The sequence below is a fragment of the Schistocerca gregaria genome, chromosome 6 (genome assembly GCF_023897955.1).
Source record: "Schistocerca gregaria isolate iqSchGreg1 chromosome 6, iqSchGreg1.2, whole genome shotgun sequence".
Classification (NCBI taxonomy): domain Eukaryota; kingdom Metazoa; phylum Arthropoda; class Insecta; order Orthoptera; family Acrididae; genus Schistocerca; species Schistocerca gregaria.
This window is the reverse complement of record NC_064925.1, coordinates 205,621,191-205,693,279: the sequence shown is the minus strand read 5'-3', so window position 1 is coordinate 205,693,279 and position 72,089 is coordinate 205,621,191. Positions and strand designations below refer to the sequence as shown.

The window sequence follows — 72,089 nt, the reverse complement described above, 5'->3', positions numbered from 1 at the left end:
ATACAGAGAACAATTCCTTTCAGATCTTAAAAAACTTTGGGTTCCATTCCAAAAAAGTAGCCTATTACTAGTCTTTCAATAATGATTGACAGATCAATGCTTCGATGTCTGCCAGGATTTATTTTAGTGAGCAATTTTCAAATCTGACCACAAAAACTTAGTCAAGGTGGAATGTCCAGTGAAAAAACAATGTTTAGTTATGTTAATGAATCACGTTCATGTCTTAGTTGAATAATTTCCAATTTTAAGTGTTAGTGACTAAATAGTGTACTCATGCTGATGGTGAATAAACAATAAATAATAATAATAATAAATTGTGCCACGCTATTACAACAAAGATACGACATTATTGCATTAAGTGAGACACTCTGTGAAACATGGTTTTTGGCGTTTTTGCTTCGACTGTAAAGGACTGAACTCCCACATCACATGAGACCAGTACCCAATACCCAACATATTAGATTTCACAGGCTGTTTGTGTGGCATAACTTATCGATTCACCCCACTGGCGTCATAGCAACGGAACCGCAAATTTCCATCTGACGCTGACAGGGGTCATGCAGCATCTGGCGGACCCAACAGTATGCACCTCCTGAGATACACCTCGAGTGACTCTGTACTATGAACACACTCTGCCAGCGCAATATAGGACGGCCGGTGCCACCTACACACCCAACTCGCCCTCAGAACCGCTTGATAATGTCATACTACGCAGACGCCACCTGTGTGCAAAGGGAGGACTATTCCTTGTGAACATTGTCATAGCTGGACTCTGTTTCTTGCTGTCATATTTGTATTGAGTCTTCGTTTGTTTAGAGAAATACAAGTTAAGTAAATCTTCTGTTTGCTGTGTTATTTGTTCTCTACTTATCTCTTCCCCTGTCAAGCTTTCCTGCAACGATAGTTGCCTCTCCACTCTGTTGCCCACCTCTCCTTACTGTAGAGTGCTAGGTCACACACAACATCTGGGTACGCGCAGTAGTACCTACAGGTTGCAATCATCTAACTAACTTTTTCCTGCTCTGCGGTCTTCTTGATTATTTTTCATTGTTTTCCATTTTTCTGGGTGCACAGTATTTTTTTCCCCCGTTTGGCTCTTTATGTTGTATTTTCCACGTTTGCTGCTTTTGCACACCCCTTTTTCGTTTTCTCTGTGTTACTTTTGCTTTTTGCTTTTTGTATTTGTCATTGCTGTATTGTCTTGTTCTTTTGCGCCTTGCTTAATTCAGAATGGCTATTGCATTGCCTGTGCCTCCTGCAGTTGATCTAACTCAGTTCATTCAGTTTCAGTCACCAAATGGCGCAATAGCTTGAAGTCATAAATCTTTCATGATGGCGCAGATGACTTCACACACAACAACGGATCCCTAACAGCAGCACCACTGACCTGCGTACATGCCGCCGTTTCATGAGATGATGAGCTAAAGAAGGACTGGGAAGAATACCCCGCACAGTTCAACGTGCACATCGCAATATATCACATAAAAGGTGCTCACAGGCATTCTTGTTTCTTGGCCATGGCAGGAATGACTGTTTATTGCTTGGCCGCCAAACTATGTCCGATGTCCCAATGTGAACTAGTGCCGTTTAAGCAACTACTGCAAGACCTATCGAAGTATTATGAGGACCTTGAGTAGGCTTCATATCCCTGATGCAACACCACCTAGCAACAAAGAACAAACAACAAACTTCATATTATAACCTCCATTGTCCCATGCAACATTTGTCCCACAAACTTCTCAGTTCCTATCATACTTTATAAATATACACTCTTAAACTTGCCTGTCATGTAGGACAGCCTACAAGCCAGGGGCCACAAACTCCATTTCTTTCCCCTGATATGTAGGCTGCCCTGCAAAGCAGTTTGATAATGCACACCAGTACAATTCCTGCATAACACATGTGAGGTAGGGCAATCTATTGGCCGAGGCCACATGTCAGGAGTAGGAAAGGAACTTTTTGCCCACATCTCTGCTCCCATTGGAGCTAGAAAGTTGTAAACCCCATAATATCAATACTCATAAAATCTGCTATTTCTGCGACAAATTTGGTTGAAATAGATCCAAGGGCTTTGGAGTAAATCATGGTTGTACTGTCACATGTCTTTTCCCTGCAGCCTTGCTCATGTTCATGTTCGACACATATATTCCCTCCTTCCTTCTCTCTATGACCACCTTTTCCTTGTCCCATTCCTCTGACTACCTCATCCTCCCACCACCTGTCACATTCCTCCCCATCTCTCCTTGCTCATCTCCTCTGCCCCTTCTGTCCGCCATATCTTTCCCACCTTACACTATCTGTATCTTCCTCCTCCTCCTCTTCCTCCCCTGTCTTGTTTCTCCATCTACCTACTACCCCATTGCACCTTCCTCTCACCTCTTGCATGTCCTCCACCTCTCCCTCCCACTATGCATATCCTTACAACCTGTTATCCTCTTCATCTCCTCCTGCTCACTGTCCATCTCCTGCTCCCCTCATTTTATACCATCTCCTTTCGCACAATCTCCCCTTCTGTCTACTCCTGCTGTCATATCTCTATCCATCCCCTGCTTTCCCCTCTCCCTATCCACTTCCACTTCCCCAACACAGCCCTAACCATATCCTTCTGTCCTCTCTCCATATCCACATTTACCAGCCCCCTCCCTACCCATATCCTCCTCCCTCTCTCTTTATCCATCTCCTTTTGTAGTTCCTTTTCTTACCCATTCACTGTTCATCCCCTCCTGCCCCACTCACTCTGTCCAACACCTGCTGCCTCCTCTCTCCGTTTCCAACCTCTCATGCCACTACTCTTTGTCCACCTGCTCCTCTATCCATCTCAACATTCCCCCATCCATATTCATGCACATGTGTAGCCCCTACAACACAGACAGTGAAAGCAGAAAGATACTACTCCCACAGCAAGCCCATTGTACAATGCACACTGCATATAAGGGACTTGAAAATAGTTTTTTTTAACCTGACATATAGGTTGCCATGCAGTATCTAGATAAAGTAGGCTGATACTACTCTGACACAACATGCCTGAAATTTGGGGCAGCCTACATGTTGGGCCTGGAAACAAGTTTCTAGCCCCTGATGTTTGGGCTGCCCTGCAGAGCACGTTGATTTGGAAAGTCGATACTGTTTCCACAAAACACGCCTGTCATGCAGGACAGCCTATATGCCAGGATCTAAAAACACGTTTTTGCCCATATTTTCACTGCTATTGTAACTAAGAGTTTATGTACCCTACAGTGCTGATAATTGTGATGCCTTCTGTTTCTGTGCCATATTTCGCTGTAATCGATCTCTGGCTTTGGGAGCAGATTCTGAACACACGCATGTACCCACATACATTCTTCTTTATATATACAGGGTGGTTCATAAAGATATGCAAATATTTTAATATGCTGTTCTACAAGTAAACTAAAGAAAGAAGTTCGTATAAACATAGGTCCACAAACGTTTAGTTACAGAGTTACGGCTAATAAAAGATTTTGCCTGAAATTTAGCAATATTGCTAATATGAAGCCATCACAAAACAGTACAAGGTTAAAGTAAAGCACGATTTCCACTTGTTTGCTGATTATTGGTCTGGTGAATCTAATAAAACGTGTCCCAGACGCTTTTCCACATCATCCAAAGAAGCAAAGATTATTATGTAAGTAAATTTGGTTACTTTTTAGCAAGAATGTAGAAACGTTTATGTCATTGTTGACAACCGTTAGTGAGCTGGTACAGTCGTTTCCTAACCTTGAAACGAGTTAGTTTTCTGTATTGTACAGTGATATAACGCAATAACAACATTGTATTTAAGTGAAACCACGTAGTAACTGTTGTAGTTTTAGAATATTTATGAAAAAGGGATGCCTTTCAAATTTACGACATACGAATACGCCGATATGGTGTTTATTTATGGCAAATGTGGTGGTAATGCTATGGCTGTAGTTAACAAACATCGCATACGTTATTCAACTCAGAGGATTCCGAATACACAAACCATTAGTGGAGTATTTCGAATGTTACAGGATACAGTTTCTCTATCTAGAATTCATAATCAGTATGAGCGCATGATACGAGAAGACGATGACGAGGATATTATGGATGCTGTTCAACATAGCCCAGGTACCAGTACATGAAAAACGATTAGGCGTTTCAAAAAATATTCAAATGTGTGTGAAATCTTATGGGACTTCACTGCTAAGATCATCAGTCCCTAAGCTTACATACTACTTATCCTAAATTATCCTAAGGACAAACACACACCCATGCCCAAGGGAGGACTCGAACCCCCACCGGGATCAGCCACACAGTCCATGCCTTCGACCGTTCGGCTAATCCCACGTGGCTAGGCGTTTCACAGTCTAAGGTATGGTGTACACAGAAGTACAATAATCTGTATCCTTACCATAAACAACAAGTGCATCATTTACATCCGGGAGATCCTACCTTTCGCTTGGAGTTGTGCAAATGGTTAAATACTAATCGGCAGTTACACAAATAAATTTTACTTACTGATGAGGCACAGTTTACTTGAGATGGTATAAACAGTTTACACAACGAGCATGTATGGTCTGAAGCAAACCCACATGCAACAGTGCAACGCAATTTCCAGCAGCGATTTAGTACAAATGTGTGATGTGGTATAATCAATATGCACTTTATTGGACCATTCATTTTCCCAGGATGTCTAACTGGCGAAACGTACTTACACAAACCTTCAAGAAGAAATGCCCCACTTGCTCGACGATGTTCCACTTGCTACTCAATTGCAAATGTATTTTCAACATGATGGTGCGCCTCCGCATTTCACCAACTCCTTTACTACACATTTAAATGAACATTTTCCCCAAAAAGGGATTGGTCGTGGTGCTACACGTCTGTGGCCACTAAGATCGCCCGATTTAACAACTATGGATATTTATGTATGGGGATGGATGAAAGACATAATTTATGAGGAGAACATCAATAATGTGTGGCATTATTTGCTCACATTATGAGTGCAATAGACGAACTTAAGAACAACCCTGTGAAATTGCAATGAGCAACAAAAATTTGTTCATACACGTGCAGCTAAGTGCACTGAACTCGGTGGAGACATTTTCGAACATTTATTCTGAAACTCTATGTGCGATTTAGAACTTCTTTAACACTCAGCTTTTCTTTCCAGTTTAACATGAATTCATGTGTCCTATGGAATTAATAGAAGCAGATTATCTGACACATTCATACGCTTTCAGTTAATGTTATTACCAAATTTTTCCAAAATTAAGTTCTCTACTACTTCTGTTCAAAACTTTGTACAATTGTCTGGAATTTAAAAAAAAAAAACAAATTTGGCCTAGTAGTTAATAAATTAAACATTTTACGAAATTACTTCTTTGCTCCTCTGGATGTTCTGGAAAACTGCTGCAGATACATGTCTGGGAAATATTTTATTAGATTCACCAGATCAGTATCAACAAAATAAATGGAAATCGTGCTTTACTTTAACCTCATACAGTTTTGCGATGGCTTCATATTAGCGAAGTTGCTAAATTTCATGCAAAATCTTTTTTTAGCTGTAGCTCCATATCTAAACATTTGCGATCCTATGTTTACATGATTTTCTTTCTTTGGTTTTACTTGTAGAATAACATTAAAAATATTTGAACATCTTCATGAATCGTTCTCCTGATATGCAGGGTGAGTCATTTATTTTGTGAACTGTTGCATATATGGAAATCCGGATTTCGGTAAATGTTAGAGCATCAAGGAGCACGTATTTCTTTGTTTGGTTAACGTTTTTAGCGCTGGTGTCAATGGAGATATTGAATAAAGCATGTTTTTTTTTTAAATGGAACAGTATATTTTGTATGATCGATAGCTATATAAGACAATTACGGTGATATGGCGTTTTGAAACCTGTTGAAAAAAATCGAGAAATGCCCTAGTATTTTGGAGCATGGTGGCCAGAATCAGCGTTAATGGTGCCAACATCGCCAGTCAGATCTCTCACGTCACGCTGTGTCAGAATGTCAACACATCTGCCTGTTTACGTGTCTGCCCCCCAGGCCACTCATTTCTGCTTCAAATTTGTTGTGGACAGACATGTACACCAATGAGGAGAAGTTGGTTATACTACGTTTATATGGTGAGTGTAAAAGACCATAAAAACAGTACAGCGGTATAGCAATATATATCCAGATTGCCAATATCCAACGTACCAGGCGATCGTACGAATTCTTAAGACGCTAGGGGGAGGCTACTTGAATGTCAAAAAGGGAACAAGAAAGAAGACGGTAACTGAGAGAGAACACGAAGAAACTGTTCTGGCTACAACGGGAAGAATGAATCTTCACAGTGGGTGTACTGCCAAGGAATCAGCCAGACGTGTGTCATTCGCATCCTGCATCGACAGAATTTCCATCCCTGTCATTTGTCACTACATAAGGCACTCGACGTCAGTGATTTCGAACATGGTACAGAATTTTTTGTTTTGCCACTTAGCAACTGAGAGAGACACTATGTTTCTCCAACGTGTGCTCTTTACCGATGAAAAAACGTTTTACTAACAACGCCAACGTAAATTTGCGTAACATGCACTAGTGGGCAGCCGAAAATCCCCAATGGCTTCGTCAGGTGCAACATCAACGCCCGTGGAGCATAAACGTTTGGTGTGGCATCTTAGGAAATTACACTGTGGGACCATACTTCATCTCAGGCGTTCTAAATCGACGTTCATACGCACGCTTTCTGCCGGTTCTTCTAGAAGAGGTGCAACTGGATATTCGACAATGCATGTGGCTGCAACATGACGGTTGTCCAGCTCACTCATCCCCTGTTCCAATGCAAATACTGAATGAGAACTTTTCTTGATGTTGGTAAGAAGAAACTCTGTTGTCAAATAGCTGTGAGGTCCCCCTATTTGGCTCCTTTTAATTTGTTTCTTCGGGGAGCACTCAAAGATGCAGGTCATGATGAAGCCCCGACTACACCAGACAGTATGTGTCATCAAATCACTAATGCATGCTCTAACGTATCATGCACTGTAATTACATCTGTTCATTCCCCTTTCGAACAGCGACTGTAGATGTGTCTTTCAGTCCATGCTCAACAGTTTGAACACATGCTTAAATAAAGAGTAAAGTTATGTTTTGGAAGACAAAATTTATGTTACGTGATTTGAGTGGTTACCAAATCATTGTTAGTAAACTGTTTATTTCATTTACGTGCGTACGAAATAACGCTGCAATGTCAAATAAGTCGACAGCGTCTATTGCACGTAGCTTATAACAATGTCATTACACGGTTACATTCAGCATAAAATGACATTTCGTTAAGAAGAATATTTATTTTGCGGTGTTAGGTGTAAGGTGGTCACCAAAGAATGTCTCCCATACAATATAATTTAAAGCAGTGTAGGTAGAGACAGTTGTCCAGTAGCATGTATTTTACCTGTAAACACGCAGCCACACACAGGAAAAGATAGGTCAAATCTTCCTTATAAAATTTAAATATCTAATACAGTATTTGCTTTTTACAATGTATAAGACCTCTTTAGTGTTGAAGAATGAACAGCTGATTTCAATGTTACAGCTTAAGTAAATCTGGGAGTATACACACATGTGAAAGTTTTCCTTTTCCTTTTGTGATACTCTAGATTCTAGCCTATGTCATTTTACCATGCACAACATTCGTAGGTGAACCTGCATCCAGGGTATAAGGTAGTTCAAGGGGAAATAAAGCTTTATTGTCCTAAATCTGGCCTTCCTTACGGTATACAACTATGCAACCTGGTTCAAGACACCTGCTTGCCCACGTGTGGTAGCCACGCGGTCTGAAGCGTCTTGTCACAGTCTGTGTGAGCACCCCTGTCGGAGGTTTGAGTCCTCCCTCGAGCTTGGGTGTGTGTGTTGTCCATAGCATAAGTTAGTTTAAGTTAGATTAAATAGTGTGTAGGCTTAGGGAGCCATAAGCTCAGCAGTTTGCTCCCATAAAACCTTACCATAAATTTCCAAAATTTACACCTGTGTGGCAGTGTTTGCACCGAATTTGCTGTTTCTGCCCACCAGACTCACACATTCTAGGACATTTCTTGAATTTTATTTTGACAAGTTTCAACATCAACATCAACATTAACAAACCCAATATCACTGTAATTTTCTCCTCAAGGGCTACCAAATGCAATAATAAAAAGCATACTATTCCATTTAAAAAATGTACTTGCTACAATATCTCCATTTATAATAGTGCTAAAAATATTAACCAGACAACAAAATACATGACCCAAAATACTCTAACATTTGCCAAAAGCCGGGTTTCAGTATGTGTAACCACTCACGAAATAAAATAGGTGTTACATCTTAGGGGTGCAAACACACACACACACACACATACACACACACACACACACACACACACACATATATATATATACTCCTGGAAATTGAAATAAGAACACTGTGAATTCATTGTCCCAGGAAGGGGAAACTTTAAAACTTTATTGACACATTCCTGGGGTCAGATACATTACATGATCACACTGACAGAACCACAGGCACATAGACACAGGCAACAGAGCATGCACAATGTCGGCACTAGTACAGTGTATATCCACCTTTCGCAGCAATGCAGGCTGCTATTCTCCCATGGAGACGATCGTAGAGATGCTGGATGTAGTCCTGTGGAACGGCTTGCCATGCCATTTCCACCTGGCGCCGTTCGTGCTGGACGTGCAGACCGCGTGAGACGACGCTTCATCCAGTCCCAAACATGCTCAATGGGGGACAGATCCGGAGATCTTGCTGGCCAGGGTAGTTGACTTACACCTTCTAGAGCACGTTGGGTGGCACGGCATACATGCGGACGTGCATTGTCCTGTTGGAACAGCAAGTTCCCTTGCCGGTCTAGGAATGGTAGAACGATGGGTTCGATGACGGTTTGGATGTACCGTGCACTATTCAGTGTCCCCTTGACGATCACCAGAGGTGTACGGCCAGTGTAGGAGATCGCTCCCCACACCATGATGCCGGGTGTTGGCCCTGTGTGCCTTAGTCGTATGCAGTCCTGATTGTGGCGCTCACCTGCACGGCGCCAAACACGCATACGACCATCATTGGCACCAAGGCAGAAGCGACTCTCATCGCTGAAGACGACACGTCTCCATTCGTCCCTCCATTCACGCCTGTCGCGACACCACTGGAGGCGGGCTGCACGATGTTGGGGCGTGAGCGGAAGACGGCCTAACGGTGTACGGGACCGTAGCCCAGCTTCATGGAGACGGTTGCGAATGGTCCTCGCCGATACCCCAGGAGCAACAGTGTCCCTAATTTGCTGGGAAGTGGCGGTGCAGTCCCCTACGGCACTGCGTAGGATCCTACGGTCTTGGCGTGCATCTGTGCGTCGCTGCGGTCCGGTCCCAGGTCGACGGGCACGTGCACCTTCCGCCGACCACTGGCGACAACATCGATGTACTGTGGAGACCTCACGCCCCACGTGTTGAGCAATTCGGCGGTACGTCCACCCGGCCTCCCGCATGCCCTTGAGGAGAAAATTACAGTGATATTGGGTTTGTTAATGTTGATGTTGATGTTGAAACTTGTCGAAATAAAATTCAAGAAATGTCCTAGAATGTGTGAGTCTGGTGGGCAGAAACAGCATTTTCGGTGCAAACACTGCCACACAGGTGTAAATTTTGGAAATTTATGGTAAGGTTTTATGGGAGCAAACTGCTGAGCTTATGGCTCCCTAAGCCTACACACTATTTAATCTAACTTAAACTAACTTATGCTATGGACAACACACACACCCAAGCTCGAGGGAGGACTCAAACCTCCGACAGGGGTGCTCACACAGACTGTGACAAGACGCTTCAGACCGCGTGGCTACCACACGTGGGCAAGCAGGTGTCTTGAACCAGGTTGCATAGTTGTATACCGTAAGGTAGACCAGATTTAGGACAATAAAGCTTTATTTCCCCTTGAACTACCTTATACCCTGGATGCAGGTTCACCTACGAATGTTGTGCATGGTAAAATGACATAGGCTAGAATCTAGAGTATCACAAAAGGAAAAGGAAAACTTTCACATGTGTGTATACTCCCAGATTTACTTAAGCTGAAACACTGAAATCAGCTGTTCATTCTTCAACACTAAAGAGGTCTTATACATTGTAAAAAGCAAATACTGTATTAGATATTTAAATTTTATAAGGAAGATTTGACCTATCTTTTCCTGTGTGTGGCTGCGTGTTTACAGGTAAAATACATGCTACTGGACAACTGTCTCTACCTACAATGCTTTAAATTATATTGTATGGGAGACATTCTTTGGTGACCACCTTACACCTAACACCGCAAAATAAATATTCTTCTTAACGAAATGTCATTTTATGCTGAATGTAACCGTGTAATGACATTGTTATAAGCTACGTGCAATAGACGCTGTCGACTTATTTGACATTGCAGCGTTATTTCGTACGCACGTAAATGAAATAAACAGTTTACTAACAATGATTTGGTAACCACTCAAATCACGTAACATAAATTTTGTCTTCCAAAACATAACTTTACTCTTTATTTAAGCATGTGTTCAAACTGTTGAGCATGGACTGAAAGACACATCTACAGTCGCTGTTCGAAAGGGGAATGAACAGATGCAATTACAGTGCATGATACGTTAGAGCATGCATTAGTGATTTGATGACACATACTGTCTGGTGTAGTCGGGGCTTCATCATGAACTGCATCTTTGAGTGCTCCCCGAAGAAACAAATTAAAAGGAGCCAAATAGGGGGACCTCACAGCTATTTGACAACAGAGTTTCTTCTTACCAACATCAAGAAAAGTTCTCATTCAGTATTTGCATTGGAACAGGGGATGAGTGAGCTGGACAACCGTCATGTTGCAGCCACATGCACTGTCGAATATTCAGTTGCACCTCTTCTAGAAGAACCGGCAGAAAGCGTGCGTACGAACGTCGATTTAGAACGCCTGAGATGAAGTATGGTCCCACAGTGTAATTTCCTAAGATGCCACACCAAACGTTTATGCTCCACGGGCGTTGATGTTGCACCTGACGAAGCCATTGGGGATTTACGGCTGTTCAGTAGCGCATGCCTCAAAATACTCTAACATTTGCCAAAAGCCGGGTTTCAGTATGTGTAACCACTCACGAAATAAAATAGGTGTTACATCTTAGGGGTGCAACACACACACACACACACACACACACACACACACACACACACACACACACACACACACATATATATATATATATATATATATATATATATATATATATACTCCTGGAAATTGAAATAAGAACACTGTGAATTCATTGTCCCAGGAAGGGGAAACTTTAAAACTTTATTGACACATTCCTGGGGTCAGATACATTACATGATCACACTGACAGAACCACAGGCACATAGACACAGGCAACAGAGCATGCACAATGTCGGCACTAGTACAGTGTATATCCACCTTTCGCAGCAATGCAGGCTGCTATTCTCCCATGGAGACGATCGTAGAGATGCTGGATGTAGTCCTGTGGAACGGCTTGCCATGCCATTTCCACCTGGCGCCGTTCGTGCTGGACGTGCAGACCGCGTGAGACGACGCTTCATCCAGTCCCAAACATGCTCAATGGGGGACAGATCCGGAGATCTTGCTGGCCAGGGTAGTTGACTTACACCTTCTAGAGCACGTTGGGTGGCACGGCATACATGCGGACGTGCATTGTCCTGTTGGAACAGCAAGTTCCCTTGCCGGTCTAGGAATGGTAGAACGATGGGTTCGATGACGGTTTGGATGTACCGTGCACTATTCAGTGTCCCCTTGACGATCACCAGAGGTGTACGGCCAGTGTAGGAGATCGCTCCCCACACCATGATGCCGGGTGTTGGCCCTGTGTGCCTCAGTCGTATGCAGTCCTGATTGTGGCGCTCACCTGCACGGCGCCAAACACGCATACGACCATCATTGGCACCAAGGCAGAAGCGACTCTCATCGCTGAAGACGACACGTCTCCATTCGTCCCTCCATTCACGCCTGTCGCGACACCACTGGAGGCGGGCTGCACGATGTTGGGGCGTGAGCGGAAGACGGCCTAACGGTGTACGGGACCGTAGCCCAGCTTCATGGAGACGGTTGCGAATGGTCCTCGCCGATACCCCAGGAGCAACAGTGTCCCTAATTTGCTGGGAAGTGGCGGTGCAGTCCCCTACGGCACTGCGTAGGATCCTACGGTCTTGGGTGCATCCGTGCGTCGCTGCGGTCCGGTCCCAGGTCGACGGGCACGTGCACCTTCCGCCGACCACAGGCGACAACATCGATGTACTGTGGAGACCTCACGCCCCACGTGTTGAGCAATTCGGCGGTACGTCCACCCGGCCTCCCGCATGCCCACTATACGCCCTCGCTCAAAGTCCGTCAACTGCACATACGGTTCACGTCCACGCTGTCGCGGCATGCTACCAGTGTTAAAGACTGCGATGGAGCTCCGTATGCCACGGCAAACTGGCTGACACTGACGACGGCGGTGCACAAATGCTGCGCAGCTAGCGCCATTCGTCGGCCAACACCGCGGTTCCTGGTGTGTCCGCTGTGCCGTGCGTGTGATCATTGCTTGTACAGCCCTCTAGCAGTGTCCAGAGCAAGTATGGTGGGTCTGACACACCGGTGTCAATGTGTTCTTTTTTCCATTTCCAGGAGTATATGTATATATATTCTTTTGCCACATATATTTCACAATTCTCCTGCTCCCCCTCTCATGATCCACCTCAGTCTCCCCCTCTCTCTTTCTACTTAATCCTCCTACCTATATCTGCTCTTCTTCTCCACCCCCTCTCTCTGACAGTTTCCTCATCCCATTCTCCCTCTCTTCCCCTATGCATCTCCTTCTCCCCTCCCCATGGTGTTTCTGTTCACCTGCTGTTCCCCCTGCACCCAGTCCATCAACTCCCCTCCTTTCTCTGTGAACACTTCCTCCTTCCCCTTCTCCCTTTGTCCATATCCTCCTGCCTATATCTCTCTTTCCATCTCCTTCTGCCTTCTCTCCCCATCCATCTTCTCCTCTCTAATCTCGTTATCTTATTCTCTGCTCTCTGTCTTCCCTGTGCATTCTTCCTCTCCTCATACATCTCCTCCATCCCCTCCTACCATCTCACTGTCCATCCCCTCCTCTATATACATCAATCTTCCCCCACACATGCACATCCACATGTGTAGCTCCTGTGCAATAGGCCAATGATATAGGCCAATGCTGATACTGTACCCACAACATGTCTGTCATACAGGGGAGCCTACATATCATGGGCTTGAAAACCATTTTCGTACCTATTGTGTAGGCTGCACTACAAAGTAAGTTGATAAGACAGGTCAATAATACTCAACATGCTTGGAGGTGGAAATCCACTTCTTGTCCCTATCATGTAAGCTGCCTCACAAAGCAGGTTGGTAAGGCAGGCCGATACTATATCAACACAACTTATATGACAGTGTCTGAAAAACACTTTTCTGCCTCTGTCTTTGCTCCTATGGGACCTAGGAGGTTATAAATTCCATACCGCTGACACTCATGAACTTCGCTCTTTCTGTGCCAAATTAAGCTTAAATAGATCCAGTGGGTTGGCAAGAGATCCTGGACATACATGCATCAAACATATACACACACATAAAAACAGTCTACTTTATACAGGTCGATTCAGCTACCACTATGGATGTCGTTTTATGCAACCTGTCATTTTATATTTGGCCTTGAAAAACCCTGGGCGAGATTTTCATATCCTCTCGCTCGCTATGCACGAACTATTAGTTGTATAGAAAAAGCGAACAGGATCTATCTGTAAAAATATTATGTACTGCGATACATTTTCGCTAGGGGCTGTAGTTTTCGAGGTATTCAAGAAAACGTTCAAAAATTATCTTCAAATCCGCTCCACTCTCTCACTCAACCCCAGCCAGTCAGGATTTCTAGTATATTGTTCATGGCCCTTCCTCCTATCACTCTATAAAAAATTACAACTGTATGTATTATTTCCCGCTTTCAACCCCCTTGGTCTTCATTGACTGGCCTTATTACACCACCTGCGTAGTCGAACACCTAGAAACTGAAAAACTGAAGTTTGTGTAAATTTTACCTAACAGTTTTGTGAAATTTAACACCATAAAATAAACAATTACATCATTCTATTCATCAGGCCTTCTGACTACGATTGTGCTTTTAAGGGTTAAGTTTCGATCAAATTGTCAACGAAATTAGCTTTAGCGTAATGCTTCCAAAAATCGTTTTTCTTTCATTACTCTCATGGGCATGTTTAAATTAATAACATTAACGAAATAGCCGACTCTGCAATCAATAGATGCCAAGAAAGGTTGAATATTGAGACTAGTTCGTGTAGTTTGAACTTTTTGTACAGTAGTAGGAGTGCCACAGACAACATACTATAAACTGTGATGCTGAGGGATGAATGTGGGGATGCAGGTGCGTTTGAAAGTCACTTTTGTACGTTTTTATTGAATAACTCAAAAGCCATGGCCTCCAACGAAAACATATGCCAGTACAAAGTTAAACTACATTAAATTTCCTACAAAAAAGACTCATTACTTTTTTCTTTAGGACTAATAACTAGCGCATAGCGAGCTATAGAACATGAAAATATTGCGTGTGGTTTTTGAATGCCAGATATAACATTGTGGGTTGCAAATAGGACTTTGGTTGGGGCAACTGAATCACTCTGGATATACTACCATTTTCCCCATGGCTTTGCCCAGATGTATGTGTTGCCATATAATACACATACATCTTCCTACCCTCTCTTGTCCATCTTGTCCCCCCTCTCTCTGCTTATCTCCACATGTTCCACTCTCTGTCCATTTCTTCTTCCTCCCTCCAGGACGATCTGCTCTTCTATCCCTCCATCCCTCTATCCGTCTCCTTCTACCCCTCTCTTTCTGCTCACTTGCTCCTTCCCCTCTCTCCCTATGCATTTCAGTCCCCTTCCCCCTGACCTTCTTCTCATCCCCCCTCTCTCTGTACATCTCATCCTCCTCCTCCCTCTCTGTTCACATCATCCACCATCTTTTCTCTGTCCATCTCTTCGTTCCACTCTCACTGTCCACCCCCTCCCCTCCGCCATCCCTCTCTCCCTATACGTCCCTTACTGCTTACTCTCTCTGCCCATCTCCTCTATCCATCTTTACTTGAGCCCACCCATGCCCTCCTGGTTGTGCTGATTCTGCAAAAAGGGTCGACAAAGCAGGCTGATACTACTCTCACAACACACCTATCATGCAATGCAGTCTAAGCATCAAGGCCTTGAAAATCGACTTCGACCATTATGTACAGATTGTTCATTTTCCATACAACATGCCTGTTGTACAGGGTAGCCCATATGACAGGGGCAGGAAAGGCTCATTTTTGCCCATATCTCCACTCCTATGGGAGCCAGGAGCTTATAAACAAATAGTGATACTTGTGAAGCCTACAGTTTGTGCATCATATTTGGTTGGAACTGATCCAGAGGTTTGGTAGGAGATCCCAGATGTACCTACATATTTACACACATACAGACTGTTTTCATATATATATATATATTCTCTTCTAAAAATATAATGGAACTCATTAACTTAACCCTAGGACCAAAGGCAACCTCTAATGTGCTAACATTCCTTCCTACATAAAACAGTCAGATACACAGGAACACATATATTCAACAACCTACCAGAGAACATCTAATGTCATGCAAAATATGTGATGATGCTTAAGACTAATTTATTGAACTTCCTATTGACAACTACTTGTACTTCACAGAAGATTATCTTCACAGAAACTCTTCAACTCCGAGGTGGCACAGTGGTTCCCACTCTGGACTCACAGTTGGGGTTATGACAGTATAGATGTCTGTCTGCCATCCAGATTTAAATTTCTCTAGATTTCCTAAATCGCTCCAGGACAAATGCAAAGATGATTCTTTTCAAAAGGACATGGCTCATTTCCATCCTCATTCTTTCATCATCCGAACTTGTGTTCCATTTGTACTGATCTGACTGTGGAAGCGACTTTTTGGTTAGTTTATAAACAGAATGATCACTACAATGCGGTAATGTGAAGTCATTTAACTGTCTCACGTTTCAACTAAATAAAACATTCGTTGAATGCAATTACTCGGTAACAAGCCACAAAAGACAATAAGTAGCTTATAGTACACTAAATTACTCTGAAAGGGGAACTCTTATATACCGGGTGAATCACCTAAATTTTGCAATTCAGATATTGTGGAAATTGATAGTGCTGTTGATGTACGGTTTTCACAGAATGGTTTGGTAGCCAGGTGCTTGTATTCTTAGCCAATCAACAAATTTTAAGATTTTTGTGTAAACATATACTTTTTAAATGTAACAATGCCTACTGACGCTAACAAACTAAAATTATGGTAAATTAGAATGTCAGTGGTGTTTTTTCCACGATGCTAGTACGAGTGGTTTACGAAATGTCTTATTTTGAAAAAATTCCATACTGCTGCATGTTTGTGACTTTCAGTCTCTGAAGTTGATAGGTATAATGTTGTTATGTTTGCTTACAACGTATTTGTGTGTTCGTTGAGTGCATTGCGACTTGCTAGTCCATTAGTGTGTGACAGTCCAACCAGTGGACGATGGGATTTATCAGTGCAGAAAAAAGCCAATATGCACATGGTGCAGTGAGAGTGTAGGAAGAATGCAGTTTGTTCTAGTACAGTGTATGTGGCAAGATTCCCAATAGGCGTCAACCGTCTCAGTGATTATTTGTCAACCTCTTCAACCAGTTATGTGAAAGTGGTAGTGTGACACCTAGACAACATAACTGATGGTTACAAGTGACGACAGAAGAGGATAAAATTAATTTTCTTATTGCCGATGCAGCTGATCCGCACATTAGCTCCTATTTCACCACATGACAAAGTGGAAATAGTCAGACAAGTATCTTACGCCTTCTCCATCGACATAGGTTCTGTCCATATCAGATCTATCCCCATCAAGAGTTGCATGGAAATGATTATGAGAATCGTGATAACTTCTGTACATGGGCATTAAGACAGGATACTCCACATTTATCATGTACCTGGTTTACTGATGAAGCCACATTTACCAATCATGGCCAGGTAAACAGCCACAACATGTACAATCGGTCTGTTGACAATCTCAATTGGCTTCGTTAGGTGGACTGTCAGCGTCCATGGAATGTGGTGTGGGATAATGAACCATCTTTTCATAAGCCTGTTCGTCACAGATGGAACAATGAACGCCCCCAAGTATCACAGCCTCTTAAGACTATCTTTCATGGATGCTAGAAGACGTCCCTCTGGAAACTAGGAGACACCTGAAATTCCAGAATTATGGCTTTCCAGTCCATAGTTCACGAAGTACTACCGCATATCTTCATGAATTGTTTGCATATCATTAGACTGGAGGCAGGAGGCGTGTACTTTGGCTGGCCTGTTCCCAAGATTTGACACCTGTAGCCTTTTTACTGTGGGGAAAGGTGAAATAAACTATGTATAAGGACATACCAACCATACCCAAAGACATGCAACAATGTATTAGTTAAACCTGCTTGGACATCTCTGCTGAAATGCTAGCATATGTGCAGCAGCTGTTACGTACCAAACTGGAAACGTGTGTTGCCAATGCCGGTGGTCTTTTGAACACTACCTGTGATGGTCAATTGTCTTGTTACTGGTCAGATTGTGAAGACATCGTTATTTTGCGATATATATATATATATATATATATATATATATATATATATATATATATATATATATATATATATATTGTTTTTTTCCATCTGTTCATGTATCTTTGATGTTATAGCGCATTTTTCTTTTGTCCTGTAATATAGAGTTAAAAATTGTTTTCTACATGTAATATGTAGCTGGAAATTATTTCTTTTGGTAAGTAGATAAATATGTTTAGAGTTTATTGATTGTGGAAAGCTTTAATTTTTTTGTGTTTATCATTTACTGTACTAAGTTTGGTAGAAAATAGTTGTGTGAAGATATATGTAATTTACTTTGATGTTGTATAAACTGTGGGCGAGAGTATTGAGAAAGAGAGAGAGCAATATCGATAGTCGATCCAACAAAGGGGGTTGTGTGTTGTTGGGTAGCTAGAGAGGCGGACACATGTTGTACTGTGGGAGTTGTGACTTTTACGAACTGGTGAAGATTGAGTTTAGTGGCAACCGATGTGCGTTTTGAATGACTGTTTGATACCACTACGTGATATGATAATAGTGAGTGTAGAAACTGGGCGAAGTAAATACTGAGACTGTGCAGTGAGACGAAGTAACTATGACAATGCAACCGAGAATGGACAGTATTGTAGCTTTGTGTCTGTGAATTGAACTGCACTTGTATTTTGACTGTGTTTTCGTACACTCAAGTACTGTGATGTAACATATTTATTCACGTTTCAATGAACTGTCGGACGCCTATAATCAGTAACAGTCGTTATGAACTTATGCGAACTGTCTATTGTGTGTGAGTACATTCCCGCCCAGGACGGTTTTTCATGATCGCGGTAGTCATAATACGAATTGACTTTCTATAGAATTCGCCGTCGGCAAGTTTTATAAACTGTGTGTGGCATAAGTAAACTTAAATTGTGTGTGCCAGAAATATTAATACTTGCACATACGGACATCTGTAACAACAATTACATCGACCAACCTGTGGCCTGCAAAACGCCACTGTAATCAGATTTGCAGCTTAATGAGTACCACCGCCCGCCCAAATACAAGGAAAAATCATAAGCTGCAATCACACGACCGTGGGAGCAGATCTCAGCGTTTCACCAGCACCAACCAGCTGCCGTCGATATCGCGACCATCGTCACAACACACAAGATAAGATTTAAAAGCAGCGCTCTCCTCTCAAAGACTCAAAATTATTGCAAACAATTTTAATTTCCTTTTGGCTGACATACACCTAACATTTGTCTTCTTTAGAATAAAAGCGTTCCCCACGAAGTGGTGTGTTCTATATAGACATTGTTGACTTTCATTAGCAGTAGCCATTTCCCTTTTAATTATTTCCATTTTTATTTCTTTTTTTTACATTTTAAATCCGCTGCATGTGTATTTTTTTATAACTTTTGGAGGGTATGTGTCTAAATTCGTGTGCCCATTTACGAGAAGTACTGTAATGCTTTGCTACTTGGGCAAGAGCGCCCTCCATTAATTTCTTAAACGTCGACCAATGACAGTGAAGCTCGCTTACTATTGGTGCTAGCATTCTATAGTGGGTAATTCAAAGGTGGGTAGCTGTCAAACCACATGGGTTGTAATTACTTTGTATGAGAGTCGTGTAAAATTGTGGGTTCATCACTCAACTTTGGTATTCTTTTGTTTATTGATGTTAGAAACAAATTTTTTTGTCAATCTCCTTAAATCTTATTTAATATGGTTATCCTATGCTAAACTGGGATAAATGCACAGTCAGATATTGTGTTGGGAAGCAAAATTTGGAGAAACGTCTATTTACATACGGCTTGATTTGGACTGCATTTTTAATACGGTACTTTTCGGGTATTTTGACGATACTTAGTGACAGGGTAGAACAGCAGTCGTCACAAGATCCGCATGACCAGTTTATGCACATGTGTTCTTTAGTGTGTGCTACCATAAGTATTGAACAGATGTCAGTGTGGAAACTTCTCGAAGTACATTATCTTGTAAACAGTGGCAACAACACCACTGACATTCTAATTTACCCTTCATTCAGTGCATTAACATCAATAGGCATTGTTGATTAGCTACCAACACAAGCCACTGACTACCAATCCATTCTATGAAAACTACACGTCAGTAGCACTTTCCATTTCAGCAATATTTGTGCTGCAAGTTTTAGGTGATTTCACACACACAAACGCACTCACACACACACACACACACACACACACACACACACACACACACACACACACACACACACACACACACACACACATACACAAAGGTATAAGTGTAGGACAAAATATGGAAGCATCGCTGGATATGCGTGCTTGAACATAAATGCAGATGCTAGATGCTAACCAAGCCCTCGAATGGTGCAGTTGCAATTGACCACAAACGGCACCTATGCAATGTCGTCAATGCATTGCAAATACCATTTATGGTTGGAACAGTATTCTGTGTAGTTGTGAGTGCATTACATCAGAGCTAAGTGATTCTAATGCGGAAAAACCGTTGGTGCTCACATGATGGGCGCTTCTGTAACCAAGGTCGCTCAAGTTTTTGGTGTTTCAAGAGGCTCCACATTAAATATTTATTCCTCATGGAAGGAAAGTGGGGAAGCATTATCCATCAAGTCACAACGTGGACGAAACTGTGTGTTGATTGGTCATGATAGACGATCATTGAAGAAGATTGGGAGGACAAATAAAAGGAAGACTGCTGTGAAACACGAATGGTGCTCCAGAAGCTGGGAATTGATGGGTAATCTGGAACTCCAGTAGCACTCCTCTACCCCCCCCCCCCAATAATCCAAGTGCCTGCAACAGGAAACAGTGTCAGTAAACGCATAGAACCGGGACTATGAAGCAGTAGAAGAATGTAATTTCATCTGTTTCGCTCTGCTTTTAACTTCTGGCCGAGTTTACACTCCAAGATTGGAACTTGGTGTGGGTTCAGTGACTATTTGGACCACTATATCATGGTATCCCATGTGCTCTGTGATTACTCTTCTTGATAGGATAACTGCCAAGGATTACATGATCGCTTGTTCCCCTTTGGTGATGTTGTATTCCAAAAAGACAAAGCACCTGTTCAAACAACTCGCATTGTCCAGGGCTGATTTTGTGAGGACAGTGATGAATTGTGGTATCTCCCCTGGCCACCACATTCATCAGATCTTAATTTTATTTATCTTTTATGGTCTATGTTAGAGAGAAGACTGCATGCTCTCTATCCACCTCTGTCAACATTACCCCCACTATTTTACAGGAAGAATAATATAAGAGTCCCTTGAAAAACACAAGGGGCCTATATTTCTCTATTCAGAGACGACTAGAAGCTGTTTTGAATGGAGCTATGTGTGTTTGGAGGGGGAGGGGGAGCTGCTGGTTTCCAATCAGGCTGCGCCTCCTCAGGTGGTAGACAGGGGAATGGCAGACAGATTATCGCAGATACCAAGACACAAAACACCTGAGGCGGACTGAAACTAGCAAAAAATAAAAAAACATAAAAAATAAAAAAAGACTCGTCTGCAGTGGAATCCACCGATATCTGAAGATAACAGCACAAGGCTCATATAACTATACCTACAAAACAGCTTAACAATCATATCAATATCTTTGAGAAAAGTGCCACAAAATCAAGAACTTGTAAATTCCCCAAACAATAAATTGGTGAATGTCATTTCGATAGTGAAGCCTTTCCTACCATTTAAAGAAAGAGATCTTTCAAGTCCATGGAGGGGCGAACATAGACTTGGACCATTATTTAATGAGAATCAAAATGAAAGTTAGCCTGAAGAAAATTAAGAAGAAAAAAGCATACCTACAAAAATTCGTCACAAGCAAAATCATAAAAATCAACATTCAACTGTAAAAAATTTCACACTAAAGTGACACAAAAGACTAAAGAATGAAACTCACTGGAAAGGAATTTCAGACAGCCTGGTAGGTTTCATAATCAGAAAAGCATATGAACAATGTTTCCTTAAACATAAAAGTATTTATTTATTATTTGTCCTGTGGATCAAATCAGTACAATAGCTTGTAGAATTGGTCAGGGAATAAGTCAATACAAAAATACATATTACACTGAATACGTTAATACATATTACAACATACACAACATGAATATCATACATCATTCACAAAATTTCACTAAATACTCTTTGTAAATATTGATACTGTTATTTTACCTATATAGCACAAGTTCTAATAGCTTCAACTTCTAACAGCTTATTATCTTATTTTCTTATGTGCTGCTTGAGTGGGCAAGATGAATTATATATACTCAGACATAAACATTTTTAATTCATTTACTTTTATTTCTAGAGATAAACACAAGAAAATAAACGAGTCTTCAACAAAATCACAAGTGATGAAAATATCGGACAAAACAAAAGGAAATACATGAAGAACAACTGGATTCTATCCAAGAAAATTTGTTCAACTACAGCAGAAAAGATTTTTTATGACTTTTGTAGGAATAATCAGAGGATATTTCCCACAAAATTTTTGTTTCAAAATATCAGATGGAAGGTTCACATTGACGAATCAGAAAAACTGATGGGAACTGGCGTGATATTTTTCTGAACTCCTCAACTGCCCTGAACCTCCCTAAAGAGTCCCTAAGGGAATCTTCACTTTGCCCACGCCAAATCCTTACCTCCCCCACAAGAAGAGATTCACTGGCATATCCCCAAACTTAAAAATAACAGAGCTTCGAGAAAAGATGGTTCACTGCAGAACTGATGAAAATCATGTACCAAAGTCCCTCAAAGAACTCACAGAAAGCACGACAAAGATTTGCCAGACGGAGGAACTTCCAAAAGATAGGAAATGCGCTTTCACTCATGCGCAGCATACTGCACCAAAAAAGGCAACACAAAGGATTCAAACAACTGTCGAGAAATCTCCCTTCTGCAAGTTACATACAAAATTCGGTTATTTCTTCTCCAAAGGGTACAGAAGCTACCCGACAACGAAATTTCTGACTACTAAGCTGTCTTACACGTTGACTGAACCGGTATAAAATAAATATTCAGGTTGAAAACAGCATTGAAATACAAAGTGCTTGGGAACAGCCTGTTCATATTCTGCTTTTCGGGCTTCAAGAAGGCGTATGGACCAGTCAATTGCCAATCTCTTTTCGTCATCCTCTAAGAACAAGGACGTGATCCAAAAACCCTAAATCTCGTCAAACAAACACTCACCAACAGACTTTCCAATATAGCATTCGTAGGCGAATAACCGTTTCGATCAAACCAGTTTCGATATGATTTCGGTACGCCTCCTATCGTCGTTTATCTGATTTTGTGTAGAATCGTTCGAGAGTGCAAAAAGGAACTTAAAAGCCAAAACCTTGTATATCCTTACGACTTATAATACCTAAAATTGGCCTCTAAACTTCTTGCCTAATTCTTGCAGGTAATCTGCTAAGCAGACAACAGTTGCTAAACAGATAGGATCTCTCAAGAAATGTCCTTCCAAAGAACCAAGTACATCTGCTCAAAACATCCTATTCAAGAACTGATTACAACATATGGACAAACCAAGAGAGTTCCATAGTTCATTATTTATGCAGCAGACTCCTTGAGGAGAGAGAAAATGGCACAGAAAATCTACCTAATGATGCTTAGGAGAGCTTCTGGTAAAATTTATAATATCTACGTAAAAAAATGTGTGCCCATACACAGAAAATCAGGCACCAAAATACAGTTATCAAGCCTGAAGTCTTGAACGTTAGCAAAACGCTTTTACGCCAAAGATATTCTAAAAGAAGTGTTGGGTTGGGTTTATTTGGTGGAAGAGACCAAACAGCGAGGTCATCGGTCTCATTGGATTAGGGAAGGATGGGGAAGGAAGTCGGCCATGCCTTATCAAAGGAATCATTCTAGCATTTGCCTGAAGCGATTTAGGGAAATCACGGGAAACCTAAATCAGGATGGGCGGACGCGGAATTGAACCCGTTGTCCTCCCGAATGCGAATCCAGTGTGCTAACCACTGTGCCACCTCGATCGGTCCTAAAAGCAGAACCTGAAGTTCAAAGAAAGATACTCGACTCCATAAGAATATAAGATGGTGATAGACTACAGTCCTGAAAAACAACTGGAAAACCATGAAACCTCACAATAGGCATTAGAAAAGAAGACTGAAATTTAATGGAATATCTATATACTGCCAACAATAAGATGCACTCACAAAATTGCGATATACATAGGACAACTCAGAATCGTATCCTGTATCCACCAGGACAAATAAGACTTAGAAAAGACTCAGTTCATCCGATATTTTTAACACAGACTTATATAGAAAAAAACTAACTGTTCAGCCAATACTGGAGTAGGCTTACTGGTTGTTCATCGTGTTTTACAGCCCCTGCTAACACATGTTGATAAAATAGATATCGTTCTAGGCTAATTTGGGAGCGCTATATCGGATGACTACGTAAAATTCAACTTTAAAATTCATTGTTTTTGTAATGAGAAAGAAACAGACGCTTTCCGTCGACACTGGACACCACATGAAAGACGCAGTATTTCAGTGTGCTGACTCCAGCCACATATGCAAAATTAAAATTGCAAGTACCCGCAAAACATCATAGATCATGCACCTAACGACTTTTAGGAGTATGTATATCATGATGTACACTCTAATGTACTTCTTCCTTGTTCAGCTTATATGTTCTTCAGATCCGGTCGTCCGCAAGACATATGAAATTTGAGTAAATTAATCTTCCTACTAGAGTAGTTTATTTATCCAGATCGCTATAAATATATCTATGTAGACAACTAGTCTTGGCATGCTAAATTCAAATAATTTTACAGTCTGATTATCGTTATTCTTTATAAAGAAGAAATTCTAGTATTTGCATTACATACCATCTACATACGTAGACCACAGTCGCACAATGCTCAATTTAAGTAGATGATATGTGACACGTTTATTAAAAGGTCTTCTTTATGACGAATGACGATTACTAGACTGTAAAAAAATAGCCATACTTTTTATGATCTGAGGATAGCAATTTATATTGCTGAAACTATTTTTCTGTATATACATTTATTGCGCTCCAGGCAAATAACTTCTCTAGTAAGAATATTACATCTTTCAGATTCAGTTATTGTTTTCCTGCTGACAATTAAAGGTTATCACAAATGACATTTCATACAACATTGGAAAAGTCCGCCAGAAGAAACGTGATCACCGTTTGTAAACTTGGCGACTACGTTCTTGTGGTTGGTGCCAGTAATAATTTTGTATGGAAGTAGGCCTTAATTTTTGTCTCTGGGCACCAGAGATGTATTTTTCATTTTGGGTTGTTGATTCTGTGATTTTCGCCTTAAGAAGAAGGAACGCCATTTGTGATGGGGCTGATGTGGTGGTAGTGTTGTCAGTTTATAGCTGATTTCTTTTTTGAATTATTTGGTCGTCGTGATATAAAAAACATTAAAAAATGGCAGAATACCTTGCGTCAATTTTTGGTACAGAAAAGGACAAGTAAGTAGTTGAGCTGCGTGTTTTACAGTGAAACCAATGTGGAGTGGCGCTTAGAATTTTCTAACGTCTTTCCCCCTTACATTTTTGTGTAAATACGGGTAATTGTTCAGTTACGTTTGGGCCAGTTGGTTTGTTGTGCCATTGATTAGTTTGTTATGCATTACTCCGGTTGATATCGTTCACGATATTTTGACAAATAACGTCATCTGTTTATATAAATAATAGAAACTATAGAGCGGTGTGTTGTGACTATCAAACTTGTTTGAACTATCGTTTTCCATCACACAGCTAAAGGAATTACAGTGCGATAGGAATTTAGAGTTGTTATATTTATGTGCATTAACTAGATGCCTTTGCTCACCGAAGTTTTTGTATTGTCCCTTTTCAGAGTTAATTGTTCATTCTACTTCAAGATAGGGGCATGTCGCCATGGCGATCGGTGTTCCAGAATACACAACAAACCAACATTCAGCCAGGTGAGTTTCGTGTTAAAAGTGAATGCCTACATGCTTTTGAACTAAAGGCAACTTGTTTTCGGTATTATTGGTTGATTGTATTTTATTTTCAGACCGTGCTGCTGCAGAACCTATACGTCAATCCTCAGAACTCTGCTAAATCTGCCGATGGTTCGCATCGTAAGTTTGGTTTTCTAAGTTTTAAGTCTCTGCTGTATGTGTGGGAGTTAATAAATGCTATTTTGCGTTTGAGGGAATTTTAGATTCTCAGGTTGTTATTTACTGCTCGTTGATGTACTAATGAGTTTTGGGTAAACAGAATAGATAGTATCAGATAGGGAATTAACATTATACATACAGCATATGATCCTGCAATTTAATGAAGGGTGTGATCATAATGAAGTACCTGTCCAAATGTGGCAGCTTGAAATAGTGTATATATCAATTTTTGTGGAAAAGTTAAATTGCAGGATTAAAAACAGTAATTTAACTTCTTAAATAATAATTACAGATAGTTGTATTACTAATTTTGATGGTATGAATGCATTTTGAAATTAAAATTTCTTGAAGTAAGAAATAGTTGCTCCAGCTTTCTTTGAAAATTGTCAATGTGACAATCCATGCACTCTGTAGAAGGTGATGCTCTTAGGTACACGATGTATGGTTGGTTGTAGATTGTTTTTAGTTTGGTGAAGGAAGTTAATTTTCCCTCAGTTTTGAACAGAAATGTACAATTTTTAGTAATTTACAATACATTACAAGATGAAAGAAATTTGCAGAGCAATAACTTGCAGCATGTAGTATTTAGATGGAAGCAATTATGGAATTTATATGGTGAAGGAATATTAGATCACTTAGACGTGAAAATATAAGATGTTAAATAGGACAGAAGGCATATATGGAAAAGCAGCTCACTATGTATTTGGTGTTTGTTCCAGTATTTATATTCATTGCAGCTCTTACATCCACTAATTTTGCAACAACATTTGGATATGTGGGAAGTATTTTGAAATGTTCATCGGTTTTGAGCTGCTTACACTGTGTGTACATTTAATTTTATTTTGGTCAGTATTTAATAATGTACAATCAACAAATTGATACTGATTCGGATTATTTTTGTATGTACATGCAACAGGACATTTCTGTAAATCATTTCAGATATGTATTTACTGGGATGGTCTTGTGACCAGGAAATACAGATATCTAAGTGATCATTGGCTTTCCCCTGGAAGGAAAATAGCAAGCTGAAGTCTGAACTTTAAAAAAAGTGATTTAAAACTTTGAGGAAGTATATCTTAGTTTCATTTGCAGCTAAAGGTGTAGAATAGGGTCAGTGATGTACTTGGGCATGTTGTGCAGCAGTGTTGTCAGTGCTTGCTGTGAGGTATGATGGGAACAAGATATAAGTTGTTTGTGTTACATGGTCAGCAGGCAGTGTGTTTTGAAGTAATACATTTGGGAGAAAGGGTGAATAAATTTAATTGTTCCTTGTTTGAGTTACAGCTCCTTAAACTGTTCTGGTATGTCCAAATCAAGGACAGTGCTGCAAATCATCATATACTTGAAAAAGCAATTTATATTTGTATGCTCTTGTGTTGCTAAGCAGTCGATCTTCACGAGCCTACTGAATAAATGGATCAGTGTTTCTTAATTCAATCATGGGAAAAGGTATGTGGATGTTTATTAATATATTGAATGTGCGACTATAGTTTGCAAACATTAATCCACCTACCTTCACAAAATATTTCTCTTGGAACTCACACACCAAAAAGAAGCTAAAAGACAGTGGCCTTTGTGCAAGAAATATTGTCTCCATTTTGCCGCTCATTGGTTATGATATATCAAAGAATTATCCCATTTTCTACACAGAACAGATGCAGTGCCAACCCATAAGCAGTCGATAGTCACTGCTGTGACTGCCACTGGCCTTGATCTGTATGTAAGCCAGGAAACTAAAATAATAGCAAGATGCACTGACACGCCTTAAGTAAAATTTCCTACAAATGACAATGTCAGTATGGTGAAGTAAAATATAAAGAATACTGTAGTACACTAATAAATTTTTATCAGTTACAAACAACGTTAAAATAGTGATCATTCATCCGAAAGGATTACTTTGAAATACTTTGTCTGCCTCTTGCTCTCACACTGGCTGTGTAACAGACCTTTTGTTCCCATATATATAACAGCAAATTTTGACAACATTCCTGCATGAAGCACACCAGTGGCTCTTTTCCATGTTCTCTTTGAGAACTAAGACTTGTCTTGCTATTGAATGCAGTTTGCATTTTATGGTCTTCTGAAATTTGACCTGATGGATTGTTCTTTTGCTGTAAATGCAAGAGTTACTTCAAAGGAGGAAATAAACTGCTTCCAAATTTGTGTTACAAACTTAATATTGATTTAGGACCACTTAGTCATTCTGTGAAATGGTTTAAAGAGAATAAGTAATCTTAACATACAGTGCGGAGCAACTAATACAGGGAATTGAATGGGGTCATCGATTCTTCAACACCTTTGTTCCCCTCTATATAACTGTTAAGGAACCTCCACACAATGTTTCTTTCCTAGTGTGCAGATGCATGGGAATAAGAGCATGCACATAAATTTGTGGAAAGGACGCATGTATGCATTGGCATTCTTGGGTCCACATGTTACCTCATTTTAAAAGCAATTTGCTATGGAGTCCCTTCCTTCCATCATGTGCTGTATTTGCTGTAATGAAAAGGCAACAGAAAATGGAAATGCAAAAGTGACTATAGGTAAAGAAATATCTAGAGTGGATTAGAAGTACAAAGTGGCAATATTTTGTACGTGAATTTAAAGAGGGAGTCACAATGAGATTTTAGGTTTTCTGCTTGAGACTGCAGCATTAAGGCTGGCAATATAATATTGTTCGCTAGTAAATGGCAACTTGTATACTTGTTTGAATTATTTCATATGTCAAAATAAAGCATTTCAGTGATTATTTCCAAAACTGGGAAATATTTAAGGGATATTCTTAATTATATAAATATTTACTAACTTTCAATGCACCATTTGTACTTTAGAAGAAAAGTGGTTTAAACAATTTAATCATTAAATATTATATGTAGATTAACAGCCTCAGACTCAGCAAATTGGGGAGTTTCATAGACACCAGAATCCACTAGATCAGAGGTTTTCCCATCTTCCTTCATTTCTATTTTTAGTACCTTTTTTTAGGAGCTTCAAATACCTCAGCATTTCTTGTTTGAATGTCGGGCTTCTCAGTTATTAAATCACGCTAGCATGAATATTCATCCACCCTTCATGAATGTCTAGCATGTTCTTCTGTTTCACTACTTCAATGCTCATGGTATCTTACTTCATACAGCAGTATGGTCAGACTTATGTAATACATGTGTCAAATTTTAATTCAAATAGTCAGAAGTGACATTCCATACAACTTTGTAATTATGTACGAGTTTAAACATGCTGCCTTTTGGAGTCACGACGTTTTGCACAAAATTCACTTCACTGCGTAACCTCAACACACTACCTTATATAACACACATGACACCAGCCGCAGTCAACTGCTAAAGATTGTAGATCCTCACTCCCAGTGAAGTTGGGAAGCAGTGCACTGTATGTATGACTTCAATTTCCAGGAAAATATGCATGCTCAAATAGGCATGTTTAGTTGTACTGTTAAAAAATTATATTCCTACTCAAAGTTGAACATGAGAAAGACATATGAACATACCTTTATGATGTAATATGCTGTACCTGCCCTAATGTGGTTTATGTGCCAGTACAAAGCTTGGATTATACAGCTGACGATCAATTGTTGTTAACAATATAGATTTCGTTAATCAATACAGATTTCGTTAATCAATACAATAGTGTTTCTTTTTCTAAATATTGATGTGATGGCCCTCAAGAAATTTATACAGTTTTTGTGATGGCTTCAGATTTCTGCTGAGGTGTATGAATGTAACATTACGGTATTGTAAACTTCACAATGTTGAGGGAAAGAAAATCCCTTTCCTCATGCTACTAGGTGTTTGAAGTATTTTGGGTAGTATAATCAAATAGGTGTGTACAGTTTGCAAATTTCATTCTGTAACTAACTTGTTTTGCATTAACTATCATAGTCGTGCAGAGGTCTCACTGTGTCATTATTCACAGGAGGTCTAAGATATGACTTGTCAAAGGTTACATATTGTCATGATCCCCAAAATTTATGCTGGTCATTGTGTTGCCTTTCACAACAGGTTTTCTGGTGTTGTTTCTCTGTGATCTTCAGAATATCTTGGCATATTCTCTGGAAATGTGCTTGCAACTGTTAAAATGTTTACTATTTTTAGATCTATACCTGGATTGGAAAAACAAAGTTGTCAGCTGCCGTAGCAACAACCAATCAGAAAATCTGCTTTGTCTATCTTCCATTCTGTTCAGTTGTATAAAATCTCTCTACCAGTGTCTCTTAGTTGTCAGTTCTCAGTGGCATAGTCACGATCCATTTTCTTTTATGTATTGTTTTTGCTTGTGGTGTTGTTTTAAGTTCATTAGTTAGCATATTTTTATAAAAGGAATGCTCACTGTGATAAACGGTATTTAAATTATATAATTCTGGAACACGTCAAAGTGATCCATAGATTCAAGTTAGCAAAATGGACTATAATTTGTGAGGAGCAGGGCTTGACCCAGTCTGGCCATACAGAGTTAAGTATTCTGTGTTTACCTTAAATCAATCAAAATGATTGCAAGTATGAATGAATTGCTAGAATGGCATGGCTGATTCCTAATCTGTTCTTCATTTTATAACTCATGCTCCATCTTTATCACCATTGACAGGACATTAAACCTCCCTTCCATCCAATCATTTACTCAACTTGCAGTACTTCCTGGTTTTGTGTTACTGAACATATTTATTTGAATGTGAGGTGACTCAATGTGAATGTTGTGATGCCGAAGAGGTTAATGAATGCAGATAGTATTGCGTTGTACAAGAAGTACCTGCTTATAATTTCTAAATTTGCAACTTTCATTCTAATATTTGTAAGTACAATCACTGTCTGTTGCACTGTGTGTTGTTGATATTGATTACTTTCCTCCATAGTATCAGTATTGCTAAGAGATTGTGTTGTTTGACATAGTTGACTGACAAATGTATTTGTTTCAGTTGTGGCAAATGTATCAGATGAAGAGATGCAGGAACATTATGACAATTTCTTTGAAGATGTTTTTGTGGAATGTGAAGATAAGGTAAGGAAACTCCATGCCTTGACTGGAAGTAATGGTTCCTTCCTTCCTCCTCTGTAGCAAGTAGATGTAAAGTAATACTGTTCAGAACTGTTAGTTTTGTTGAATTTGTTTTCCACTCCTTCCTGATGTTTTCATTCCTCCCTGCATACCTTTTTTTCTTAAAAGTGTTTATTTTTCCTTGCAGTATGGTGAAATAGAGGAAATGAATGTATGTGACAACTTGGGAGACCATCTTGTTGGAAACGTGTACATTAAGGTAAGATCAGCCAATGGTTAAAGCTATCACCAGAATATTTTCACATACTGTGTGCTATGTTATGTAGCTACTAGCTGTGCAGATAGTGCTGTGGAGGAGACTACAGTAGGGGTGGCATCCCTTGCAGATTGGGCAGTGGTGTAAGGGAGGTGTAGTTCTAGAGCTTAAGCCAACACCGAAATGTGTGTTACAGAATTTTTAAGGTAGTTGCAAATGATCAAATTAACAGGTTATGTCAGTATGACAAATTACTCTATTAAAAATGCAATGGGTACAGGATTAAGCAGAAATTTTAATAGAGGGAGCAATTTATTTTTGCATGTCCTGTACACTTTTCCTGTTATTGCCATGTTAAAATTTGCTTTTTGCAAGTTTTCACACAATTTCACCTCACTAACATGCTAATGAAATTATAATTGCAACAGAATATTTAAACAGTCTACTAGTAATCAAATAATTGAAGACCAGTAAGATCAGTGTATGAAAAGCTCATGCTCAGTTGAAAGAAGTATGATTCTGTAGTTCTTACTGACCCATACAAACATCAGATACTAAGAATCATTGATCCGAACTGTGCAGTAATAGGCACTGCAACTGTGCTGTGAATGCATTGAGTCTGCAAATATTGTCTGTTCTGTTATTATACAAGTAGATTGGAGCTAAGCTTTGAAGACAGTGTAACAGTAAGTTATAAAAGTTTGCAATATTATGAAAAAGATGTATTGCTATGTACCTAGAAGTTGACTCATTGGGTTGCAGACACATGATGAAAAGAATGTTCCATGTAAACAACTTTCGACCAAAGACTTCTTCAGAAAGGAAAACGAGACAAAATTTTCACAAGAGTCCCCCCCCCCCCCCCCCCCCCCCTCTCTCTCTCTCTCTCTCTCTCTCTCTCTCTCTCTCTCTCTCTCTCTCTCGCCACAATGCAATTGATATGTGTTGAAAGGGAGCTTGATAAGGAAAAGTGTAGAAAAGGGGAAAAAGACTGGTGGATGCACTGGCAGAATGTAGAGCACAATGATGGTGGTGAGGGGAGGTGACAGGACAGATAGTGTGGAAACAGTTGGGTTTGAGTGTGTATGGATAGGTTGAAGCTGTGATAATTTTGGGATGGAGAATTTCTTATAAGGACAACTCACATCTGCACTACTGAAAAGCTGTTGGTGGAGGGAAGGATCCAGATGACTTTGTGAAGCAGCCATTGAAATTGAACAAGTTATGTGCAGCTGTATGTTGTGGCACAGGATGGTCCACTTTACTCTTGGTAAAGTCAAATCTTTGTGGTGGCCATTCATTCTGGTGGAGAACTAGCCGATTGGTGGTCATACCAATATAAAAGGCGGAGCAATAATTACAGCAGAGCTGATTCCAAAGGTATCCCAGCCTCTGATGGGTTAGGATAAGCCTGTGACAGCACTGTAATAGGAATTGCTGCATGGGTGATTGGGCAAGGAGTTGGGATTGGGAGTGACAAGGATATGGACTATGGTGATAAAATTGGAGGTTGGGTGGGTCATGGAACACCAGTTTAGGAGGGTTAGGAATGATCTTTGCTGCATGGGCGATTGGGCAAGGAGTTTTTAGGAGGGTTAGGAATGATCTTCGGTAGGATGTCGCTCATTACATGCCATTATGATGGATAATCATAAGCCCTGGCAAAGGATGTTGTTCAGCTGTTTCAAAATGCGGTGATACTGTATGCCGAAGGGGGTGCCCCTTTTGAGCTGGTTCTTACGTTTTGGGGGGGGGGGGGGGGGGGAGGTGTATATGACATGGAAATGTTTGTGGACTAGATCTTAGGATAATGGCTCTTTGTGAAGGTGTTCGTGAGGCCTTCAGCACGGGAGCTGCCATCATTACAGATACGCCATCCCCTGGTGGCCAGTGTGTAGGGGAGGGATTTTTTGTGTGGAAGGAATGATAGCTGTTGAAATGCAGGTACTGGTCATGGTTGGTGGGTTTCATGTAGACAGAGGTGTGGATGGAGCCATCAGAGACGTGTTAAACATCCAGGAAGCTGCTGCACTGGATTGAGGAGGAACAAGTGGATGGGAGAGAATGCGTTAAGGTTGTGAAGTTACCTGTAGCTTTCCCATAAAAAGGCCAGCATGGGAGGGTGTCATGTAGATGCTCAAGATTGTGCCACAGATTTGTTTGTGTAGTCTCCATTTAAGAGAAGTAGGTATGTTAGAATATGGTTGTTAAGGTGTTCGGTTTGTAGTCAGAAGGATGTTTGACTGACAGTGTTCAGTAGTGGCAAGACCATGGGCATTGAGGGATGTTGACGCATGAGGAATCGGTATCAACAGTGATGAGTAGATATCAAGGATATAAAGGAGCAGGGAAGGTGGAGAATCGATGAAGTGGTTGTGATATATTTGAGGTGGGAGGCTAGATTTTAGGCAATATGTAGGAGGTGGTTCAATGAGGACTGTGTTTCTCCCAGTGGGAGTAAAGTAACCAGAACATGGGTCTTGGGAACCATCCCTACCTTACATTTTGATATTTGGTGTATAGCTGCTTGTATGTGTTACAGTTAATGTCACGAAGTTTTAGCTCTTGGTGTTCAATATTTGGCCTTTAGGAGCCACTTAAAGTGGCTGAAATTTTGCAACAAGATTGTAGTAGTTTTCGTCATTTTTGAGGTGATGAGTCTCATAGAAATGTTACATCACAGTGGTTGGTACTAGAGCTAGAGAGTGAATGGTACAAATGTTAATAAGTTTAAAGATTTTCTGTATACTATCCACTGCAACAGTTGCACGCAGCTGTCAATAAATTTCTTTGTGATGAAAAATGGGCAAAGTATATTTGTAATTTTTTCTTTAGTAATGGTTACAAAAAAGCTTTGCATTTTGGAGTCCATAAGTTTTTGTGTGGGATCTGAAAAGCTTCAAAGAGTGAATGGTTACTGTGGTGATTGGAGACATGTTAAACTCTGGAAAGGATTCTTTCTTGACTGTTAGGCATTTTTAAAATAATTTCTCACCACACCAACCCTCCAATTTGGTATCTCTAAAATTGCATGTAAGATTATCAAAGATAGTCATTCCGCATTTCATAAACAGTGAAACTAAATTGACTCTAGCATTATATTGTAGAATGTATTCTGATGGAAAGGGAAATTCTAGGCTGTACTGAGCAATTTTAAAACACAGGTAAAATACTCTTTACATAACTTATCTCAAAAAATTGTCTGCAAATTTTTAGTCTAAATGTTAGTATTGTCCATTGCAAGAAAGAGGTCATTGCTGTTATAAGAGGGCTAACTTTTGTTGCTACACTACCACCTTGAGATATTTGTAGCTTAATACCACGGGGGACCATGGCTGATAGCCAGGCAAGCCCAGTTGTGGGTGGGACATCTTCTGAAGGTTCCCGTGCCTGTTTGTGGATTGCTTAGAAGAGTGGTAAAGGGTGCAGCAATCAGTTGAAAAAGAAATGTTAATTGCAAATCCAGATTCTGTTGACTGTGACAATCTTCAGTGCTAAGACACACAAAAGCCCAGTTCAAGCATGTCTTCCGGGGTACACATGTAACAACAAAAGTAATTAATTATAGATAATATAAACGAATAGATAAAAAAATCAACTCGCTGAGTGGTGGCAGGAACACGCACGCACGTGCATGCGTACACACACACACACACACACACACACACACACACTCACACACTCACTCACACTTAACTTTTACAAGCTTTTGGAGCCAGTGGCTCATTCTGGCAGAAGAGTTGAAGATCAAGGAATAGGGGTGAAGGAAAAGGACTGGAGAGGTTTAGGGAAACTGGTGCAGTTCAGAGAAGTCACCCAGAATCCCAGGTCAAGGGAGACTTACCTCTCCATTCCTTTTCATTCACCACTCTTCCTTTCCCTTCAATTCTTCTCTCTCTCTCTCTCTCTCTCTCTCTCTCTCTCTCTCTCTCTGTGTGTGTGTGTGTGTGTGTGTGTGTGTGTGTGTGTGTGTGTGTGTGTGTGTGTGTGTGTGTGTGTGTGTTTTCTGCTGCCACTACTTGGTTAGTAGATTTTTATCTATCTGTTTATATCACTATGCATAACAGTTGTATAAGCTTTACTTAAGAGTGAGTGATAAAATACATACCAGCAAACATAAGTTAAAACATCACAACCACTTATATAGACAAATTCCTACCAACTAGACTATTTGTGCCAAAGGCTGAATGAACACTGAGTTCACTCTTCACGTTTACTACACAGCTGGCTTCATTTTAGGTCATACAAGTCAGCACCCTCAACATTAGTGATGCATTGACAAGGTATAATAACTTTGTTTTACAATTTGCATGTTTTATAATTTTATACCTCGAAAAAAGATACATACGTAAAACATAAGGTGGTTGTAACTAAAAACGGTATCTAATGTTTCTCCCAGCCAAAATCATTCTGCTTTATAATGTTCTCTCTCATTGATTTCACATAAAACACATTATAATTTTTACAGCTAGGTGTTAAAACTTAAAAACTTTCAAATACACCCTGTATAAATGTGTGAAATAAGAGGTATGTTTGAAAATTTTTTCTACGTGTACCTTTCACTGATTGTGCATGGTCTTCTTATGGCCGAGTGCACCAATCTTGATTAACAGTAAACCGCAGTTAAGTCGATATATAATCCTGGTCAGCGCAGTATTCTGGTGCACCAACATCGATCTAAGTTAAATGAGGGAATCGACTGCGGTTATATTTAACAGAGGCTCTTTCCTGGTTTACTCGGCATGACCATGGTTTTAGAAGCATACACTATTAAGATGGCGGTGTGTTTTGATGTTATGGATGGCACTGAGGAAGATTTGTTATACCTTGACCATTTAAATCGTGACCGAAATCGTGTTGGAGTGATTGTGGAAAGGGGAAACCCTTTTGAAGATTATGGTGACAGGAAGTTTGAAGCGAGATTTCGTCTGTCAAAAGAAACAGTGCGGTGGTTATTAAATCAAATTAATGATAGGTTAGAATTTCCTACTGATAGGAATAACCCTGTTTCTCCAATAAACAGGCTTTTGATTACTTTAAGGGCATATGCAACAGGTGCATTCAATATTCTTATTGGGGACAACAGTAATATACATCGTACAACAGCACAACGAATCAGTGATGTATCAGACATCATAGCATCACTGTCTCCTCGCTTTATAAAATTTCCTAGAAGAGAAGTGCACTCTGTTATGTATGGTTTTAGTCAATTGGACCGATTTCCTGGCATTCTTGGTACCTTGGATTGTACCCATATAAGAATTCAGTCTCCTGGAGGACATAATGCTGAACTTTTCTGCAATAGGAAATCGTATTTTTCCTTTAACTGTCAAAACATTAGTGATCACAATTTGTTAATAAGAGATATTGTCACTAGATGGTCGGGCTCTGTGCACGACAGTACCCATATATCTCAAGTGTGCTCGCAGAGCTCAATTTGAAAACGGAGAAATACCACAAGGTCACTTATTGGGAGATAGTGGTTATGCATGTAAATCCTACTTGTTAACTCCACTATTAAATCTGCAAAATGAAGCAGAGCATCGATATAACAGGTCTCATATTTAGACTAGAAACACTGTTAAGAGAAAATACGGTATGTGGAAGAGATTTCCCATATTATCTGTAGGAATAAGATGTAATCCACAGGAAGCAATGTCAATCATTGTGGGTACAGCTGTCTTGCATAATATTGTGAGGAGTACAAGCAGTGAAGAACCACCAGAAGATCCTGAAATTTCTAGACTTTTAAATCAGTTACATTATGAGAGAGGCCCCAACATTGAAGACAACGAACCAGTGCTACCTGGACAGCAGATGTATCGAGATGATACATTACCTGGAAGAGCAGTTCGCCATGCTATAATTAATGAACATTTCCGATAATCTACCATAAATTCAGACATTGTTCGTAATGAAAAATTATGATTATAGTTATGGGATTTCGCCGTATTTTCAATTTTTTAGATTATTTCAGCATGTAATCTATTTTGTTTCTGCTGTCTAGCGAACATAAAAGTGCTCACTGAACTGGGTGTGTGATGCGAAATTTGAGGTTTTGTTGTGCAAGGGACAGGATGTGCTGCCTACAGACAACTACCCGACTGCTGCTTTTCTGAGATATTTCTTTTAGTGTGGAACTGTTGCTAATTCATTATTAAAGATATATTTCTTGCATCACATTGGTTGTGAAAGCAATGCAGTACTGTTATTTATATACATGTTTAGTTTCTGGGTATGTAATTAAATTTGAGAACAAATGACTCCATTACATTTAGAGAGTGTGAGAGTAAAAGCAACTGGAATAAAATAAAATGGATATTTCTGTATTATGTTCACTATAGATCCTAAACATCTCTTAAATTTTCTACTGTTACAACAAATATGTGAATGTCCCCCCAACAGTTTGGCAATATTCAAAGAACACATTCTTCATTATTAGAACCTTTCAGTTTAGAGATTATTTTACTGCACTTCCCCTCAGTATTAATGCAGTCTTATCACCTAGATTAGCTTAAAATTGTGAATATGCAGTACACACATGCGCACAAAATAATCATTTGTGTAATAACATAAAATGTCAGATTGGGATTGTTTGTTAAATTTTTCCATATTAATCACTACTCTATATTTACAATATGATTTTCTTAAACATAAGTGTGTGTGGCCATAAGGTTGTGCAAAGAATTGAATTATGTTGTTAATTCTAGTCAGTCATGTGTGTAGCAGCACTTTACACAATATTATGTACAACTGTATGGCATTAAAAAAATACATGAAATTGAAGACAAATGTGTGTGTAGAAATTGCCACAAAAAACAAGTTCTCATTGCTACAAAAGGTAATGGAATTTTGTCAGCAATGTCTAATAATTTGGGGATCAGTGCAAGAGCAATAATTAGTTAAGGAGTGTGCTACTTCGGGAAGATATGAAAGCAGAACTGTAGTGCTGTGGGTTGACGGTACGAAGTGTCATACTTTATTACTGAGGGAAACTCCCTCCCTCACTCTCACTTATATTGATGCAGTTTTTTCACATATTTAATGCTCACCTGTAGAGAAGGGAATTCCTTGTCATTGCATAGTGCCACAGAAAAAATGCCTCCCTACAAATACAGTTGTCAGAAGTTATGGGTTGCCATCATAAACATTAGGAGGTGCAGAGTATTGCTAAGAAAGCCACACATGCTATGACTACTAAAGCAGAAAACAGTAACCCATCATAGGAATGCATTTCTGAAAATATCTTGCTACAAATTTTGCTGTGATAAGTTATGGGCTGACATTGTAAACATTAACAGGTGCAGAGTATTGCTAGAGGAGCCATGCAATGCTAATCTCACTAATGTCCATATTAGCAATGTATTATTCAATAATGCCCCTTTACAAATACTGTTATGATAAATGTTACAGGTTTCCACCACACACATTACCAATTGGTGTGGCTAGGAAAGCCACAGATGCTATGCTTACTTTTGCAGAAAAGAGAACCCACCACAGCAATTTATTTATCAACATGCCTCACTTCAAATTGTATTGTCATAAATGTTATAGGTTCCCATTATAAACATTACCTGGTGCAGAGTACTGCACGGAAAATGGCACACACAAAATTATGATTTGGAGCACTTTCCCTCATAATTTGTTAGGATATTCTGGTGCAAACAATGCAAAACATAACATTGGGCCTCGTGTATATAACTGTTACAGCACATATGTTCATTCCAAAGTTAGAGTAACAAGGATGCTTTATTGCTATTATTTTGTTTCATTAACAGTCTACCTCATTGTTAAGTCATTTAAGTAGAAGTTGGCACCTGATGTTATGGCTGCAGGCCTGCAACTGACATGTAGCTTACTTGTGTGAGCTGCAGTGTTGCTAATCTGTTTTTATATATGAAGTAATTCTAATTTAGTCCAGACCAAATAAGCTGTAAGCAGATATTAGACACCAACTAGGATAGAAGCAGTATCACTAACAGGACAAACACAGAAACAATTTGAACTGTGAGACAACTTCAATACATTGGACAAAATACAACATAGCACAAAAAAATTAAAAAAATTCACTGTCGCATGTCACTGGCATTTTTCTTCTTCCAGTACTTTAGTTTTTCTTTCAGGGCCAGAATCTTTAAATTTTTTATCCTCAGCTCCTTTTGGTGCTCTGCCTTCATCATGAGTAATTGGGCCTCGAGTAGTTCCACTATCTTCTTGCACACATTGTCAATCACTGTTCGCGAACCCGATGGCCTTGGTTTTGCAGGCATCCTGCAACGATACCATGTATTTTTAGGTGTGCAAATGTTTTCATTGGGTTGATCAGGAGACTGTGAAACAGATTGCAGCTGGGTGACATCCACCAGAACATTATTTGGTGTCTCTTTACTTAGTACTAAGGTGTATGGGAAGTGCTAGGTTGTGTGCACTCTGCCAACTCGACAACTGAAGCAGGTGGCGTGTTCTCACTGCACTGCTCTCCACGTTGACAACGTCCACAATCATGCTAAACAGTGCATCGGAATCATATGCATTTGTTAACGGCTTCATTGAGGAACCAACAATTTCTAATAGTTTATTTCGATCATGGATCGTGGTTTTTTGGGTAGGCTTCCTCCCACCTGTTTTGTACACTTCCACCTTTTTTCTGCAAGGTCTTTTCGAAGTCTTGTTTTCATATTTTCATAACAGGTTTTCAGCCTCTGAGAGGATCTTTTTGTCACAACTGAAATTAAATAAATGTAGTTTGTAGTACCATAAATTAATTCTTATATTATTTACATTCATAAGTCCATTTTGCATTCTGAGGCTCTTAACTCGTAACTGCAATAAAAATCTAAGATCTGTATATGGCTTTTGTTTACGTATCAGTTCATTAAAAAGAAAGTGGTATAGGCATATATGAAGAATACGGCACAGGGTTAAGTGACAAGCGTATGTTCACAATTTTCAACATACAAGATTCCGTTAGTCACATAATATTTAGTTAACAGTAGGACGGCATTGGATTTTAAATTCAAAACTAACAAAACAATTCCAACCATAAATGTACATAGTCCTATCACGTATTTCAGTGGTACGCCAATAACAGTTTCAAATTTCAAACTAAAAGCCAGTATGTGCCATATCCTACGCTCACAATGAACATAGAAAAGTTATTCATTTATGAGTAAACTTACCAGGAGTAGAATTAAATTGCACCTCCACATGGGACCACATTGCCTGTTTTTCTTTTAAGCTGCAGCCGTCGGTTTTCTTATTTTCAAGAACGGATGCATTTGCACCCAGCAGTTCAAGTAGTACATCTATCTCGTACTTCGAGAAATTCGGTGTTCCTCTTCTATTCTCCATTATTCTCCAAAAAAGAAACCAACATATCAAAATAGGTACCCAGGTACGTACACACACTTCCGCATGTCGACAGAAAAAACAGCAAAGATTATCTGTGCAATTTCATGTTTACTAACATCTTTGCGTTGCCAGGGCACGTTCCATTACAATGTAGAGAGTTTACCGCGGTCAAATGCACAGTTGGCTGACGAGGCTTGCTGACCAGCGATTAACGTTGGTGCACTGCAGAAACATTTTAAACGCGATTTACTTTTAACCATGATCGTGGGACATTGGTTATTATGCTTTTTGACTGGGGTTGGTGCACTCGGCCATTAGACATAATCTCCTCAGTTGATACATGCTCCCAACACTGTTGCCACTTCCAGAAGCAGTCTTTGTATGCCTCTTGCTGGATCACATCAATGCCCTCTTCAAATTTTCTTTTCTCACGTATTGTTGCAAATCTTATTGCTTTCAATGGGATTTTCAACTTTGGGAATTACTCTGCAGGGTTCCAGGTCTGGAGAGAACAGAGGATAAGGCAGCAGAGTGATTTCATTTTTTTGTGCAAAAGTCACGAAACAGGGATGAATGTGCAGGTGCATTATCATGATGTGAGACCCATGAATTGTCTGTCCACATTTCTGGCCATATCCTTCGCACATTTTCTCGCAGCTGTCGCAGCCCATCACAGAGCACCATCAGTTAACTCTTTGTGGCACAAATTCATGATGAATTAATCCTTCAATGTCAAACTATTGTTGTGGCTGCGACATTTGACTTTACCTGATGTAGCAAGCTGTTTTTGGTCTTGAAGAAACTTTCCCGATCCATTGTGAAGATTGAACCTTGGTCTTGACATCATAACCATAGAAACACGTCTCATCATCAGTTATAATTCTCTTAAGAAACATCTTGTTCTCATTTGTGACTTCCTAAAGCTCTTTCCAATTGCGAGATGAAGGCCTTTCTGGTCTTGACTCGTGAGCTGTGGGACGAACTTGGTGACAATTCAATTCATTCCGCTATATTGTCAGAATTTCATGGCATGATCCAAATGAAATGTTAAATTCATCTGCCATCTCTTGGACAGTCAGTCTTCGACTGGCATGAACAGTTTAGTTGACGTTCCTGACATCAGTGTCGAAGGGTTTCCTGAAAGAGGGGCACGTTTTACTTCTGTTCAGCCGTTTTTAAACCATGTGAACCATTTGTAACACCAAGTACGGCTTTTCACTCATCGCCATATGCATCCTGCATCAGTTGGTGTGTCTCTGTAAAGACCATTTCATTTCCACACACCATTGGCTCGAAATTATCTTACATGGGTCGTATTGAGATCGGTGTGTATGTCTGGAATTAGCTGAATACCAATGATTTTTAAATAATTCCTAAAAATGGGAGATTCTCCTGGGCACTTTCTCATTAAGTAGTGTACCACACGACAATGCCTTGGTGGTAAAAAAAAAAAAAATTTCAAACTCCTCCGACAGGCCCATAACCCACCCTTTCTCACACAGATGAAACATCTTTGTGTGAGGACATTTTGCCTACTTTCAAAAAGGTGGGGAGTGAAATTAATTTTGTGCACCAAAGTGACTTATTTACTGAACCTGGCTTCAGGCTGTCTTCTAGTTTGTTCCACATTACAAACATTGCAATCAGGACAGTTGATACTTTAGACATCTGACCAATGGGAAAAAATTTCAGTACTAATTTTTAAAATTTTACTGAAGTTGCCTTAAAAAAAACTTGTGTACCAAAATTTGACCTCACCCAGTTGCCAATTTTGCTGTAGTATGGTAGACATAAGTGCTTATTATTGCTGTCATCCACTGTATTGAAACTTCTCTTTTCACCTTTTGTTCGCTATGTCGTAAGTGTTGATGTAATTATGTGGGCTGTTATTAACCTTATTAATATATTTTATTGTATTCAGCCCCAATTCATGCCCTATTTTTGAAAGTGGGGTTTTTGACAGTCGGTTGATAATGAAATGAAAGTATGCTTTCTTATGTTCACTAAGGTTGTTTTAGGTGTCATTTATGATACTGTCAGTGAATGTGCTTTCTCTGTAAACTGTATGTCATGTTAACAGTAGTAATGATAAAATCTAAAAGGTTAATTGATCTATTTCTCACATGTGAATTTCATTTGACTAAGCAGGTCATTGAACTTTTTGGCAGTCTTAATATATTCATAATTACCTCTAATCAGTGTATCTGAACTAGCATATTAGTGTACTTGTCATGTCTAGATTGTCCTGGGGAAAAAATTAATTCTCCAAATGATGAATGAAAATATCTACTATAAGGCCTGGAAGTGGGCTAACTGTACTTAAACCATCTCTCTGAAATTATAGCAACCTAGAATTTAACGGAATTACACTGTGCAATTAAATTTACTACTGATTTTATAGTTGGATAATTTGTTTTGTGTTATAAACTTTAGTTTGATTCCAGTGATGTCATTAATTGGAATGTTAGTATATAAATTGGTTACATCTAATGCTCTTTCATCTGTTTTGCAATTATTTTCATGGGCTGTTGATAGTTTAAAATACTGCTTTTTTAAAACCTCAAGGCATTTCTGTGCTACTTTTGGGGTTACCTCTGCTGTTAGTTGACATAGTAAGTGTACCTTCCTGTGCACTTTTACTTCTTTCTAAGGGTAGGAATATTACTTTAGATATGATGATGATGATACTTTGTTATTAATTGAAGGTAATGATGTCAAAACAACTGTAAACAGGTTCAAAGACATAGTAGAGAAATCGAAATCACATGTGCAATGGAGTAAAATAAATCAAACATTTTTTGATTTGAACATTATTAATGTAAATAAAAAACATTCATTCGAGATTTACAGAAAAGGCACATGCACTAAATGTACCATAAATTTCACCTGAAAGCACCAGTCAGCACAAGAAAGCATACTTTAAATTTGCCTTTCATAAGTTATAAATCCTTGAGAAAGTGTGCTAATCACAAATAATCTTATACTGTTACATTGGTTTGCAGTTGAGCCCATACCAAATTCATTACTGCTTCAGCTAATGCAGTTATGAACTGCATTGTCAAACATCCAATTGTGAACACCTGTAATATAAAATAAACAGTGGGCTGTGTGACAAATTTACGATTCATGCAAGAAAATTATGCAGATTACGAGCTAGCAGCACAGTCCCATGATGATGCATTTGGGGCTTTACTGTGAGGTAACACTTGTACATGGCAACAGTGATGCAATGAAGGCTATTTCGGGGTGTCCAGTATTCTGGATTTTTGTTTTGTTTTGGAAAACTCAAGAGAAACTTAAGGAAATTTTTGTATTTTGCCTAAAATTGTGGAAAGGCATGGTCTCTGATTTGTTTCTGGGCAGAGGCATTTTCTTGCCTCCTTCTGGGCTTGATGCAGTGCTGCTCTCACCGGTCACCCTCTGCTCAGTGCTGTGCGACTATCTTCTGCTTGGGTTTTAGCATCCTCCAGTCCGTCCACTTGTTCAGTCCAATGTGCCAACCAGCCAGCCTGGCTTGGCAATCCAGATGAGATGTGCCTTTGCCTTAGATGCCTGCCACTGCAGCCTGGCCGTGCTAACTTAGATTGTTGTTGTGCTGTGGATTTGTGTGCTTGTGATGCGATGTGGCCAGGAAGAATCTGTGAAGAGTATTGGTGCTGTAAATATTCCCTTGAAATTTCCTGACAGATTAAAACTGTGTGCTGCACCGAGTTTTAACTTGGGACCTTTGCCTTTCGCGGGCAAGTACTCTACCAACTGAGTTACCCAAGCAAGACTAATGAGCTGTCCTCACAGCTTTAATTCCACCATCATTTCCCACCTTCCAAACTTCACAGAAGCTCTCCTGCGAACCTTGCAGAGCACTTGACTGTGAAAGGCAAAGGTCTCGAGTTAGTCTCAGTGCAGCACACAGTTTGTTTGCCAGGAAGTTTCATATCAGTGCACACTCTGCTAAAGAGTGAAAATTTTATTCTGTAAATATTGCCTTGTTTGTAACACAATCTAATCAAAGTGATTAGTGCTTTTAAATAATTAATGGAAAGTCTCATATAAAGGTGTGAAACAAACACTAACAAAGAGATAGAGGGGCTGGCCAGTACATACCTCAGCTCATTACAGCCGATACACAACAAAAAACAACCGAAAATTTACTTTCCATATAGACACCCATGTCTATATGGAACGTAAATTTTCGGTTGTTTTTTGTTGTGTATCTATCGGCTGTACTGAGCTGAGGTATGTACTGGCCAGCCCCTCTATCTCTTTGTTAGTATTTGATTAGTGTTTTTGTGAGAGTTTGTGGGCTATTCAAATACATTTATTTTTGTTGCCTACCGAATCCAATTATATTTTGAACCAGAAGTACCAGGGCATTGTAGGTTTGCATGCAGTACATTGTTTTAGATGTATACAAAAAAATATCTATCTATCTATACATACATACATACATACATACATACATACATACATACATACATCTATTGACCTGACTGTGAATAAATGATTGTCGCTTTTTAGTGGTGTGCATGAAATAGTGTAATTAGAACACCAACACGCAGTCATTGGGCTTTGGAGTGCAGTTTTTGGTTTAGTTAACACTGAAGCGGTTTAGGTAAGATTAAGCTAAAAGCTGTAATGTGGACAGTGCAATGCAGGTGGCTGGAGGGTGCTTGGTGACATATAGTGAGTAGGTGGCTGGGGCATGAGGGGGCTGACGCAACTCTTAGCATTTCTATTCTGACTCACTAACATTTCTGGTAACATAAGCTGCATACAATTAAACGCGCACAAGGAAGATTGTATCGACTTTCTTTCAACCTAATAGAGAGATGTAGGTGAGGGGATGGGGTGGAAGTTGCTCACAAGAAACAAAAAAATTATGGCCATTATCACACTTCGCAGTGAAGAAAAATAGTATTTCTGTTTATCCTCCATATATTTTCAGTCTTCTGTGGTGCAAGCAGGGAGTACAGCATGCAATTGTGGTGTCTTATCAACCAGGTCCTATACCGAGGCAATCTCATAAAGCACCTACTGCAGGAACTTCTGGCTGATCGTCGATGGTGCTTGATTACATGCAAAGAGATGCCATGGTGAAGGTGTAGATCCATTTGTCTGTCTGGCTGCTGAGACACCTATCTTCTCTGGAAATTGGCAGCTTGTTAATCTTTTACCAGATGTGTTCCTGAACAATAACATTGCTCCATACTGCAGCTTCATAAGCAACAGTAAATTTGAGCATTGTGTTTGCACTAGAGCCATTTTTCACTAAACAACTACAGGATATTTTTGATGCCTATGATGTGATAGTGACTTTAATTTGATGTGTTTGTACCTTTTTGGGCTAGTGTGTTGGGCCTGGTTCAAGCAGGTATCCCACTTGTGTGTTTTTTGAGAAAGTGCTGCAAAAGATTTAGTGGGATTCGAGGCAGTCTAAGGTAAATCTGAAAAGGCAGGTTGTTTAGGTGTCCATGGATGGCCTTACTGTTAATGACATTCTGAAGAGTGCTGAAAAGCAAACTCAGTCGAGGGTAATCCAGAGGGTGCTGTGTTTTTGGACTTTCGGGCATGAAGCTTACATACAGTACATGGTGACAGGTTGTACTAGCATTGGTGGGAATCCTGTTCAGTTTGAGAGCTTTATGTGATCTGTTTAAAAAAGTTCTCTCCTGCCAAGCTGATTCTGACGATATTACAGACTTGCCTTTTTCCCCACTGAAGTTTTGCACTGTTTGGTGGGTGGAAAATAACATGTGTTGTCAGTCTGGGCTCAGCAAACATTAATGGCTCCTTACAAATCTGTAAGGGAAGTATGTACATAAAAATTAAACATAAGATCAATATTGGAATCTTATGTCACAGCTTCCAAGTAGTCTGCAAATCTTTGAGAAACAAGATCTGATATCTCATTGCCTTCTGAGACTGGCTGCTCAGGTTGAGTTCTCTCTGACAAAATTTGTCAGATGCCCCCTTAACTCCATTTTTCAATGTTTCCCTTCATGTTGTGGTAGAGAATTAATGAGAAAATTTGTCAAACAAAAAGGTTGTAGAAGCAGACTAAATTCAAAAAAATCTGACAACATTAATTGGTGCAACCTCAGAAAGGCGAAATAGAAACAGAACCAATCAAGCACTGGGTCAATGTGATTTACCAGAGAAAGATATCGTGGCTGTTCCAAAATGATTCCCTCCCTATAATGAAGAATATGATATCTAAAATTCTGGATAAATTGCCCCTGGCATATTCCTTTATGAAGGGTATTCTATGTTTAAGCCCATAATTGGCAATTAATGCTGACCATGAGAAAAGACAGGCATAGCTTTGGCAAATCTCACTACTTTAAATCACTTTGGTGCTCATGAAGTTGATGCCATTACTGATCAGTTCCAAAATTTCGTAGAAATCATGTCGGTGGAAGAAATTCTCAAATAATTGTCTGGGATTGTTTGCATCAATCAGTGAGCAGTGGACATGAAAATATGAAGACATTTATCAAGTTTTCTTGAAGTATGTTGTATGGCAATGCCAGCCTTCAGAGGGGTTTCTCTGATGACACTAGACTGTATTTTGTCAGATCCTGTTATGTTTATTTCTAGGTTGAAATAAACCATGTTCATTCAAGGCTTTTTTCCGTTCAGATTACAGTATTCCCGTACATTGAAAAAATTGTAGGTTTTGTCGCAAAATCAATCAAAATTGGTTGGGGTTAAGCACAATAAAACTGGGAAAAATCAAAACTCTGTGTGAAAAACTCTAGGAAATTAGTGCTATAATTGTCTAATTAAACACGGCTTTAGATCATGTAACGTAAGTAAATTATATTGTTGTTGAATTAAACTATTATTTTGGACCTGTGTATTTTGAAAATGTAAAGACGTGAGGATTAAAAATTTCACTTTCAAATAAGTCATGAGACTGAGCTGAATACAGAAAGATATATTGCTAAGGTTGGTAACTACCTGCATAATTATGGCTATAACAGCATAAAAAAGATAAGTTTAGATGTGGTGGACTCTTTTGAAATTTGTTTACCATACTGTGGTAAAATTAATGACAGGGTCGTTTGTTTTCTGAAGTCAAACAGTAAATGTGGTGTTTTCTACGGTAGAGTTTTAAAAAATAATATTGAAAAAAATTTTAAAAAATAATATTGAATATGTTTTCCACAGGTCAAATGTTGGTGCTAAGTGCAACGCTTTTTTTTTTTGGGGGGGGGGGGGGTGCGAACTAGGATATGGCTTGGAGCCAGGTCCCGTGAACAGTTTGCTTTAGATTGGAAAAAAGTGGCACAAAAATCTACTTTTGCTACTCATCTCATCAAAAGTGAGCATAATGTACCAGTTTGTCCTCAATATGAATATACTCTATATTCTGGTCAGAAGTATTTGAAATTATTTACCATCAGGCATTATCTCGTGGAACACTGCAAGTGGCCATGAGAAGTTCCCTTTTTTGGAATTGACAATAATTGGATCTCTCTCTCTCTCTCTCTCTCTCTCTCTCTCTCTCTCTCTCTCTCTCTCCCCCTCTCTCTCCGCCCCCTCCCCCTCTCCCCCCCCCTCTCTCTCCGCCCCCTCCCCCTCTCCCCCCCCCTCCCCCTCTCCCCCCCTCTCTCTCCGCCCCCTCCCCCTCTCCCCCCTTGTGTGTGTGTGCAGGTGTATGTGTGCTGTTATAAACATTGTCATTTGAAGGGTTGAACTGCTGCACAAATCAGTACTGAATTGGATGAAGTTCACGCAGATTCTGCACCATCATTGAAGACCATTTATTTTTGGAGTACTGAATTTAATCATCATACAAGCACCGAAGATGAAATGTGTTCTGGCTGTTGAATTGAGGTCAACACATAGGAAACAGTTGCCGAAATCCATGATATGGTAATGCAAGACACTGAGTAGGAATTTGAGTTTATTGGGACTGTAGGCATCCTACCTGAGCGAGTGCATAATATCCTGCATGGAGTCTTGGCCATGAAGAGATCATAAGTGAGATTAAGAAAGGCAGACCCATAACATGATTGAATAGTTTGAAACTTGCATCGACTGAAAAAGTCAAAGATTGGTAGGCAAAAATAGCTTTTTCAACAGTGTAGTGCACCATCCCACACATCAGATAGAACAGTCATGAAAGTGTATGAATTGGGCATTGAATTGGCTCCTGAGCCACCCTATTCAGCAGACTTATCCCCCAAATTACTTATTCCAGTTCCCTAACTTGAAACTTTGGCATACTGATAAGAAATGAGGAACGAGGATTTTGCACAGTTTTACAGAACCTATTTGTACGATGGGGTGAAAGTGCTGGAAGATTGCTGCCCAAGTGTATAGCCCTCAAAGGAAACTGTTCAGAAGTAACATGAGTTTTATATGAAACACGTTTTTTGCTTTCCCTTCTTCCAGGCTTATCGAATCATCCTGGTACTTGCGGAGTCTTTATCAGGATTGATCAAACAAGCAGTGGGGTGCCTAGGAAACTATATCTATTAGGAAGGAACAGAGTTCAAATTCATTTAGGGTCAACCTGTTACCAAGTTTTTTGATTACCCTAAATTGGTTAAATGAGTACTGAAATAGTTCCTTTGAAAATGACACTACACATTGCATTTGTCACCATTTTCCTAATGACCGTTGTTGGTAGGTGTTAAATCCCAATCTCCCTTCAGAACAGATAATTATTTTCAGACCTGAAGGCTGAAGGAAATGATTACATAGAGTGAAGTTCAGTACTATTTAATTCTAATAAGATTGATATGAACAGAAGTTATGGATGCCTACAAGGAAGGCACTTACCCTTTCTCCATTGTTAACTAAGATTATATGCTGTATGATGATTTTTGTGTGTGTTTAGACTGTATTTCACCAGTAGAATGAGGGTTGATCTTTGTTAGGTAACACCTATCACAAAATATTGTACAGGATAAGCTATGTCACCAGCCCTGCTTGTTTCTTATAAAGCTTGATACAGTGAACAGTAGCTATACTGAAAGTGACTGATTGTAAATGTGGGCATCTAAATAAAAAATCAGGTTAGGTCGAGTTTTTCATCTTGGTGCAAATTTGAATCAGTGCCTTGATTTTATCTTCAATGAGCTGTCAAATTGTAATTTTCCATCTCCCTGCCTGGGAGACAGTGGCAGTCTTTGTTAGTATCAAAGACTGTGTTGTTATTGTAGAACTTATGTTTCTGCATAATAATGACAATGGCTGTGAGCCAGGAATATTCTTTTAAAGGTTCTATTTAAAAAAAAAATGTAGTTGGAATACCTCTTTTTGAACAAAATGATGCTGGTGGGAGTTAAGAAAAATTCAGTTCTTCCATAGATGGGGTGTAACGTTTTATATACTGACATAATTTTTGTTCGTCGGGCAAGTACAAGTTCAAAGAAACTTATCAGTTGGCATTTAAAGCGTTCTCTACTTTTAGTTCAGGCGTGAAGAAGATGCAGAGAAAGCTGTTGCTGATTTAAACAACCGTTGGTTTGGAGGGCGCCCTGTGTATGCAGAGTTGAGCCCTGTCACAGATTTCCGTGAAGCTTGTTGTCGTCAGTATGAAATGGGGTAAGTACTTAGTTAATATGAAATACACACACAAATTAGTTTCAATTTTTTTAAATATGTGATTAGGTTCAACTGTTAAAACTGTGTGTCTCCGGTGGAACACTTGTTTCTCTTAAGCCATGCTAAGGTAGCTCAAATTTGCTTAATTCCTAATGAATTACCTAAATATTTGTGGTATAGTATACTCCAAAAATAAGCTTCTTAAAGAAACTATTTCATTTATATTTTGTCACTTAGTGGGAAACTTCAGTAATCTGTTGGATGACTGTCATTCTGCCTCCTATTTGTGTATCCATTTTAGTGGTTGTACTACCATAGCTTTCCGTACTGTTTCTAAGATAATTGTTGCACCATTTTAATGTTAGTGTATTGATAAGACAACAGTTTAATTGGATTGTGTTGCATTGACTGGACACAGTCACAATACTTTTACTCATACATTCTACTTGAAGTGTGCAGCTGTGATTAGCATAGACACAGTTCAGGAAAAAATTTAATACTGTGAGCCAATATAAAGTAGTGATAGGAAGATTTAATGACAAATTTGAAGGTGTCAGAAATTTGAGTTGAGGAACAGATGTCTTAAGAATGGGAACAATAATGGATTGTGGCATTATAAAGAAATTACTGCAGTCACACATTACTTCAGATGATCATGTGGAAAGCTTTGCAAAAGTAGTTGTTTGGAAGGAACTGGAATTGAAGCACAGTATTTTCATGGTTGTTGTCTCCACTATCTGTTTTTAGTTTTCATTTCAGTGTTCTTCCTTGGTATTTCCACATTATCTCCATATTTTGGCTCATCAAAATTATAAACTCTTTTGCTGCTGTAAAGCATATTGAGATTTGTCTAAAGGAGTTAATATGTTGTAAACAGTTACTGTTTATCTTAGATTGATTGTATGACACAGGTGCACAAGTAATTTTTTGGCAAATGCCGTAGGAAGTTGCTGAGCAATTGCTCTGCATCAATACATAAGCACCACCCTCTTCATGATAGGCACCAGCCCACACTTTCTTTGAATTCATTGACAAATGCAGTTTTACAATTCCAGCTTTTTGAATAATGCCGTTCTTGCATTTCTTTCTGGTGTTGAACAACCTTTGGCTCCAACTTAAGAAGCCTTCCCTGACATGGTCTCCTGAAAGTTTAATGTGTGGAACTGATTATTTTAATCTGTTCTTATCCTTTGCTTCATTAATCACTGTTAACTTGTAATTTGTGTTGTATTGTCTGCGTGAACCATTTGTGAACTGCAGACTTTGATCTAAAAGTTTCTCAATAGTTGCAGCTGTGATATTTCATTCAGTATCAATAGCTGAAATTTGCTGTCCTTGCAGCGTTCACAATCTGATCATACTGAATAGCAGTACTTTATCCTCTGCAGCTCCAAAGTAATGAATTGGCAGAAATTGAACCACTATGGTCTTACAGCACAAGTCGCCTTTCAGTGCTAATTTAGAAAATGAACAATGATGTCTAGCAGTACTCACTTCTGTGCCATTGGTTAATCCTGCATTTCATATGTCGTGCAGTGATTTGAGTGTTCTTTGTAAATGTATTTGTGTTAGAATTAATGTATCGTTTGTTGGAATGTGCACTGCTGCTGAGTTGTTCTTTTGTAAAGACACTTCAGTTCAGGCTGCGTTTGTCTTCACGTAAATTGCAGTTCCAATGTTATAGATATTCATAAAAAGCAAGGTATGTGGGTATTCTCACAGTTGGCTGCCGGACGATGTGCTGCCCACTCATCAGCACCCTCAGCACATTCATCCAAGCCCGTCCCACAGGTCTGAAACCGTCAAATTAATTCTGCATCTGACATAAACTACCAGAGCTTCCTCTACAGATGTAAAATTACCCGTATCTATATTGCTAAGCATCTGTTCCGAAACCAGATACCAGTAGCTGTGTGTGTGTGTGTGTGTGTGTGTGTGTGTGTGTGTGTGTGTGTGTGTGTGTGTGTGTGTGTGTGTGTGTGTGTGCGCTCTCTTCAATATAAAAATTTACACACCAATATCTAGGCACTAAAATTTTAAGAGTTTCTAATTAGTTATTGATTTGTAATTCCTGGTGCTTTGTTTCAGGGAGTGCACTCGCAGTGGTTTCTGCAATTTCATGCACTTGAAACCAATATCAAGAGAGCTTCGTCGTTATTTGTATAGTAGACGCAGGAGGGGCAGAAGGTAAAAACTTAAATTTCGTCTTTGTGTGTAAAAGTTTTTGCACAATATTATACATATAGTCATTCCATGTCAATTCAACCAATTTGAGATAATGTTCCAGTTGATATCTCAGATTTGGCTGAAATTTATCACACCAATGGTACCAAGTATGGAACACCCATGTATAAAATTTTAAGTTCCCCTTCCAATTAGTTTCAGAATTATGGCTTGTGGAAAAAAGGTGGCGTGACCCGCAAATTACAACCCGCATCTGACAATCTATCTTCAGACCCAACTTCAGGTCTTACTAACTTCGGTACTATTCCACTCAGTCCAGTGAAATTTTTACAACCCATTAACATCCACTTAGAGAACACACTCTATGATTTAAAACACCAACATATTTTTGAGGAAAAATAAAAAATTCCAAAATGTGATTAAAAAATGTAATATGTTAAAAGGTACATATTGTAGGTGCCCTCTATTCCAAATATAATTCACTCAAAAGGGTATAAATATATTTTTGGTAAACTTAATGTGGCCTAAACACACACAGAACTCATCTTGCTCGTATCAGTTGCACAAACAGTTACATGCACATGAAAATACAAAAATGTGAAAAATTACCTGAAAACGTGGGTTTTCTAAGTGTGGTAGCACAAAAGGGACAAGTGATATCAAAGCCAAAATTCAAACTCTGCATTAAGTAGACCATAATATAATACGTGACAAAATTTCAACTTGTTATTGCAAGGCATTTGTGTACTATAAAAGTTGACAGATGTATTTGGTTACATTTCTTTTAACACTCTTTAGCAAGTAATAGTGAGGATGCAGACAGCTTGTTTCAGATAAAGCTTCAGCAATTGTTGGGAACCATTAGGCAACAGAAAGTTAAACAGTGGTAGTTTTCAGGGACCGAATGAGTCATTGTTGGGCGGGAACAACAATTAAAACAAGCAACAATTACAGGTTACTCATTTTTTTAAGATTCTAGTTCAGACTGGTCAGTACTGTTGTGGAAAGTCAGTTATGGAGGCAGAAGAGTGTACTAGTGGTGCTTTAGTTCAAACAAGTTGCAGTATTGGTAGAGCACAAGCATCTGAATGTCATAAAACAACATACGGAACAAAATGTGGCATTCACTTTGTACAGTATGATCTGAATGAATCGGACAAAGGATTTGTTGCTTTGGAGATCCGGGATACACCCTGTGGGCACAAGACGTAAAGTTCCAGGAAACCTTGGTGTTTATCATATGAAAGTGTTTCTGGATAAGTATTCTTTCCTGCAAAGAAGTTGTTTTGATTCATTTCAGATTCATAAGAAGACAGTGAAGTGCAACCTGAGAGAAATTGATATAAAATCAGTATTGAAAGTGAATCAGTGCATGGGGAGGTGGAGAGCTTGTCCAAAATGAGATCTGGGCCAGTCTTGATCAAAACAGCATCCTCTGCCCAGTCGCGGGAGTCACTCGCTTGCGACAAGCTGGGGATGTTTCTGTAACCATCATGCCCCATAAGAGCTTAAATATAGTCCAGGGTATCATATTTCACTGGGACCTTCTTTTGCAGTCCAACGATGAGCTGTGCACCAATTTAGAGTGGCGAGGTGTACATTTCGTCCGGCATGTCCACTGGGGTCCGAAGGATAATCAGTTTGCTACTGGTGCCTTCATCTTGGCCTTTCAGGATGATACATTGCCCGAGAAAGTCAAGTTGATGGTCTATCGGTGTGATGTGGAGCCCTTTATCCCTTCCCCGATGCGGTGCTTTAAGTGCTTGAAGTTTGGCCATGTCTCCCCACTGTACTTTGTGTCACATGCCGAGATTGCGGAGACCCATCACATCCCGATACTCCATGTGCCCCGCCTCCCATCTGTGTCAGCTGCGGAGAGTGCAATTCGCCTTGCTCGCCTGACTGCAGGATTCTCCAGAAAGAAAGGAAATTAATGGAGTAAGAGACCCTGGACAGACTGACCTACACTAAGGCTAAGCGAAAGTTTGAACGCCTGCATCCTGTGCGTGTGACGTCTTACACTGCCGCTACAACAGTTCTGGCACCATCAGTTCTGCCAATCCAGGTCACCTCTCAGAGCTGGAAGACTACACCTGCCCCCATGATGGAGAGGGGCATTTCCCTCCCTGGTGCTCCTGCACCACCTACTTCGGGAGCAACACCCCTTTCCCCCAACCATCGCTAGGAAGGGGTCCCTTGCATCGCTCCCTTCCCAGGTTTCTTCTAGTGGGAAAGACGACACCTGCCAGTGGCTGAAAAGCCCAAAAGCAGCTGGTCGTAGGGCTTCATGCTCATCCTCAGTCCTGGAGACTGAGCCAGTGAAGTCCCAGCCAGGAAAATCCAAGGAGCAGTGAGAGAAATCCAAAAAGAAAACCCCTAAGACCCAGGAAATTGTGGTGGCACCCACACCACCACTACCTACAAGCTCTGTGACGGAGGATGGGGTGGAGATTTTGCCGTCCGCTGAGGACCTAGATATTGCCAGTCCCTCAAACAATGGACATAGACTGCTCAGGCAATAAATCGGTGGCAGCAGGTGACTCTTGAGGCATAAACTGCCTCATTAAATGTACCATGCCTTCCTAGACTCAGTGCCATCATCCAATGGAATTGTGGCAGTTTTTTCCACTGTCCGGCTGAGCTATGGCAACTGTTAAGCTTTACACCTGCCATTTGCATTGCCCTCCAGAAAACCTGGTTCCCAGCAATGCAGACCACTGCCCTCTGCGGCCATAAGGGATATTACAGGAACTGTAGTGACTATAATTGTCAGGTGGAGTTTGTGTTTATGTCCTAAACTCGGTCTGTAGTGAACATGTGCCCCTTCAAACCCCTCTTGAAGCTGTCTGTCAGAATAAGGATGACACAGGAAATAAATGTCTGCAATGTATATCTCCCTCCAGATGGTGCAGTACCCCTGAATGTATTAGCTGCATTTACTGGTCAACTCCCTAAACCTCCCCTACTTCTGAGATATTTTAATGCCCATAACCCCTTGTAGGGTAGTACCAGGCTTACTGACAGGGGCAGAGATGTCGAAATTTTACTGTCGCAATTCGACCTCTGCCTCTTACATACTGGGGCTGCCACACATTTCAGTATGGCTCATGGTAGTTACTCGGCCATTGATTTCAGTTTACAGCCCAGGACTTCTCCCACCTATCCACTGGAGAGCACATGACGACCTGTGTTGTAGTGACCACTTCCCCATCTTCCTGTCATTGCCCCAGCATCAGGCACACGGACGCCTGTCCGGATGGGGTTTAAACAAGGCGGAATGGGGAACTTTCACCTCTGCTGTCACCGCTGAATCTCCGCCACACGGTAACATCGATGTGATGGTTGAGCAGGTGACTAGCACAACTGTTTCTGCGGCAGAAAACGTGTTCTCCCCACTTTAGGGAGCCCGAGGCATAAGGCAGTCCCTTAATGGTTGCCAGAAGTCGCTGAAGCAATTAAGGAGTGTCAGCAAGCTCTACAATGGCATAAGTGGCACCCTTCCCTGAAGCACCTCATAGCCTTTAAATGGCTCCGTGCTTGTGTTTGCTATTTTATCAAACAACGGAAGGAGTGGTGTTGGGAGAGATAAGTCTCCACCATTGGGTGCCATACATCACATCCCCAAGTCTGGGCAAAGATGAGACGTCTTTTTTGGTACCAGGCCCCAACAGCTGTCCCCAGTGTTACCCTAAATAGCGAGTTATGTACCGGTACAAACGCAATTGACGAGCACTTTTCTCGAGCCACTGCATCGGAGAATTACCCCCCAGCCTTTCACAAACTCAAAAGGCGGCTGGAAGGGAATGTCCTTACATTCACTACACATTGCAGTGAATCCTATAACGCCCAATTTACAGAGTGGGAGCTCCTCAGTGACCTTGCACATTGCCCCGACACAGCTCCTGGGCCTGATCGCATCCACAGCCAGATGATTAAACAATTCTTCCAATCCATATGTGGCATACAGCAAACCAGTGCCTAACAGTATTGGTTAAAAAGAGTCTTGGTTGCAATTTCAGTTTTATTTTTCAACTATGCGTTTCGCCATGTTTATGCACCATCAGGTTGATCTTAATTTGATATTTCTTATAACAATCCTTTTGACAGTGTAGCCAAAGGACATCGTCGAATACATCAGGCCAACATCGCCTTCGTTAAACTTGGTAAAAACTTTTCTAGATGGATGTGACTCCAAGATCCGCATAATGCGTTCCCGTTCGCAGGAACAAGTAACAGTATAAGATGGGCTCTAGCCCACAGCTTTCAGGTTTCAGCCGCAAACTCGTGTGTCATGCATTTCTGGATCCGTTCACTGTAGTGGAGACATATCAATTCCTAGGACTGGTTTTCGACACACTATTGACTTGGCTTCCTCATCTTTGTCAGCTTAAGCAGAAGTGCTGGCAGCACCTCAATGCCCTGCATTGCCCAATCAATCCCCTGTGGGTCCGGGGGTTAGAATAGGCCCGAGGTATTCCTGCCTGTCGTAAGAGGTGACTAAAAGGAGTCCCTCCCCCTCAAGGGGGTAGTTAGCGCCTGCGTCCGGAGACGGACTGTTTCACGACCTGTATTTGCGTTCATTTTGGTTTTTCACTTCTTCTGGTTTCTTCCTTCCTTTGGTTGGTTCCTTTCTTTGTTCTTCTCCATCTTGCTGTCTTACTTACTAGTTCTCCTTGCCTCCTCCTCCTCTTTGCCTCCTCCTCCTCTTTGCCTCCTCCTCCTCTTTGCCTCCTCCTCCTCTTTGCCTCCTCCTCCTCTTTGCCTCCTCCTCCTCTTTGCCTCCTCCTCCTCTTTTCCTCCTCCTCCTCTTTTCCTCCTCCTCCTCTTTTCCTCCTCCTCCTCTTTTCCTCCTCCTCCTCCTCCTCTTTGCCTCCTCCTCTTTGCCTCCTCCTCTTTGCCTCCTCCTCTTTGCCTCCTCCTCTTTGCCTCCTCCTCCTCCTCCTCCTCCTCTTTGCCTCCTCCGCTCTCCTTCCACAAAACGGCCTTCCAAGAAGGCTCATAGGAAGCACAGTTCTCCTTCCCTGCCACGGCGCATTTCTCCTCCTGCGCCCCCCAGCGGTTGCCGCCCCAGGCCGTCATCCGTTTCGCCTGGCCGCACCACTGGTAGCCGAACATCTGGCCGTTCACCAGCGGAGGAAGCTCCCCCATCTGGCCATCTTCACAAGATGGCTGATGAACCTCTAGAACAAATGGACGATGACTGTCTGCCTCCTGCTAGCGGCGGCAGTGCTCGCTCGAAGCCGGGCCGTCAGCGGCCTTCTCGATGACCCCTTCTTGCACCTTCTTCACACGATGGCACTTATTCATTGGAATATTCGCAGCATTCGTTCCAACTGAGAGGACTTGAAATTGCTGCTTCGCTCGCACCGTCCTCTCGTCGTAGCCCTCCAGGAAACGAAGCTACGCCCGTGTGATCAAATTGCCTTTGCACACTACACCTCTGAGCGTTTTGACTTACCCCTGTGGCAGGTATTCCGGCTCATGGAGGGGCTATGTTGCTGGTCCGGGCTGATATCTACTATGATCCCATCATATTGCACACCGGCCTGCAGGCAGTTGCTTTCCGCATTACTCGCCCCAATTTTACATTTTCCATCTGTACCGTTTACACTCCATCGTCTGCCGTTACCAGGGCAGACATGCTGCAAATTATTGCTCAGCTCCCTACACCATTTTTGTTAACTGGATACTTCAATGCTCACCATCCTCTTTGGGGCTCTCCAGCATCCTGTCCGAGGGGCTCCCTGTTAGCAGACGTTCTCAACCAGCTCAATCTAGTCTGCCTTAATACTGGCGCCCCTACTTCCCTTTCAGACACCTCTCACACCTATTCCCATTTGGACCTCTGTCTGTACTACCCAACTTGCACGCCGGTTTGAGTGGTATGCGCTTTCTGATACATATTCGAGCGACCACTTCCCGTGTGTTATCCATCTCCTGCATCATACCCCCTCTCCGTGCTCAACTAGTTGGAACATCTCCAAAGCAGACTGGGGGCTCTTCACTTCCAGGGCGACCTTTCAGGATCAAACCTTCACAAGCTGCGATAGTCAGGCTGCACACCTCACGGAAGTCATTCTCACTGCTGCTGAATATTCCATCCCTCACACTACTTCTTCTCCACGCCGCGTACCGGTCCCCTGGTGGACCGCAGCATGTAGAGACGCCTTACGTGCTCGTCGACGTGCTTTACGCACCTTTAAACGCCACCCTACAGTGGCGAATTGTATCACTTACAAACGATTACGTGCGCAGTGTCGTTGTATTTTTAAAGAAAGCAAGAAAGGCAGCTGGGCTACTTTCACAAGCACCTTCAACAGTTTTACTCCTTCTTCTGTTGTATGGGGTAGCCTGTGCCGGCTATCTGGAACTAAGGTCCACTCAACAGTTTCTGGCTTGACGGTCGCGAATGACGTCCTTGTGGCCCCTGAGGATGTCTCCAATGCCTTCGGCCGCTTTTTCGCAGAGATTTCGAGCTCCACTCATTACCCCCCTGCCTTCCTCCCCCGAAAGCAGGCAGAGGAGGCTCGGCCACCTAATTTCCACTCCTCGAATTGTGAAAACTACAATGCCCCATTCACCATGCGGGAACTCGAAAATGCACTTGCCCGGTCACGGTCCTCCGCTCCAGGACCTGATTCTATTCATATTATGATGCTGAAGAACCTTTCTCCTGCTGGTAAAGGTTTCCTTCTTCGTACTTACAATCGCATCTGGATTGAGGGACGTGTTCCCGCATGCTGGCGTGAGTCTATTGTTGTACCGATTCCTAAGCTGGGGAAGGACAAGCACTTGCCTTCCAGTTATCGACCCATCTCGCTTACCAGCTGTGTCTGTAAGGTGATGGAGCGAATGGTTAACTCTCGGTTGGTTTGGCTGCTCGAATCTCGACGCCTACTTACCAATGTACAATGTGGATTTCGTAGGCGCCGCTCTGCTGTCGACCTTCATTATGAATAACTTCTTATGGAAGCGCCCGACCGCGGCTGTGTTCTTTGATTTGGAGAAGGCTTACGACACCTGTTGGAGGGCGGGCATTCTCCGCACCATGCATACATGGGGCTTTCACGGTCGCCTCCCTCTTTTTATTCGTTCCTTTTTAATGGATCGACAGTTCAGGATACGTGTGGGTTCTGTCCTGTCACACCTTTTGCCAGGAAAATGGGGTGCCACAGGGCTCTGTTTTGAGCGTCGCTCTCTTTGCCATAGCGATCAATCCAATAATGGATTGCCTCCCAGATGATGTATCAGGCTCCCTTTTCGTGGACGGTTTTACCATCTATTGCAGCGCGCAGCGTACATGTTTCCTGGAGCGCTCTCTTCAGCGTTCTCTTGACGTTCTTTACTCCTGGAGTGTCGCCAATGGCTTCCGTTTTTCTGCCGAGAAAACGGTCTGTATTAACTTCTGGTGCTACAAAGAGTTTCTCCCACCATCCTTACGACTCGGCCCCGTTGCTCTCCCATTCATGGAGACAACAAAATTTTTAGGTCTTACATTTGACAGGAAACTTAGTTGGTCTCCACATGTCATATTTGGCTGCCCGTTGTACCCGTTCTCTAAATGTCCGTGTTCTCAGTGGCACATCGTGGGGAGCGGATAGAACCGTCCTACTTCGCCTATATCGGTCGATCGTCTGCTCCATGCTGGATTATGGATGCTTTGTATACTCCTCTGCACGGCCGTCCATCTTACGCCGCCTCAACTCCATACAACATCGGGGTTTACGGCTTGCGATCAGAGCGTTTTATACTAGTCCCGTCGAGAGTCTTCATGCTGAAGCCGGTGAATTGCCACTCACCTAACGGCGCGATACGCTGCTTTGTCGTTACGCCTGTTGGCTACTGTCAATGCCCGACCACCAATCGTATCGTTCCTTTTTTGACGACTCTCTTGACCGTCAATATGGGTTGTATGTCTCTGCCCTGCTACCCCCTGGAGTTCGCTTTCGTCGTCTTCAACACCTTGATTTTTCCCTCCCTGCAACCTTTAGAGTGGGCGAGAGCCACACGCCACCTTGGCTCCAGGCTCAGGTTTGCGTTCACCTTGACCTCCGCTCGCTCCCAAAGGTGGTTACCCCCGGTTCAGTATACCACTCCCGTTTTGTCGAACTTTGTTCGAAGTTCATTAATATGACCTTCATTTATACGGATTGCTCTAAGACCAATGACGGGGTCGGGTGTTCTTTTATTGTCGGTGCACAAAGTTTCAAATACTGCCTACATGGCCATTGTTCTGTCTTCACAGCTGAGCTCTTTGCCCTCTATCAGGCTGTTCTTTACGTCTGCCGCCACCGACATTCTGCTTATGTCATCTGCTCCGATTCTCTGAGCGCCATCCAGAGCCTCAATGATCCGTATCTGGTTCACCCTTTCGTGCACCGGATCCAACGCTCTCTTCAGCAGGTGGTGGACGACGGGTCTCCAGTTAGCTTTATGTGGGTTCCAGGCCATGTCGGTATCCCTGGGAACGAAGCTGCTGATGCCGCAGCCAAGGCTGCGGTCCTCCAGCCTCGGACGGCTTCTTATGTCCCTTCATCAGATTGTAGCACGATCATTTGTCGGCGCATTTTATTGCTGTGGCACGCCGATTGGGCTGCACTTAGGGACAACAAGCTTCGGGCCTTGAAACCTCTTCCCGTAGCTTGGACGTCGTCCTCACGTCCTTCTCGGCGGGAGGAGGTCGTTTTGGCCCGCCTACGGATTGGACACTGCCAGTTCAGCCATCGCCATCTGCTGACAGCAGCGCCAGTGCCGTTCTGTCCATGTGGGCAATTGCTGACGGTCCGCCACATTTTAACGTCCTGTCCGGATTTTACTACGCTGCGTCTTGATCTTGGCCTGCCATGTACTCTGGATGCCATTTTAGCGGATGACCCAGGAGCTGCTGCTCGCGTTGTTCGTTTTATCAACTTGACACACTTGTCTAAGGACAGCTTGATTATGCTGTAGTTTTTTAATCCTATGTCTGTTAATACGTCTTTTATAGTGTAGTCCCTTTTAGTTGCTGTTTTAACCTTGTGCCTCGCGGTACATTCCTAAATTAGTCAGGGCACTAATGACCATTGTAGTTGTGCGCCCTAAAACCACCAAAAAAAAAATTGCCCAATCAACACCCAGTTGGGGGTGTAGATTGCTGTACGCTGTTGCAGCTCTACGGAGCCCTTGTCCGATCCCAAATTAACTATGGGAGTGTGGTTTATGGTTCGGCAGCGCCTTCAGCATTGCATTTACTTGACCCTGTGCACCACTGTGGGGTTCCATTAGCAACAGGAGCTTTTAGGAGAAGTCGGGTGACCAGTGTACTGGAGGAGGCTGGTGTCCCTCCACTGCATATCAGATGAGGAAACTGCTCGCCAGTTACACAACACACATTCATAGTTCCCCTGAGCATCCGAATTACCATCCCCTTTACCCACCCGCAGCAGTCCATCTCCTTCATCGGTGGCCCAGATCAGGGCTAACAATTCCTGTTCACGTGCGATCCCTTCAGTCCGAACTGGAGACCTTCCCTTTACCACATCTACTTACGGACCATTCACGTATGCTTCCATGGTGTACGCCTTGGCTGCAGCTTCGTTTAAACCTTTTGCATGACCCTAAGGACTTCGTTAACCCCACTGCTCTCTGCTGGCACTTCCTGTTGATTCTTGGTGTGTTCTGGGCCTCTGAAGGGGTTTACACCGACAGCTCAATTGCTGATGGTAACGAAGGCTTCACATATTGAGCAGCACTCCTTGCCAGTTGGCTACAGTGTTTTCACTGCAGAGCTAGCGGCCATATCTCGTGCTCTTGAGTACATCCGTTCATGCCCTGGCGAGTCATTTCTCCTGTGTGCTGACTCATTGAGCAGCCTACAAGCTATCGACCAGTGCTACCCTCGCCACCCTCTGGTAGCGTCCATTCAGGAGTCCATCTATGCCCTGGAACATTCCCACCATTCCGTGGTGTTTGTGTGGACCCCCGGACACGTTGGAATGCTCAGCAACGAACTTGCTGACAGGCTGGCCAGACAGGCAACGCAGGAACGGCTTCTGGAGATAGGCATCTCCGAAGCTGACCTGTGTTCTATCTTAAACCGCAGGGCTTCCTGGCTTCGGGAGATGGAATGGCATAACAGCATGGACAACAAATTGTTTGTCATTAAGGAGACTATGAATGTGTGGCAGTCTTCCTTGCAGGTCTCTCGCAGGGAATCAGTTGTCCTCTGCCAGCTCTGCATTGGCCATACGTAGCCAACGCATCATTACCTACTCCGTTGCAGGACCCAACTCAGTGTCGCTGTGGTTCCCAAATGAGACGTCCACCTCTTGCTGGACTGCCCACTTTCAGCTGCTCTGTGGCAGACTTTTAACTTTCCCAGCATCCTGCCTTTGGTGTTGGGTGACAGTGCCTCCACAGCAACTTTAGTTTTACGTTTTATTCGTGAGTGTGGGTTTTATACTTCTATGTAGGTTTTAGGGCAAGTCCTTTGCCCTCTATGTCGTCCATTCTAGCGCCTTTAGGGTGGAGGTTTTAAAGTGTTGCAGAGTGGCTGGCTTTACCTTTTTATTCTCATGGTTGGCCAGCCACTGTGATGTGCTTTCATGTTTTACTCTTTGTTTCTAGCGTCTGTTGTTTCCTTGTCCTCTTTTGTTCTTTTAAGTGTTCATTGCCTTCCCTTTGTTCTTGTGGGTTTTCATTTCTTTCTGTTTTGTGTTATATCTTTCATCCGTGTTATTCTCAAACTTGTGGTATTGTTTTATAAGGAACATGGGACCAATGACCTCGTAGATTGGTCCCTTCTCCTGCCTTTAAACAAACCAACCGGATTTTGTTTCAATAATTTCATAAAGCATGTGGAGAGCATGTGCTCCACTTAGTTATAGGCTCTCTCCACCTTTTACATCAGAATGAAACATTTCAGTTCTGTGTGCCATGTGCCAATCCCCTACAGGCTTAGTTGTGCTTCCCTTGCTTTTCCATCCAGTAGTTTACATTATTGTTCTACATATTGCATAAATCATAAATAATGCATGAAACACACTATTAAAAGTGAAAGAAGTCATATATGTCATCTTAAGTTGTTGCATGTTAGAATTGGACCTTTCACTGAATTTTTTTAGGTTTGGCTGTTTCTAAAAGCTGCCCTACTAATGTTGATACTGAATTATGTCGGTTTTTAATGTTATACTTACGATACTTTGTTACATAACACTTCTGCTGTTAGGCAGTATTATGTGCAATGTATGTAAGTGTAATGAAAATGATCAGAGGTACTATGTAAGTGTCGGTCTACTCGGATATAATCCAGAAGACCAGTCGGGGCATGGCCTTTGTAAAATCTACACATTGTAGTAAAATACTGATGACCAGAAGTGGATGATAGTGTTGGGAAAGGGAAATAGCTCCTGAACATTGTGTTGAATGTAGTTTCATGACCAAATGGAGTTGCCATGAATGGAACCCTTATTATAACAGGGCAAAACTATCTTCGCAAGATTCACAGTTTGCAGACTTGACATTTTCACTTAAGTTTGTGACTGTAATAGTCATTTTGAAATAATGGAGGTACAATACTAAGAGGTAGGATGACAGTTTCTGTAGACCATTTGAAACGATATTTAAATGATAGAATAGAAGCTTTTGAAATGTGATTCTGCAGAAGAATGCTGAAGATTAGATGGGTAGATAACATAACTAATGAGGTGGTACTGCATAGAATTAAGGAGCAGAGAGCTTTGTGCTACAGCTTGACTAAAAGAAGAGATTGGTTGGTAGGACACATTCTGAGGCATTGAGTGATCACCATTTTAGTACTGGAGGGAAGTGTTGGGTTTAAAAATCATAGAGGGAGATAAAGACATGAATACAGCCAGCAAATTTAGAGGTGTAGGTTGCAATAGTTACTCGGAGATGAGGCTTGTGCAGGCTAGAGTAGCATGAAGAACTGTGTCAAACCAGTCTTTGGACTGAAGACAACTACTACTACCACTACTACTACTATAGGTGGGGAGAGGGGAAATTCTTATGAACTTGGTCTCTTAAATAACCAGACAGAATATTCAGTTACTATTGTCATCAACTGTGTTCCCTGTTTGACTTCTTACAATTTACTTATTATCTACAAAACAATTTGTTTCATATGTCAATTATTTTTTCAAAACAGTTGAAAAATCCATGAAGAGAGTGTGTGTGCGTGCGTGTGCCGTAGCCTGCAGGAGTTGAAAACAAACTGGGTTAGCCTTGCGATATTTCATGGAGCCATGTGAGAAACATTTTTCAGTGACTTAACTTACTTTCTAGTCAAACTCACAAAAACTGATTTATGGTATTACCAACAGTGTAAACGGGGGGGGGGGGGGGGGAGGGGAGAGTTGTCCCTCTGTAGTAGTTCAGTTTTGGAAAATTTGGTAGGAATACACACATCAGGAGTGGCATTTTGTGTGAAATAAAGTTTGTAGATTCATGGACTAATTTCTTAACAGATAGAATCAGTAGTCCTCCTCATGTCCACACCACCATAATCATCTGGTAAGTGTGTATACAGTAAAAAATCAAGATTTCAAAAACTTGTTAATTGCATTGGTTTATTTCTGTCAATTTATACCAAGCTGTGGTAAAATTGCTGTGTATTACTGGAGGTGCACAGGTATTTTAATAGTATGTACATGTACCATGGGCATAGCTAGCTTCGTTGCATCATATTGAAGTTAATTGTTATTAAATGGTTGTTTGAAATCTAAACTGATTTCTTAGTGAAGTTAAATATTTAGAATGTTGTTAGTCTGTCTTTACTCTCAATACAATCACTAAAAGGCAGGGTGTCTGACTGACTGACTCGCTCACGCACTGACTCACTCATCTCCCAGCCCAAATCAGTCAGAAATAAAAAACACGTTTCAGCCTTTTTTTAAAAAAAATTCAACCAATAAGGGTGTAAAATAGTGGGTGAAAGTTTTTTGAAAATAAATCATTCTTAATGAACTTTTAAAGTATTTTTAAAGCTACATCTATGAAAATTGGTATTTGACTTCTTGATCAGAAATTTAAAAAAATAGGTCTTTTCTGTTTTTGGAAATTCAATCCCCAAAGGGGTGTGAAATATGGGATGACAATTTTTAAGAAAATATTGTGTTATATAACAGTTAAATCCATGAGAATTGGTATTTCACTTCTTGAATTGATAAAAAGAAATGTGTGTGAACAGAAGAAATATTCTGTGGAAATACCACCACAGGAACGCAAAAGGCATGATCAACAGAAACCTGACTCAGCTGCCAGAATCGCTTTTTGATCAGAAGTACATACAGAAAAGACCATGTCTTAGAAGCAGTTGGCTTGAAAAGCTAAGAAATTTTTACAATTTATAAACTAAATCAAAGAAAGCTATTAATTGCCACAACAAATTGACTGTCAGAATTGCATAGAAAAAGAAATTGCACATTAATTTCATGATTTTTAATAGGCCTAATATATGTTCATAAAATTATTTTTTATTTAATTACTACACAAACATGAGCAAAGCAGTGGGCATTGAGTTAGTTGATAATATACTTTGGGTTTACATTTTCAGTGAACCTTTAGAATCTACTAAATTTAACTTTTCCCCACTTTCCAGATCCCGTTCACACAGCCGAAGCCGTGACCGTGATGGAGAAAGGATTGCTGGATATAGGCGTTCAAGATCAAGATCACGAGGCCGTGATAGAGATCGTGACAGGGACCGTAGGAAGAAGGGAGGTGACCGGGGTCGGTCAGAGAAGGATCGAGAGGGCCGTTCTGGCCGTTACTAAGTGTAGTGTTAAGTGTCGTGCATTTCCAATGTGAATATTAGGTTCATTAAGACTTTGTGTATGTTCATCTAGTGCACTAAGTATGTTAAGTAAGTTTTAATAAAATAAGTGAGAACCTGATTCATCTGAGCTCCTGGCATGAACAATAATTTAGGTTAAAATGTATAATTGTGTTATAAATGGCTGACAGATCTTTAGGTAGTAAAGAGAGTTGATATTGAAGCAAAATACACTAATGTAATTCTCATATGTTTAGAGCATCATCAGCTTTTAACTTCTAAAAATATTTTCCATTGTGGATTGTTAAACAGCCACAATAAATCAAAAGATGGTAATCTTTTGTCACAAAAAGATTTGCTACCATGGCTTGGCACAAATTTAAGTTAGTAATTGTTGGATTTGGTTGACAAAAACAGTTGTGTGGAAAATCCATATTAAGGCATCACATACTGTGAAAATTACGTAAAATCTGCAAATGAACACCAGCAAAAACAAAATTAGTGTGAACACACATTGAAAGTTTTACTTTGCCACAGAATACAAAGTGAAAGATGACATTCTGTTTGTGTTGGGTATAGTTGTCTTAATTATTTACAGGAATAACAATATTTTGTTAGCTGCTTCACCGGCTGCTTTGCCAATATTGTAGTTTCGTGTATAGATGACACTGGACAGATGTTAGTGTAATTCAACCAGTTTTAGTGTCTGCTTCCTGCATTCTGGTATACATATTTAACATCTCACCCATACGAAGCAGAAGCCCATATAAATTTTTGTTTGTTGGAAGAAAGGGATAAACGCAGTGAAAGTAGTGTACTCATAATTATAAATGCAGAATAATTTATTATAAGAAAATAAATGTTACACATATGATAACTGCGACATAATGTGTGACTCTTGTGCAAAGATTAGTGACGGGAACTGAGACAGCTTAGCTAATGAACTTAATATCCACATATGCAGCATGAAGGTTCAGCATTAGTCATTTACCAGATGATCAGTATCAGCTTGTAATGACCGTCATGTTCTGATCTTTAATCAGAAGACTGGTTTGATGAGTTAATCCTGTACATTTACAACAACATACATAGTCCTGAAACTGGTTTTGGCATTGTTGTCTTGGTCTCCTTTAACAAAATTTTTCCTGCACATTTCCATTTATTACTAAATTTTAATTGGTCGTGATGCTTCATGATGTCCTGTCGGCTTACTTGTTCTTTTAGTCAAGTTAGTATCTCTTCATGAGTTTCCATTTAACTTCATATTTCTTTGATAGCAAAACAAAAGCTATTCTCCTTGTCTTCTGTCATATCCATATTTCATTTCTGTTGGGAACTACTCTACAGCTAGACATTCTAGTGTTTGACCTTTTTAAGTCACTGTTTTTTTCTAGTATAGCAATGAAATGTCGGCTGTTTTTAAAGTAAAATAATCAAAAATGTCAGCATGTACTCCTTGCAAAAGTTAAAGATGTTGACAGATTTGTATTCAGAAAGATTTATTGGTATTGACAGTCCGCATTTTATACCCTCTTTACTTCAGGCAGTTAGTTGCCTAAATAGCAAAACTCTACTACTTTTGCTGTCTTGGTTGACATTGTCTGGTGGTAAGTCTACTACATTGTATTACTCTTATCTTACTTTGGTTTATTTTCATCTTATAACCTCTTATAGACACAATACAGTTCATTCAGCTGGTCCTCCTTGTCCTTGCAATCGCTATAAGAATTAAAATATCGTCAGCAAACTATAGTTTTTATTTCTCCACCCTGAATTTTAATTCATTTCCCAAACTTCCTTTGGATTTTCTTTTTGTCTTGTACAGATTGAATAACATGGGGATGAACTAAAACCTGTCTCATTACATCTTGACTTCAGCTTGTCTTGCATGTGGTTAGACTCCTTACAACTGCAGTATATTTATTGGACATGTTGTAAATATGCCTCTGCTACCTATATTTTATTGCTGGTAAATTGGAAGTGTGCTTCAGTCAACATTGTCAAGAGCTTTTCACCAGCTCTACACACAGTCTGCATTGGCTCAGATGTTCCTAAAATTCTCTGGAAACCAAATCGATCATGGCGGAGGTCAGTTTCCACCAGTGTTTGTTCAATAGATAATTCTAGTTAGTATGTTGCACGTATTTTACCTGTCTCATGTCCTGAATCCCAGATGGGAAACTTTTGTTACATTGGCTTTCCAATGATCTTAACAATTATGAGGGAATGTTGTCTACTGCAGGCACTTTATGTAAACTGAAGTGATACAGTTTTGCCTTACTGAGAGTACCTACTTCATGCAGAGATTTGTCACCCTGATGCTGTTCATAATATTGTTTACCTTTAATATATTCTTAAGATCACTTTTCCACCAATTCTTGATGCATTGGTACTATATGCAGTACAACTAATTGTACTGTGCGACTTCATTTCCAACTGCAGCGAGAAGAGGGCTGTAAGAGAGAGCTCTCTAGAAACTACCTACGAAATCAGATGGCCTGTTTTTAAAGAACTCTTGTGTATTTGTTTCTCATAAACCTTATCAACATTGTATGAACAGATCTTGCATTTGCAGTATACTTGTAGCCAGTGAAGACATAAGACAATGAATGACTGATAGTAAGTAATAGATCACATAGTAGTTTCATATATTTGGAGGTAAACAATTGTTCTCAGGACCCTTCTCTGGAGTTCACAGCATCCCCAAAGTGCAGCTGCAAAGTATAAACTATTGCTCCATTGCAAGTAGACAGTCACTCATCACAGCTTATGGATGCACCTTGCTCATATTTCGCCCTTCATATCTGCATATAAATTCCAAAAATCCACAGACAGTGGGGCTTTCTTCATTGGTATGGTAGAGAGAAGTGACCCCAACTAAGATGGAATATGTCGTATAAAATAACTTGTGTAACCAACTACAGTATTTAAAATAGAAAGAAACTTCCACATAGGAAAAATATATTAAAAACAAAGATTCCAAGACTTACCAAACGGGAAAGTGCTGGTAGACAGGCACAATAAAATAACACATGCACAAAATTTCTAGTGTTCGCAGCCAACGGTTGCTGCTTCAGGAAAGAGGGAAGGAGAGGGAAAGACGAAAGGATGTGGGTTTTAAGGGAGAGGGTAAGGAATCATTCCAATCCCGGGAGCGGAAAGACTTGCCTTAGGGGGGGAAAGGGATAGGCGCGCGCGCGCGCGCGCACACACACACACACACACACACACACACACACACACACACACACACACACACGCACGCGCGCACGCGGACATGCTTGTGTCTGTATACATAGAAAGAAACTTCCACATGGGACAAATATATTAAAAACAAAGATTCCAAGACTTACCAAGCGGGAAAGTGCCGGCAGACAGGCACAATGATAAAAACACACATACACACACACACAGAATTACTAGCTTTCGCAACCGATGGTTGCTTCTTCAGGAAAGTGGGAAAGAGAGGGAAAGAAGAAAGGATGTGGGTCTTAAGGGAGAGGGTAAGGAGTCATTCCAATCCCTGTCTGCTTGTGTGTGTGTGTGTGTGTGTGTGTGTGTGTGTGTGTGTGTGTGTGTGTGGAGGCGCGCGCGCACGCACGCACACCTGTCCTTTTTTCCCCCTAAGGGAAGTCTTTCTGCTCCCGGGATTGGAATGACTCCTTACCCTCTCCCTTAAAACCCACATCCTTTCCCTTAAAACCCACATCCTTTCCCTTAAAACCCACATCCTTTCCCTTAAAACCCCTTCGACTAACCGGTGTTGAGAAATGAAGTGCCTTGTAAGTTTGTAACCACTATAACTTTATTTATGAATAATTTTTATTCAATTTGGTGTCATTGGAAAGTAAAATAATAGAGCTATAATAAATTATTAAAGTGCTGTGTTGAAGCAACAAATGTTTGAAAATTTGCAAATTAATGTAATTTCTCAGGATTTTTTTTTTCCAGCAGAATCACAAGTTCCACCATCTGAATTTTTGTTTCAAATATTTCCTACTGCCAAACTTTTCAACATAAAAAAATCTGAAGGGTGTTCATCCTCTATTGTTAGATCTTATACTTTTCAATAATGCTGTAATAATTAATTGCTTCAAATAGCTAATCAACAATACATAAGATGAACAATAAATTCAGTCTTAACAGCAACACTCACATGCAAAAAAGGCTGTGTGTGTTAGGTTTAGTGTGTCTGTGCACTTTATATATCTGAAGGACTTTTTTGTTGTGCTGCTTAGATAAGCAGCCATTCGTCTCTTTGCATAATGAGAATATTAGGGATCACTTAATAAAGTGGTCATTAACTCTTTCGCATTTCCCCCTTACAGATTCTACATAGTACATTCTTGACTAATTAGAGAGCAAGAAAAAGTTCAAACCATCCAGTTCTTTTGTGCAACGTACACAGTTGATTAAAAATCACAATGGAAAACAAATGTTCTTTAGGCTTTGTGTCAGCAGTTGTGTGCCAGAAGAATAGTAGCAGTGAAGAGCTTGATTTAATAGATATGTCAAGCCTGAATCAAGCTGGTATTGAATTACTGATTTATTTAAGCTAAGAAGCACCTGTGAAAATATTGTGTGTGTTTGTTCTTTTCACAAAAGGCTCTGTTTGGGAACATTTGAAGACAAAGAATTTGCTGTGACCCTTTCAAGAAGGTCGGTAAAGACTCCTAAGAAATCTTTGAAACACATTTCTTTAACCATTGCAAGGGAATATAAAACCCTTGGACTTATTCCACATACCGATCTGTGCATAACATGCTGTAAGGACATTTTATCTCCTATGGGGGATAATCTTCCAGGGATGGATGAATGTGAAGTTGATCAAGGATATACACCAGATCCATCTGCAGCTCTTCAAAAGTTTACTGAAAGTTGTGAATTACTTGAAATTTCACCATTTAAGGTTATTAAGAGAGCACAAAACAGGCGTCCAGAATACATTCTATCCAAGTCTTGTTACTTAGCTTTAAAATTCCAGCAAGCAGCATCAGAAGTGCTACATGTTCCTGAGAGAAATGTCTGAATAAACTGCCAGTGCTGAATATACAGACTGTAATATTTTAATGCAAAAGTTCTGTTAAAGAAAAACTACAAATACTTCCTTTAGCACCGGCTTCATGGAGTAAAGAAAAAATCCAAATGTTTTTAACACTACCGAATACACGGCAAAGAAATTGAGGGTATTGTTAAAAGATGGTATTTTGTCAAAAAGGAATTATAAAGTGGGAAACAGAATAGGTAAGTATGTGGAAAAATGTCTAAAATTTTTACTGTGAAGATGATATAAGTCACATTTCTGCTAATAAAGACTGTCTCTTCAGAAAATGGCAAAAGAGTGTACAAGACAAAAAGACATACTTAGCTTTCAGATAAAAATACCCTGAAGATAAAATTGGTTTTACTAAATTTTGTGAACTTAGGCCAAAAGAATGTTACTGCAGTCAGTCATGGAATGCATGATGTATGTTTATGCACGTATCACCAAAACGTAAAACCGTTAATCCATGCTGTACATGTGAAAGAACCATACACTGAACTTCTACACAAACTTCTGTGCAATCTGGAAAATGAGTGCATCGCTGTTCTGTGCTCTGACAAATATGAACTGAGCAATTTTTTAATGGAGCTGGAGTCCTTAAGATTGTGAAAATGTTGTATTCAAACAATGGATGCAAACTGATCAACCTACACTGGAGACATTAACGAAGACAACCAATGAATTTGTTGAGTACCTCATGCAAAAACTTAAAAACTTGACACATCATCATGTATCAAAATCTGTCACTACTTCAAATCAAGCAAAGAAACCCTCCCCGATACTACACGCAAGATCATAGTGGATTTTACAGAGAACTATACGTGTTTCCTTTTGGATGCTGCACAAGGTTTTTGCTGGCAGAACATTAAGTCACCCTTCATCCTTTTGTTGTGTACTTTAAAACAGATTATTTCATTAAGTCAATGTCATTGTGTTGTATAAGTGACTGTTTGCAGCAGGATACAAACACATTCTATGTTTTCCAGAAAACTGCTTGCATGTGATGGAGTTGGTGGTACTATTTTAAGTCCAAAAGATCTGTTTACATTTGCCAAAAACTCC

At 40.6% G+C, this 72,089-nt stretch overlaps 1 protein-coding gene across 2 annotated transcripts; it reads left to right on the top strand.

Annotated features, from left to right (window-relative positions):
• Window positions 1-24,998: 24,998 nt before the first annotated feature.
• Window positions 24,999-66,214, top strand: LOC126277942 (splicing factor U2af 38 kDa subunit). Of its 2 annotated transcripts, none has more exons than XM_049977536.1 (8): window positions 24,999-25,182; window positions 25,571-25,658; window positions 25,751-25,817; window positions 30,784-30,866; window positions 31,051-31,122; window positions 49,895-50,028; window positions 52,117-52,215; window positions 65,810-66,214. In XM_049977536.1, exons 1-8 carry the CDS (start codon window positions 25,139-25,141, stop codon window positions 65,982-65,984), a joined length of 762 nt encoding a protein of 253 aa, XP_049833493.1. In that variant the 5' UTR covers window positions 24,999-25,138; the 3' UTR covers window positions 65,985-66,214. The 2 variants fall into 2 exon arrangements, with proteins under 2 accessions (XP_049833493.1, XP_049833494.1); XM_049977537.1 differs by having other exon boundaries at window positions 25,006-25,182; window positions 25,751-25,808.
• Window positions 66,215-72,089: the final 5,875 nt, after the last annotated feature.

Bases quoted from the DNA above. Each gene is read 5' to 3' on its own strand.
- LOC126277942 (XM_049977536.1), top strand. From the start codon at position 25,139: ATGGCAGAATACCTTGCGTCAATTTTTGGTACAGAAAAGGACAA. The intron at 25,659-25,750 runs GTGAGTTTCGTG...TTTTATTTTCAG, and splicing joins ACAAACCAACATTCAGCCAG to ACCGTGCTGCTGCAGAACCT. The intron at 31,123-49,894 runs GTAAGATCAGCC...CTCTACTTTTAG, and splicing joins TTGGAAACGTGTACATTAAG to TTCAGGCGTGAAGAAGATGC.